This window comes from Heteronotia binoei, chromosome 9 (assembly GCF_032191835.1).
Source record: "Heteronotia binoei isolate CCM8104 ecotype False Entrance Well chromosome 9, APGP_CSIRO_Hbin_v1, whole genome shotgun sequence".
NCBI classification, from domain to species: domain Eukaryota; kingdom Metazoa; phylum Chordata; class Lepidosauria; order Squamata; family Gekkonidae; genus Heteronotia; species Heteronotia binoei.
This window is the reverse complement of record NC_083231.1, coordinates 72076916-72149004: the sequence shown is the minus strand read 5'-3', so window position 1 is coordinate 72149004 and position 72089 is coordinate 72076916.

The window sequence follows — 72089 nt, the reverse complement described above, 5'->3', positions numbered from 1 at the left end:
GTGCGAGCCCTGCGGGACCTGAACCAGTTCCGCAGGGCTTGCAAAACCTCTCTTTTTCAGCTCGCATTTGAATTAGGACCAGACCGAACTGATTAAATTATTGCAACTTTAGCCATCTTATGTATAATTGAAACTGATGTATGATACGATGTAACTGGGATTGATAGAATTTATAGCACCTATTTTTATTTATTTTAATTAATTTATGTACCATATTTAAAGTATTGTTTATCTGTTTTAACTAAATCATGGCGCGCCATGTCTGTGAGCCGCCCTGAGCCCGCCTTTTGGCGGGGGAGGGCGGGATATAAGAATAAAATTTGATTTGATTTGATTTGAAAGTACTAGGAAGGAGATGATTGGAGGTGCTGGTCCTAGGAAGGAAGAGTAAAAATGAGAGGGGGCAGGGAGGTGGAGAGTTCCCATCTCATGTACTTGATGAATTAATAAATAAAAAATGGGGTGACGGAGTTGGGAAGGCAGTGATTTTACAGTATGTCTTCTTTCCTGTAGACTGTACAGCATTTCTGAACTGTCCCAGGCTTGCTCTATCTTGCCCTCTCTACTGTTCCTCTCTCGCTGTTGCTCTCTCACTCTCCCCCTCGCTGCAGCTTTCTCGCTTTCCCCCTCACTGCTGCTCTATCTGTCTTCCCTTTGCTTGCTCTTTCACTCTCTCTTTCTCCCCCTCGCTGCAGCTCTCTCCCCCTCTCTCTGCCACTCTCTCACTTTCCCCCTTGCTGTAGAACACACTCTCTCTCTCTGGCACTCTCTCACTGTCACTCTCTTGCTGCCACTCTCTCGCTGTTTCTCTCACACTCATGTGCTTGATGAATTAATAAATAAAAAATGGGGTGACGGGGTTGGGCGGACAGTGATTTTACAGTATGTCTTCTTTCCTGTGGACTGTACAGCATTTCTGAATTGGTCCCAGGCTTGCTCTATCTTGCCCTCTCTACTGTTCCTCTTTCACTGTTGCTCTCTCACTCTCCCCCTCGCTGCAGCTTTCTTGCCCTCCCCCTCACTGCTGCTCTGTCTTCCCTTTGCTTGCTCTTTCACTCTCTCTCGTTCACCCCCTCACTGCTGCTCTCTCTCCCTCTCTCTGCCACTCCCTCACTTTCCCCCTTGTGTAGAACACACTCTCTCTCTCTCTGCCCTCTCTCACTGTCACTCTCTTGTTGCCACTCTCTCTCTGTTTCTCTCACACTCTCACTGTCACACTCTCTCTCTATTGTTGCTCTCTCTTGTGCTCTCTCTCGCTCTTGCACTCTCCCTCCCTCCCTCCCTCCCTCCCTTTTCCTTGGGTCCAATGGAGGGGGCTTACGGAGGGAAGGGGAATTAAATAGAGTGAAAGGCCCCTCCCTGCCCCCCATAGCTATGGGCATGGAGAAGAGTTCCTCTGTTCCTCTGCATGGAGAAGAGTTCCTCTGTTTGTTTGGAGCTGCTCTGCTTTTGTTTTTCTGTTAATCTGTAAATGTTTGTTGAAATTTAGCAGATGGTTACATTCAGCAGTTCTGGTGTGTAAATTGCCCCAGTAAATAAATTTGTGCTTGCAAATTGTGTTTATTTTGGCTGTGTTGTGCTGTGTATGTGTGTGTGTTCACTTTTGTTTAGTGGAAGTACAGTCAGCTCCTGGGGGATGAGGAAATAAAAACTGTATTCAGGGAAACTGAATTGCTGCATTTTTATATTTTGGAAAAATGAGGAAGTTTCCTGGCCCCAATCCCAAAATTCCCAGCTGTTTTCTGAGTTGGGTCTGGCAACCCTACAACCAAGCTTGGTTCTGGCAGTAAAAGGTGGAGGAAAGAGGCCCTTTCCAGGCCTATTTTGGCCTTTGAGGGAAAACTCGTTGAGGCCAATCCTGGCTAGAGTTGCCAGCTCCAGGCTGGGAAATTCCTGCAGATTTTGTGGTGGAATATGGAAGCCAGATTTTGGTGAGGGGATAGGTGAATATAATGTCATAGAGTCTACTCTCTAAAGCAGTTATTTTCTCCAGGGATAGACAGATTGGTTGTCTGGAATTCAGTTGTGATACCAGGAGATCTTCAGCCTCCACCTACCCTAGATTTCCTACCCTAGGTCTGGCAGCACCCTTTGGGTGACTTGATGCCACCTGACTGGTATGACTTAACTAGCCCTGGCTGCTTGCTCCTATTCAGCAGCAGCCCCTCTGTGACAACCACTGTGACATGACAGTCAGTGATTCAGAGAAGGTCTGACAGACCCAAGTTCCTACTGTGAAAGATGACTGGGTGATTTTGGACCACCCACAGACTTTCAGTCTAACCTACCTCACAGGGTTATTGTGCGGCTCAAAAGGAGGAGAGGAGAATGATGTAAGCTGCTTTGGTCCCCACTGCGGAAAAAGACTGTCCTTTTCCTAGGTAGAGGATGCAGAGAGGGGGGAGGAGATGGAAAGCACTCTATTCCCACCTCTTTCCCCCTCTTCTTTCACAATGTATCCATCTTCTTTGATAACCTACCCTCATTTCCCCACTTTCTCATTTTTTCCCCAACAGTTGCCTGCTTGACATACCTTGCCTCCTTCTATCTTTTCCTTTCCTCTCTAGCCCTCCCCCCCAATACCATGACACTCACCCACAGCAAATTTCTAGCTCTCGGGGCTTTTTTTGAGCAAGAACACATGAGAATATGGTTTCTATCCATCTTCTTTGATAACCTACCCACATTTCCCTACTTTCTCAATTTTTCCTCCCAACAGTTGCCTCCTTGACATACCTTACCTCCTATCTTTCCCTTCCCTCTCCAACCCTCCTGCCCCATGCCATGACTCACCCACAGCAAATTTCTAACTCTCAGGATTATTATTTTTTAGCAGGAATACACATGAACATAGTTTTGGTTGGCTTGGCCAGGGCTCCAGCTTAAAAAAAAGGTCTCTGGCAAAGGAAGGCCCTAGGCAGCCACACACTTCCAGACTGCGTGCTCCATCTTCTCTGACACCTTCAGCCTCCAATGGTCTTGAAAAGAGAGTAAGCCCCCTCCCAGGAGAAGCTGGGCCTGTCACTGCCTGCTCTGCTGCATGTGGCTCTCTCTCTGACTGTTTTTTGGGGGTGGGGTGCAAAACAAGGTCTCTAATTGGGCTGTATGAGAACACACAACCATGAAATGCAGCTGATGGCACTGTACTGTTCTGTGTCAATATGCAGAAAGTAACCGACTTCCAGATTTAAGAAAGGTGCAGTAGTCCACATCTGCTGCAGGCTTGCTGGTGGCTGACAAGACCAATGCGGGACAGGCAGGTCCGGCCACAGTGGCTGCAGGGAAAAGTCTGATTTGGAGTTGGTGCTGTAGCAGTACGATTCTTCCTCAATCTCCTTTTGTCCTCAAGACCAGCTATGTGTGCGTTCTCAAAGGAGGAGACAGCCTGGTGGATGATGTGCCTCCATTCTTTTCGATCTGTGGCTAGGTCAGACCACTGGTGATGGTTAATACAACAGGTACCATGGGATTTCTTCAAGGAGTCCTTGTACCTCTTCTTTGGTGCCCCTCTATTTCGATGGCCGGTGGAAAGTTTGCCATACAGGGCAATCTTGGGAAGGCGGTGGTTTTCCATCCTGGAGATATGCCCTGCCCAGCACAGCTGCATCTTCAACAGCAATGCCTCAATGCTTGTAACCTCCGCCCGCTTGAGGACTTCAGTGTTGGTCACAAAGTCACTCCAGTGGATGTTGAGGATGGTGCGAAGGCAGCACTGATGAAAGCGCTCAAGGAGTCGCAGGTGATGATGGTATAAAACCCACAATTCGGAGCCGTAGATGAGGGTTGTCATCACAACCACTTTGTAAACATTGATCTTTGTGCCTTTTTTCAGATGCTTGTTGCTCCACACTCTTTTATGCAGTCAGCCAAATGCACGGTTTGCCTTTGCCAGTCTATTGTCAATCTCCTTGTCGATCTTGGCGTCTGAGGAGATGATGCACCCCAGGTAGCTGAACTGCTGGACTGTCTTCAAAACTGATTCACCCACAGTGATGCAAGGAGGGTGATAATCTTCCTGGGGTGCAGGCTTCCAGTGATGTTGGGTAAACTAATGGAAAATCAGATACATTTGAGAGGGGTGCCTGAATCTATTAAGACTGATTTAAGGGGTATATAATAAGAATAATTACTGAGTTTTTGGGGGATGACCCTGATGAAACCAGTTATTTCTTTGACTATATCTACAGGGTTAACTCAGAATATGCCAGAAAAAAACAAATTACCAAGAGATGTGGTAGTAAGAGACATGGTGGGAAAGATTCTAAGTAAACAATTTGAAAATGCACTGGAGGTGTATGGCAGTAGTGTAAGAATCATGAAAGAATTGCCAAGGAAAGTCATAAATGACAGGAGATTATAAAAAAAATGGACTTAAAAGCTGAGAGAAAATGAAATGAAATATAGATGGATACTTCCAGAGGGTTTAAGTTTTGAATACAAAGGAAAGAGATTTACAAGCACTCAAAAAATAACGAAGTTTTTGGACGAACATGAGGAATTTGGGGGTACATATTAAAAATAGAAAATCATGATGGATTACAAATTAATATCTTGGAATGTAAATGGACTAAATTCATCACAAAAAAGAAAGGCAACGTTTCATTGAATTGGGAAATGGGAAAAATGCAATATAATTTTGGGAAATAAGGAAAAATGCAATATAATTTTCCTACAAGAAGTACACATTAAACAAATGGATTACAAATTTTTATGGAACAAACAACTTGGTGTGGAATTTTGCTCATTGGCTAAGGAGAAAAAAGGGGTGTTGTTTTTTATGTCAAACAAGAATTAGACCCAAAATTGATTTTTAAGGACAATGATGGTAGATATATTGTGGTGGAAGTGATGTTGAACTATAAAAGAACTTTGTTATTGGGATTGTATGCCCCAAATGGAGCAAATGACTCTTTCTTTAAAGACATTATGCAACAATTAGATCAAGTGAATTATGAGCAAATTATGATAATGGGGGATTTCAATGGAACAATTAAAATATTTTGGACAGATCTGGGGGAAAAAATAATGAAGGAAAACTACCAAAGTCATTTTTTGATTTAGTAAAACAAGAAAGTTTGGAAGATATATGGAGGGAATTTAACCCTAAAGAATGCAACTATACTTTCTTTTCAGCAAGGCATAATTCTTTTTCAAGAATTGATATGCTATGGATTACAAAAGATCTTGGACTTATAACGAAAAAAATAGAGATTCTTCATAAAGTAGGGGGAGAACACAATCCATTAATGTGGTCTGCAAAACCCATGAAAAAGACTCTAAGATGGCGGATAAATGAAGATTTGCTACAGAAAAAGGAAGTAGTGGTGTCTCTGGAAAAGGAGACTAAGTCTTTCTTTCAAATAAGTGAAAAAGAGGATATTCAATTTCAAACTGTGGGACACATATAAAGCAGTAATGAGGGTCATTTTAATTATACTGAACAATAAAGATAAAAGAGCCAAAAACAAGCTAATGTTGGATATTCAGAAAGAGATTGGAAAAAAGCAGGAGCTGAAAAAGAGACCTGGGAAAAATAAAATTATAAGGGAGATTACAATATTACAAAGTCAATTGATACATTTGTTAAACAAAGAAGTGGAATGGAATTTAAAAATACTTCAACAGAAATCTTTTGAAGGAGCGAATAAACCTGGAAAATATTTGGCCTGACAAATGAAGAAAAAAAGGGAGAATAAAACTATTTAAAAAATTGTATCAGGAGGTAAGGACTTTGTTGACCAGGAAGGAATTAAAAGAGAATTTTATAAATACTATGCCAAGTTGTTTAAAGGTCAAAAGGTGGATAAGGGAAAAATTGACACATATTTACAGAAAATTAAAGTAAACCCTTTAACAGAAAATGTGGAGAAGGTATTAAATGAACCAATTGAAAGGAGAAGTAGAGGTGGCAATTAATTCAATGAAATTAGGGAAAGCACCCCGTCCAGATGGCTTTACGGCAAAATTTTATAAAGTGGTTGTGGTAAAGCTATCACCAAAACTTCAGAAATTGATGAATATTATAAGAACAGATGGGAAAATACCCAACACATGGAAAGAAGCAGTAATCTCGTTGATACCGAAAGAAGACAGAGATGCAATGAACGTAAAAAACTATAGACCAATTTAATTACTTAACAATGACTATAAAATATATGCTAGAATCTTAGCAGAACGCCTTAAACAGCATTTGAACAATTTCATCAAAGAAGAGCAAGCAGGATTTCTTCCCAGGAGGCAAATTAGAGACAATATCAGAACAGTTATAGACATTATTGAATATTTTGAGAAACATCCAGAAAAAGAAGAAGCATTATTCTTTGCAGATGCAGAGAAAGCATTTGATAATGTGCAATGGGATTTTATGTTTGCAGTGATGGAGAAACTGATATTGGGAGAAGATTTTATAGGAATGGTGAAGGTGATATATACTGAACAACAAGCAAGATTCTGTATAAATGCAGATTTGATGGAAAAAATAACAATTAGTAAAGGAACAAGAAAAGGTTGCCCTCTATCTCCATTGATATTTATAATGACTTTAGAGGTTTTGCTTATGCAAATTCAAGAAGATAAGGAGATAGAGGGTCTGAAACTGAGGTTTTTCCTATAAATACAGAGCATTTGCAGATGATGTAATGTTTATAAATGAAAATCCACTCATGTAACACCATTGTTGCTTCGTAAGATACAAGAGTATGGAGAACTGGCAGGTTAAGAACATAAGAACATAAGAGAAGCCATGTTGGATCAGACCAATGGCCCATCCAGTCCAACACTCTGTGTCACACAGTGGCAAAAAAATTTATATATACACACACACTGTGGCTAATAGCCACTGATGGACCTCTGCTCCATATTTTTATCTAAACCCCTCTTGAAGGTGGCTATGCTTGTGGCCGCCACCACCTCCTGTGGCAGTGAATTCCACATGTTAATCACCCTTTGGGTGAAGAAGTTTTTACATAACAGAAGAGTGTTTTTACATAAACAAAGAAAAATCAAAAATTTTGTGCAAAAATATGTCAAAGAGTAAACAGAAATGGTCCACGGGAGATGAAGTAGTCAAATCTCAAATGATATAATGGGCAATAAATATAAAGAAGGAAATACAGATAGAGTCATGGGAGTAGTTATGGAAGAACTCTATGAAGATATCGACATGTTATAATATTAAAGAAAACTGTTTCAAAATGTTATATAGGTGGTATATGACACCTAAGAAATTGGCAAAAATGAATAATCAGGTGTTGGATAGATGTTGGAAATGTTAAAAACATGAAGGATCTTTCTACCATATGTGGTGGACTTGTGAGAAGGCAAAACAATTTTGGCAAATGATTCAGCAAGAGATCTCAAAAATTTTGGATTATAATATTAAGAAGGCACCAGACATCTTTTTTTTGGGATTACAAATGGAAAAATTTCCAAAACAGATAGAATGATAATTTGGTACATGCTTTCAGCTGCATGGACATTATATGCACAGATCTGGAAGCAGGACAAAATACCAGAAAAGTGGGACTGGACTTTAAAAGTTATGCATTGGAGTAAAATGGACAAGCTTACAAGAATCTTAAAAGAATATGATCGAGAGAAGTTTAAAAATGAGTGGGGAAAATTTCAAATATATGTTGAAAAACAATGGAAGGTTAAAGGATACTTGGCGATTTTTGACAATAGTTGAACTTTGGAGGTAATAAATGGACTACAGTCAAAAAGTGGGGCTATGTGCATATATTTTCTTTTTAATTTTTTTAATAAGGACTAAAGGATTATAATGAAGATGCATTATAACTATAACATATGGTTTCTTTTTTCTCTTCTTGTTTTAAGATTTTTTTTAATGAAGATTCTTTAATTGATAAAATTACCTTTTATTTTTAGCAATTTAATTAAAATACACCGTTGAGGGTCTTGAAAAGGGGGGGAAGGAGGAGAAAAATGTAATGTATTTGTACTAACTTTTAAATAATAGATTATGAGTATTATTACAATATATTGCAGAATAATAAAATTGGTTTAAACACTTGAGAGTACACTCATAAAGATCTCAAGATTTCTGGAGTATTCTGCTCAAAAAGTTTCAATTTCAATTGTATTGTTTGCCCTTCCTTCCTCACACTTAACTCTTAACATCTCCTTATCCAGGTCTATTCCACTCAAACGATCTAATATTCATTGAATTTCTTGAAATTTAAGAGCTAAGGGGTTGATTCTGTTTGCATAGATTTGCAGAGGACCAATAGGACTGAGGTTTCTTAACTCTGCATATTTATTTTGCTGTGAAGAAAAGGGTTGTTATCTCTGCAGACACAACTTCAGAGTTTTGAAAACTGCAAAACCAACCATCTGTGATAATACCTTCTAGGTAAAAAACTACTTCAAACTGCACCCAAGAACTTAGAGATTTTTCTGGTGAATATCTGGGCAATGAACCACAGTTTGCAAGTGGAAACTGGGCAAAGTTCAGATTTTGGTTCGCCATGTGGTTTGTGCTCATCCCTAGTTGTAATTACAAACATATGAGACTGGAATATACCACTTTGGGCCCTAGGTTCATTTTTTTTCTTGATCCTACTAATACAACTCAGTAGAATTATTTCAATTATTTATTTATTTATTTATTTTATTGGATTTATATCCCGCCCTCCCCACCGAAGCAGGCTCAGGGCGGTTTATAACAGTAAAAACATGTACAGATATTAAACATTAACTAATTAACACCTTAAACAATATAACAATTAAAATATTTTAAAAACAATTTGGTGCTAATAATACATTCCAATAATTTCAGTTTCAATTAAAAGAGATGCATCTGTATATAAATACCTTAGAAGTGGCATATAAACTATGTAAAATGGCATAATTTGAATGTGATTTGAAGTGCTTCGTTCCCAGAGAAAGTTTATCACTTAACATTGTCTTGGAACATTGTCTCCAGATCGTCTGCAGTTAATTCCACTCTCCAAGAAGGAGCATGGCAACAGAAGAACACGTTCAGGTACAACAGGGTTTGGGAGGGCAGGAAAAGAAGGTTCAATGAAAGCAATAACTTGTAAATGATAAAGGCAAAACAAAAGATACACAATAATGGCAAGCAAAATGCAAAGAGGCATATATGTATATTCCTATAGTAAGGGAAGGTAGCACTCTATACACAAATCAGACCGGATGTGATTTGAAGTGCTTCGTTCCCAGGGAAAGTTTATCACTTAACATTGTCTTGGAACATCGTCTCCAGACCATCTGCAATTAATTCCACTCTCCAAGAAGGAGCATGGCAACAGAATTTATTTATTTATTTATTTATTTATTTATTTATTTATTTATTTATTTATTTCATTTATATCCCGCCCTCCCCCACCACGGCAGGCTCAGGGCGGCTAACAACATTCTACAATCATACAATAACAAGTAAAACCTTAAAATTACAATATAGAGCAATAAAACATTAAAATATTAACTTAAAACCAATCCAGTAATACAGTTGTGATGCGGTATAGATCTTTAGACCGCATTGGACTAATAATACAGTTGTGATGCGGTATAGATCTTTAGACCGAAGAACAAGTTCAGGTACAACAGGGTTTGGGAGGGCAGGAAAAGAAGTTTCAAGGTCTATGGATTTTGCCTTGGGCTAAGAACAGAGGAGGTGGATAGACTATCAAAAAGACTCTGTTGGATCTTGGTCTGTATTGCAGCCATAGGACTGAGAATGGTCCCATTATCATAAACTCAGAGGCAGATTTAAGAATCATACCAAAGATCTGACTAATCCAGCATCTTGTTCCTACAAAAGGCCTACAAACAAGGCAGGAAGGCCAATGCTTCCCACAGTGGCAACTAGTATTCACAGGTATACTACCTTTGAATATGGGGTTTTCACTTAACTATTATGATTAATAGCTGTTGACTGACCCATCCTCCATGAACTTGTTCTTCTTTTCTTCTGGGCATGGAACAGAGGTTAGTGGGAATGGGAGGAGGTATTTGTGAATCTCCTGTATTACGCAGAGCATTGAACTAGATGATCCTGGAGGTCCATTCCAACTCTATGATTCTAACCTGAAAACTTAATCTCTTGCATGGAGTTCATTAATTCCTAAAAAGGAATTATGAAATTGCAATATGTATTTCAGGCAGACATTCAAATGGGAAAGGATACAATCATCCTCATCCATAGGCATATTAACTCTCTTTAAAAATGTTGCCTGTTGTAAGTATACAGGTTTTCTAAGATCACATTGTTTTGAGAACATTTGCCTTCAGAGATTAGGTGAACTCATTAAGTTATCTTACACTGTGGAGAAGAGTGACACTGGGTGTTATATGTTGTATGTCTTAATATAGTGTAAAATAAATAAATAAACATGAAAAAAAAAGTTATCTTACACTGAGTCAGACTATTGGTCTATTAAGGTCAATATTGTCTGCTTGACTGACAACACCTCTTCAGGATTTCAGGACTTTCACATCATCTGTGGATTTTATAGGGACTGAATCTGGGAGCTTTGGCATGTAAAGCAGATGCTGTACCACTGAGCCATGCCCTCTCATTGGGTTTATGGTAATCAGGGGTAGGGGCTTCTCTGTAACAATTCTCCATTTATGAAATAGCCTTCCCATCATCACTACACTGATTTTTTTTCCCTGACACCAAGTTGTTGTTTTTGTTAATTCACTAGAAGATGTGTTAGTTATTTGAAGTTCTAGTGATGTATGCAATAATTTAACACATTCATATTGCATTTCATTATTAGTTTTGTTACTTGCTTTAGGACAGAAAGGTAGCATACAGATGTATTAAATTCAACAAACCTACAACAAAATTGTTCTATTGTTAATGTCAATATGTAGAACAGTTGATGATATAAATGCATATATGACTATCATGTCCTATGAGAAAAGATCACATTGTTCTGGTTGGCATCCCTGTCAAGGAAATGGCTACTGCAGGTTGCTAAATGTTAACAGCTGCGAAATTGGCTAGCCAGATCTATGTTGAGACATATATATATATATATATATATATATATATATATATATATATATATATATATATATATATATATATATGTTAATCAACAACAATCAGTAACTATATATCATATATATACATATATATACACATATGTATGTATGTATATATATTATGTATGTATGTATGTATGTATGTTAATCAACAACAATCAGTAACTATATATCAAGTCAAGTTCAAGTTCAAGACTTTTAATGGCATAATAAAATAATAAATAAAAATACAAACAGGAACTAAAATGAAAGAAGTAATTAAGACAATGTCACTGAGAAAAAAATACTAAAAATAGAATTAATCAAATAGATAGATAGATAGATAGATAGATAGATAGATAGATAGATAGATAGATAGATAGATAGATAGATAGATAGATAGATCTTGTCAGGAGGTGTGGCCTAATATGCAAATGAGCTCCAACTGGGCTTTCTCTGCAAAAAAGCTCCATGTGAAACAATGGTGACAACAGGGGGGGTGCCTTAATATGCAAATCAGTTCCTACTGAGCTTTTTCTACCAAAATCCCCCTGTATATAGGGATGTTAAATGCAGATGTTCACTATGCATTTAAACCATATTTTAGCAGCTGAAAACCTTGAAATGTGATCAAAAGGAATGAGAACAGTTTATGCATATTTGCTGAAGTGTGTTTCATAAAACATTTCCCTGAAATGTGCATAAAAGAAACTGCAAGACATTGTTATTCGAAAGCTTCACTTAAAGGCATTCAAGAGCATTTAAATTACTGTTTTTCAATGTTTGGCTTGTTTATATAAATGTTGGTTGATTAAGAAAATCAGTTGGTATTCTCTCCTTGAAGCAGATTAGAATTAAATATTTGAATTCAGTGGATGATTGTGTAATTCTTTTGGAAAGGTATTGAAAAGGCAGAATATGCTTCTGTGCTTTGGAGATGATAGTTTGCTAAAGCTTGGTAGAAAAGGAAAGTAATTTTAGCTTGTGTGTAAAACTGTTAAACATATTTGGTTATATCAGTTTGATCCATATATTCCTTTTCTGTAATACCTGAGTACACTGCATGATAAATTGCCCATTACTACTTTGAAAGAGTGTGATGGAAACGTTGGATATATAGTGCTAGTCATTTTATTTGGATCCAATATAACACCTGCTCTTAGAAGTATGAATTAAATTATGATAGCATTCAGTGTTCAGTATTATCACTAGATCACATAAGATATTAATGTCAAAAGTAATTTGAAAAGCCCTGACTTGGATAGCCCAGGCAAGCCCAATCTTGTCAGATTTCAGAAGCTAAACAGGGTCAACTCTAACAAGTATTGGTTGGGAGATCTCCTTGGAATACCAGGAAGTAAGAGATGGGGGCAGGCTTTATTCAGCCATCCCTGAATATTATCCAGGCCCCCAGTAGAGGTCAGTCACCAGAGGTTGTCATGACTTCCAGGTGTGTACACATACACATTCACACATTCACATATAATTTAAAAAATGGAAAAGCAATCATTGCTGGTAAAAGCAAACCAGAAATTTTGCATGACATGCAACAACAATTTGGTACTAACTTCTGTATTCAGAATAAAGAGTAAAAGGTGAAGCAAGTCTTCTGGCATCTGCATCACAACCACATAAGGTGAGTTCATATCTTGCTTTTAAAAAATTGTCCTTCCCAAACACTGGAATCTGAGAGTAGAAAATCTGTTCTGTCCTTGCTCTTTATCAGACAGTATGTAAAATAAGAAAAATAATTTCCTTGACTATATGCTTGAGATGCTTAAGCTAAGAAGCAAAACAATAGGATGAAAACCATTCCATATTGAATGTTGCTGCAATACCATGTCTGGTCTTTGAGATTTAACAGAATAAGAACACCATCAATAGCTGTTTTGTTTTGAAAAGTTTGCACCATCTGGTGGTCCTCATGGACCTGGAGCACTATAAAAGATTTTTTTAAACATTTAAATCATTATTATTTCAATACAAGCATACACTCAGTACATATACTCAAAACTTATTTCCCCTGATGGCAAAGCAATTTTTTTTGCTTCCATGCTGAATCTTGCTATAGGAAGGCTTTCATAGAAGCTTCAGTCCTAGAAATTTCTTCTAAATAGTACAACAGAGACCCAATTTGAATGTGATGTTGGTGGTAAGAAAAACCATACTCAGGTGACATTATATCCACCCACTTAGTGTATATACTGCTGCATGTTCAACAGCAGCATGCCACTGCAATGCCTACCCAGGCTATGGAACCCTGGCACCCTCATAGCAGCAGTGTTGGTGTAGTTGGTGTATGGAGGGACATGGCTCAATAGCAGATCATATGTTTGGCATGCATAAAGTCCCAGGTTCAATCCCTCACATCTCTAGCTAAAACAGTCAAGCAGTAGGTGATGTGAAAGACTGGCTCTGATGACCCACAGGTAGCTTTGTCTGTTTGCATGTATTCTTGAATCATGTAAGTTTTCTTGTCCATCAGCATAATGTTTGAAACCAGAGTAGTGCAGTGCTTAGAGTGTGAGACTTGGACCTGAGAAATCTGGGTTTGGATTTCACTAACTATGAAGTTCAGTAAATGATCTTGGGTCAGACATCGTCTTTCAGACTAAACTACCTAATAGATTTGTGGAAAAAATTGAGAGGAAAGGCAGCATAAAAATGTACAGGGAGACAAATGTATAGGTAGAAACTTGAGCTCTCAGATGTCAAGTAAACCAATACTCTCAAAAATGTTAACAGTGGACTCTCTCTTTTTTTTCAGTTATGCACTCTTTACCTTACTTAGCCACTGGTCAATCCCATCTTCAATTCCATTATCACATGGCCAGATCTGTGGATACTTAAATCTGCATACTGGAGTCATGAACAGGAAGACAGATATTTCTACAAACATGAAAAAGAGTCCAAGGTTGTAGAAAAATCTGGAATTGAAAAAAAGGGGGAGGTAACTACCTCCTAATAAGAGAAGCAGCACCTGTATGGAGGTTATCTGAAAGATATGGGAAATAGTGGGGGATGGGGACCATATGCCATCCACAATTGTTGAATATTCCTCACCATGCACAGGCCATGCACAGGCCCATAGCTATGGGGGCATTTTGGGGGCAAAGCCCCCATGGATGGGCAGTGCCCCCACAAAAAAGTTAAAAAGAAAAAAAGAAAAAAGATATATAAGTTGTGTGTGGGGTTTCCAAAATGACCCCAGGCACAGTCAAGAAAGCTTCTGTCTCATTTTCTTTTTTTCCAGGTTGAAAAAATAAATAAGTTTTTAAACATTCAAAATAAAATGAAATAAACTTGCAAAATGCAAAAGAGAGAGAGAGTTGGAGATACCCACATCCTGACTCATTTAAACGAGGAAACCAGTAGACTCACAAGGGCAGTGGGGAAGAGGACTGAACAGCAGCCTTCCACCCCCTGAAACCCTCCTCTTCTGCTGCTGCAGGCTGTGGGTGCGTGGGGGGAGCCATTCTGTTAGCAGCTTCCAGCTATTTTATTTGTCTCTGTATGTGTCTTTCTCCAGGCTCCCCTGCCCCACAGGATTTCTCAAAGCCCTGCCACCTCAAAATGTTTAGTTATACCCATGTCTGGGCATGTCTCAGCTGGCATCACACAACTGGCACAGGGTTTTCTCAGGGAAAGGCTACCAGGTAAAAGGAAGGGAGGGAGAAGACATGTGAGTTGATTAAAATATGTTTTCTGGAGGGGTGGAAAGAAAAGAAGTAAGCAGGAAAATGGGAGAGGCTATGGGGACTGCCAAGGAAAATCAGATACCCATGTAAGACCCTTTGAGTCTTCCACTTGTTTTTTTAATTATTATTTTTGCCCCTTTAAAAACAAAAACAAAAAATAAAGCCCCACCCCCTTTAGATCAGTTTGAAATTAACTTATAAGTATTCTGTTGTATTATTACATTATGTTAAACTGTGAGCATCAGTGGGTGGTAATAATAAACATGATTAATATTGATAAGGCATGTTAGTTTATTATTATCAATAAAGACACTTCATTTTTTGTATCAGTGTCCAGACTAATGATATGGTTTATCTTTGTAAGCATAGCCATAAACTCTAATACAGTCCTGTGTATGGGAACAGAGATGACATCTACCTAAGACCTGTTTTGTTTTATAAATAATCATTTATCCTATTTTGTGATCTCATTAAAATTAAAATTAATATTCTTGAGGGATGTCCAAAATGTTCCACACTCCATTTATTTGTTTTACTATGATTAATGATCAGCTGAATTTTGGATTTCTCTATTTTAATAATTGTGATAAATTGCAGACCATCATACTAATTTAATGTGCTTATAATGTCAAATCCCAAATGAAAAAAGTCTGAATTATATCATAATTAAGAAGTACAGTTTAACAAGGAACTGTAAGCAACATAGTCTTGTGTTCATTTTGGGGGAAATAAAAATTGTGTAGAATCAAATTCCTGTATAGAGATCAGGCATAGCAGGCTACAGGAAGGGAGGTGAAGCTGAGAAAATGTGCATCCTGCAACCAGATGATAAGGATGCAAAAGAGAGACAGCGTGGTATAGTACTTTGGACATTTTATTTGGATTGAGTATCTTCAATAAAGCCATGAAGGTTGCTGAGTGACTTTTGGCCACTTTCCTCCCATCCAATTCTGTTGACCTAACTTAAGAGTTTTTGTGAGGCCAACATGGAAAGAAATCAGTGTATGTTTATTTTTTAATTTTATTACATTTATTTTACATTTATTACATTTATTTTATTACATTTGTATCTCTCTCCCCTGTTATCTATTGTACTGCTCTCCCCTGTTATCCTGAGCTCTTTGAAAAAAGGGGAAAAGAAGATGAATCAAGAGTTCAAAAGAGTCCCATACCATGAAGTCTTCACAATTGCAGTAGATAATGAGAGGGAAAGCTATTTTGGGTTAATTGATGCTTTGAGTAAAGTAAGTTTGGCATTCCCATCCTAAATATATTTTCCTGGAGACAGCATCACACATTTCAGTGTAATTTAATCCTAAACATGGGCTAAGCAAAAATGTATCATCATCTGGATGATTTAGTTCACAAGCTTTCTACAAGTTGCAACTGGTACAGTCAAGCATTTTTTTTAAAAAAAAATCCTGTTAATTTGTTTTCACTTTACCTATGTTTCCAACTTCACAAAAATGCTGATTATGAATGCCTGAAGTTTCACTCCATTCACACAAACCATTTACAGTTCTCAAAGTGACATACATATGTGAGGTGTCTCAGTCTGTTCCTCACAGCTACCTGACCCAGCATTTCTTAATAGGGAATTCTCTGGATTGGAGACATTTAGGCAACATTTATTGTACCATGGTTATTCACTATTCAAAACCACCATCTGTCCAAATCTATTTACAAAACTGGTTGCCTTTCATTTGAGAAGAGGCATCCACAACCAGAAACATTTTTTCCCCTCTTTAAAATTTATATTGCCCAAAGATGGACATCCATCCTTCATCACTTTCCTTTATATTGCCCAAAGATGGACATCCATCCTTCATCACTTTCCTTTCAGATTTCTGGGCTGGAAGGCTGGAGCTGAAATCCTCCACACTTTGTATAGGCAGTGTACTAAAGATGGAATTGACCAGTGGCTAATAAAGGGCGTTTTTGCATTAGCGTTTACTCCGGTGTGGCATTCCATTTACCTCCGGATCTTTTGCTCGATTTCGCACATGTTGCTCCGCGGTCACGGTTTGATCCGGGGCTTCAGCAGTTTCACCCTGCAGTATCTGGATGCGCATGTTAGTGGAGTTTCCTAAAACCTGTGGATCCACACCGGATCCACTCCGCGGAGTTTGTAGTGGGAAATTCATCCCATCCCGCATTGACTGCTTTGTGGGCGGCACCCTCTGCCTTTCAGTCCTCCCACTCCATCCATCCCCTTGGGGCGTGCAATTCAAATCATGTACGCAGCTGGCCTGGCCAATCATCAGCCGTTCGTGGTGCTTCCCAAAAGTGCCCGCCCGGCCATTTTTTTTTAAACTTCTCATTTCTTGTGTATTAGCGATATTTCGAAATAATAATAATAAAAAAATCTTTGGTTGAATAGCCTCAATTGCCAATTCATAGCTCCTGTAGTTTTCCTAGAGTTTACGCTGAGTAAAAGCCAAAACCATTTTTTTATACCAAAAAGCGGTTTTTGTTATTTTCCATGTAAGAGAGAAACCCTTTTTTTTACCTTCGGCTTAGTTGCGTTATTTCGCAACAACGAAATTTCGTCAGATAAATTCCTCAATATACATCAGGGTCGATCCCTGGGGGGGGGGCTCACGAGTAGCAGCGATCGTCACAATTTGCATGAGCCAAACAGAACACTGGGAGGAAGAAGGAACCGGTATTGCTGGGCGCTATTGAACAGCTTACTGCTTCCAGCACCGCACAGCAGCTACGTGCAATGGCATCCAGCAGCAAGCCGATGGGGGCTCGTGGTGTTTCGTGGCGTGAGAGCGAAACAGAAGCCTTGCTGTCCATTTGGACTGAGGATAGCGTAGGCTGTGTGGAGGATGCTGCTGCTGCAGCCAATGCTTAAGCAGAAGCGTCACGTGATGGTTTGCCCGCGAAAAAAAGGGGGATTCTCTATTACGAGGTTACGCAATTACGCAACTGGAATTGTGCTTAAAAAAATGATTGACATGGCATCGAAGTCAAGTCGATGCCAGTGTGAAAACGATTTGAGCCGGGGCTTCATGGAAAGCGACTCCGCAAAAGAGACAATAGTGCGAAAACGAGGGAAATGGTCCGGACATAATTGCTCCGCGGAATATCGGTAGCAAACGCTAAGTGCGAAAATGCCCAAAGTCGTGGTCAATTTCACTTTCAGCCCCAGTACTTTTACAGTGAACATAGCTGAAGCTGCTTTATTCAATTCTTATACCATCAATCCATTAAGGTCAGTACTATCAAGTCAAGACAGGCAGTAGCTCTCCTCTCTAGGGTCTCAGTCTTTCACATCACCCACTGCCTGGAGATGCTGGGGATTGAACCTGGAACTTTCTGCATGCAAAGCAGAGGCTCCTCCACTGAACCACAGCCCTGTTTATAAATCATTCCAGTCTAAATTTTTTTAAAAAATGGTCTTAGACTAGAATAACTCCCATTACTTAAATTTGGAACACAGTTCCAAGTATAGTAACCTGAAATTAAATGGTCCAGATTGTTGCAGTTTACAACCAGTTTTGTAAATAGATTTGGCCAGATGGTGGTTTTGAGGAGTGAATAACCATGGTACAATGCATGTTGCCTAAATGTTTCTAGTCCAAAGAATTCCTTATTAAGGAATGCTGGGTCGTGTAGCTGTGAGGAACAGACTGAGACACCTCACATATGTATATCACTTTGTGAACTGTGAACAGTTTGTATAAATGGAGGGAAACTCCAGGAAGTATGAGAAAATGCATTCTTAATCAGCATTTTTGTGAAGTTGAATGCTGAAGTTGTTGGTATGTTTGGTGTTAATTGCTAAGGCTGGGAGCTAATGCAACAAAGCTTTTGATTGATTGAAATGGTCCAGGACTTTCTCAGCCACTAAAAGCTCTGGTCAGTTCAATTTTTAATATGGGTATGAATGTTCTTACATAGTGATCCTATATGGAATTTCTCTAGCTAAGCCTATAGAAACTGGACTGAAGTAACTCTGTGTTGGGATTGCACTGCTAGTATATTAGTCTGAAGAAGTCTATTTCAAAACCTAGGAAGTTGAAACAAAATTGACCAAGACTTTCTTAGTCATGTACCTTTGGGATTTATTGGAGAAGGTGAAATGAAAAGACTCTTGGCTGTGAAGAGTGGTAAGGCAGAATGCTGTTAAACTGTGCAAGCACAAAAGCAGCCCATACATGCCATGAGAACCCAGGATATAATAATCAAGTATGTGTGATCAGCAGTTACCTGACCAGCATGTTGAATACTTCAGTTCCGAGACAAAATGTATAGATCTTTATATTAATTTCTTATTGGTTATTATAAATGTAACCAGCCAATCACTTACATCTCAATTTATTTTTAAGCATATTTATATTGCATCTTCCAGAGCTTGAGCTGAGTATCTACATTAACGAAGATACCCATTAAAAACAACTTTATTATATAAATTGGTAGGTTACAGTCCCTAGAAGTATTTGCAAAGTCTTGTGCCAGATTGGCTCTCTATGTTTCTGCTGTAATCAGAATTACATTCTTCTAAACCTCCCCTACCTGGAGGGAATGGTTCTGGGGCCAGCACCCAGGCATTGCAACATGCACAATTAAGACTGTGACTTCTCTCATACTCAAGGAAGAGATTTGACCAACTATATAGTTAAATTACTTTTTGAAATCTGACTTGTATGTTCTATATAAAGTCTAAATTCACTTTGAATGATTGTCTATAAGCCATAAGCACAAATGCTGCTGCCAGTGGCAGAAGCTTCATAGTGCAGCTTCAAAACAGCACTGTTCTATGGATTATGTCTTAGAGGCAACAATTATAACAGGGTGCATATAAAACCATTTTAAAAGCTTTTACATTTTGGTATCAGAATACCAATGCCATTTCCCCCATTCAGATGTGCAGTGTGTAATACACTACTTAGGTATCTATTCTTCATTTTTCAAAGGAAGCATTAGCTTATAAGGTCATTCTAACAATATGCAATTTTAATGCCATCAGAGTTATTTTAATGTTTTGTAATCATAATGTTTAATTTGTGCTGCTCTTAGAACTTTAATTACAAAGCTAAATTGTACTAATATCCATTAGGTACATTTTAATTGAAGGCACATCATATGTCTGATGTGGCAGTACTAATTGGTGTAATTAAATTCTAATATGCATCAGTGGCCTATTTTTAAAAGAGTTTTTAAAAACAAAAGAAACATAAGAAAAATTCACAGCCATGCAGTAATTGCTTAATGCATGCACAAACAAATCTTCATGCTGGTTCAATTTTAGCATAAATGTAAATAAAATTTACATTGCAATCCTTGACAGAATTACACCAGATTAAAATTACTGATTTTGCTCTCCCAGATCAGGGACAAAAACAATTCAGGCTTCAGAGCCTTCTTGATGGCACATTGCAAGAGTCAAAAGAGAACTACAGCACTATGAATGCTATGAATTTATATCCACCATTTCTACTTGAAAAAATCTTGATTTAATTTGTCCTTTGCAATAAACTCAAGGGAAACATTTCTTTACTGAATTAGCAATTAGTGGAATTCACTACCAATGGACTTAGTGATGATTGTAAGCAGGGGTGGAATTCTAGCAGGAGCTCCTTTGCACATTATGCCACATTCTCGATGTAGCCAATCCTCCAAGAGCTTACAAGGCTCTTTTTTGTAAGCTCTTGGAGGATTGGCTACATCAGGGTGTGTAACCTAATATGCAAAGGAGCTCCTGCTAGAATCCCCCCCCCCCCCCATTGTAAGCATGGATGGTTTGGATTTATGGAGGATAGGTCCATCAATGTCTATTAGCCATGGTGACTAGAGAGAACATTCATCTTCAGAGGCAGCAAATTTATGGACACCAGTGCTAGGAGCCACCATCAAGCAAAGTGCTTGACCTCTATGCCAAGTTTCTCTCCAGAGAGCCAGTTTGGGGTAGTGGTTAAGTGTGCGGACTTTTATCTGGAAGAACTGGGTTTGATTCCCCACTCCTCCACTTGCACCTGCTGGAATGGCCTTGGGTCAGCCATAGCTCTGGCAGAGGTTGTCCTTGAAAGGGCAGCTGCTGTGAGAGCCCTCTCCACCCCACCCACCTCACAGGGTGTCTGTTGTGGGGGAGGGAGATAAAGAAGATTGTGAGCCACTCTGAGATTCGGAGTGGAGGGCGGGATATAAATCCAATATCTTCTTCATCTTCTTCTTCTTCTCCAGGGCAATTAATTTACTTCCAAGTGAAACTGGATGCTGGACTAGATGGACCACAGGTCTGATCTAGCAGGACTCTTCTTATTTTCTTATGGAACTTTATTTCCATATCATTTTCTTCTACATAGAATTCTGCTTACATTTACATAATTTTGAATAATATTTTGAGTTGTATTAGCATGCAGATGGTGAATGACATATAAACAATATATGTCTCACACAGTATACAAATGACATAGAGATGACATAAAAGGAGTCTATTTATTTATTTAAGTATATTTCTATTCCGTCCATTCCCCGTAGGGCTCAGGGCAGAGTACAACATACGATAAAACAATAAAATACAATAAAAACATTTTAAAAACAGTGACTGCCTTGAGCCATGAGAATGGCTAAATTTAAAATGCTTACAACAACAAAAGAGAGCAGCAAAAAGTAATAAAAGGGTATTAATGCTTCAGAGTTACAGAACCTTCCAGAGCATTCATTTTAATCACTTCCGTGATGTAGAAGTACTGTAAAACTAAAAGTTTTTTCTGAGTTTAGATACTCCAATAACCTTCACAATCTACATACCATCATGTGTTTAATAGGTCATTTGTCCCTGAATCTACTAGAAGAGAAATTAGCAATTTCAATACATATCAATAAATGAAAAAAAAAAGCCAAACATATAGGATACATTTTTATGGAAAGAGGAAGAATAGTTTCATATTAAAGCCATGTCAGCTCTCAGAGATCAGCACCTAGCCCACTTTTTGTGAAAGTAGCCAACATATGAAGCATGTACAATTAATGTTATATTGCATTCTTTAAACCTTGGGTTTGCATACAAAGTCTGGTTTTTTGAAATGTTGCATATGGTTATTATCCATAAGCCGTATTATCAATATTACCACTTGAACTCAATTTCCCACTTACCCTCCATGAGAATAATCCATACAAAAGGGACAAGGATGCACATTTTCTGATCACACCTTCTGATTATGTTACCCAAAGATGTGACTAGGGAGTTTGAGTAAGGATGTAAATACCAGATTTCCCAAGTCTTCTTTTTACATTAAGAAAATAATGAAGTGTGTGCCAAAATGTACTCTGGACCCATTGCTCACTCTCTCAGTCCCCTAGCAACACAGTTAAAGCCAATAGCAATTTATTTTCATGCACAAGCTTGACCCCAAACTCTACTGTCCAATTAATCCTACACATTTGAAGCATGAGATTGTTTGTTTCTTAATATATCAGGAGGTCTTGTTGGCAGAGTAACAGACTATCAAGTTGAAGTTCAGTTTAGCAAGGATAAACAACTTATGGTAAGGTTATACTGGGAAACCAACATTCAAATGCTATGGAAAATGTGTTATATAAATATGTAAATATTACCCCATTGTTGACATGAATATTTTATCTATCTATAAGAAGTTAGTTCACACTTGGAAAATATTTTGCACTCAATATCAAAAACTACATTCTGAAAGCTGGTTGTGGGGGTTGGGGAGAAGAGACACCTTCCAAGTGTTAACTAAATTATTTAATCCTGTCAGTCCTCATTTTTAACAAAGTATCTTAAAAGAGGTAGGATTTAAACCATTGCTCACACTGCACAAATCACCAGATAAAAGAAACCCTTCTATAATAGTATTTCATTTTTAGTTTCACCAGGCTATTTAGTTTTGATATTACAAGACTATTAGTTTTATATTCTTGAACTCAAACTCTTGATGGGTTTTGACAGCTGTCACTGAGAAACTGAGAGAGACAGCATTTTCAAGTTGAATAAAATATGATTATATTGAGTAGGGGTAAAATTTATTTTGCTGCACAAAATCCATGAATCTTATGTCATGCAAGTGAAGTGAGATGAAGAGCTAAAACCTGAGCATCTAGAGACACAGTCCTGGACATATTTATGAGTGGAAATTTTAGTGATCTTAAGTGGAACTAACTGTTCCTTAATCTCAGAGAGCAACTAAAGTCCCATACAGAAAGCAGCTCAATTTATAAGCATCTGTCTTATTACTAAAATGATGATCAGCAATGATCTATTGAAACATTTGCTTTTTTACCCCTTTATGAAGGCTATGTTTTCACTAAGGTACTAAACATGAATCTCTTCAGACACTTCACACTTGACTACGTTAGTCATTGCTAGTGGAAAGTCAAGGTACCAGTAAGAACTAGGCCTTATTTAAATTCCTTTAAAGAGTATTCAGGGGTCTAACATCTTTTTTTCAGCTTCTCAGATGTTCACCATGCAAATTCCCTCTTTTACACTAAGCATGACCTGACAAGACAAGAACTATCTTGCAAATCAAAACAGAAATATGCAAGCTTGGTCCCTGGTTGCCATAGTGACAGTAAACTGTGGCAGCCTATTATGCCGGTGCTTATAAAAGAAGTAGGTATGCTAAATTAATCCATTCAGAGCATTGAACAGATGCAATTCTAAAACCTCATGCATTCCTCAAAGTGCATGTTGGAAACCTTCCATCCATATCAATAGAAAAGATGACACATTAATTGAGTTATATTAAATATTTTCTTTTGTATATCTTTTGATATTTTTAAATAGGATGCCCACCCTTTAGAATGATATGGACACCCCACCCCCATCCACACAAGTTGTAGTCATCCATAAATTAATATTTTCAGTAGTTACCTCAATTTAAAGACCAGGACTTTATTTCAAGGCATGTCATCTCAATTTTTATGTCCTCCTCCTTGAACAGGAATAACACAAGTGTACATAGAACTGAAGAAAGTAGAAAGTCCTGCCAAGCCACTCCTGTGGTTTCCACAACTTCCAATAAAAATTGAGGACTGTGCCAACACATTGAGCTTTTATTATATCTATGATTAGAAAAACCACTCAGCTTAATCCATCGTGTAGGCAAAGGGAAAAAATATGTTTTTAAATGATTATAACAATTACAGCAGCACAATATCCAATGACATGTTGAGTACATCATTAGAATTGCCAAAGATTGATCTGAGGAAAATCTTATCCCTGTGGAGAGTTCAGCAAATGACCCTGGAATTCCAGATGTGTACATTTTAATGCATTGTATGTGTGGATCAAAAATACATGACCACATTCCTTTTTATATGTTTCAAAAGAACTGGCAGAATGCATTCCCTCATCAGTTTTTTAAAAAGACTATAGCCTTGGTTGAATCAGCAAAAAAAACCCTTCTTTTGACTAATAAGAACGAAGATAGTTTCAAGTTGGACTGATTTCCTCCAGGAGCTGCAATACAGTGGCAGATTTATTTTGTCTTGCTGTAGACAACAATATGTATGCTAACTTTGTTGCTGTTCAGTCGCACAGTCGAGTCCAACCCTTTGCAACCCCATGGACAAAGTCATGTCCAGGGCTGGATCTAGGGGGGGAAGTGGGGGTAGCTTGCCCCTGGGGCCACCTGGAAGGGGTGCTGAATTGGGTGCTTTCAGGAGGGAAGGTGGGGGGAGCAAGCCAGCAGCCCTACAGATCAGCTGCAAGGCAGAGAGGTGGTGAAAGGAGCCGATCTGCCTCCTTCTTCATTTAAAGACCCTACCAGCCAGAGGGAGGCAGATGAGCTCCTTTTACCTCCTCTCTGCAAGATGGAGAGGCGGGGAAACCAGTCCCACATCCCCGATTTGCCTCCCTCCCAATTTGAAAGGGCAGCGGAGATGGTCTTGCCCAGGAAGATTGCTTGGTTCAGTCCCCCTGACCTTTCTGGGGACCCGGTGGGATGGTGGACGATGAAGGGTCAGAACAGGAGGTCTCTCAGGCTTCCGGGGGAGGAAAATGTCGAGCTGAGCTGCTTCTCATAACGGGAGCAGGCTGGAACTTCTGTTTGGAGTAGTGGAAGGCAATTTAATGCCTACTGCCTACTTTTCTCAGTCAGAGATTAGTCCAAGATATGCACAGGAAACTTTGAGGAGATTTACCTTGGCTAAAAGGGAGTCCCGGGGGGGGCCTCCTTTGAGGCTTTGAGGGGTCTCCGGGAAGAGTTGCATTTTCATCATCTGCAGAAGTTTTCAGAGTCATTTATTTGACATAAGCTCAACAGGATCCTAACCTTCTTGGACATTGCTAAAACTTTGCAAGACCGGTAGGAACTTGGATAATTGGAAGAGAAGGTACAAATTACTATCTTTCATTCCGGAACTATTTACAGCTTATTGGAATAAATTTAAAAGGTGGGAAAGGAAAATCTAGAAAGTCTGGAAGAAGAGGAGAGGAAGAGGTGAAATTTGGATTTTATAAATATAAAAAGACAGTTAAAGAGTGCTAAGAAGTGGAAAGGAATTTATTATTTAGTCTACTTGCGGTTTTGAAAAAAGAGCACCATTGTCACAGACCTGCAACACATTCAAGCAAGACAGGAAGTACGTCAAATATTGTGAGATCTCCTTACCAGTGTGAATGAGACTTTGTGGCAACAAAAGCAGGAAGTAGGGGAAGGAAAACCTACTCTAGGAATTTACTACCATTGAGAAACATCGGCGGCCATTGCTGGGAGGTCAAAATAAAAACAATGTTTTTAAAGAATTCGGGACATTAAAAATTATTGGAGTTAACTGAGAAGAGGGTAAGAAGTTAAATACTATTGGTAATATTATTTGCATGGACCTCGGATGTTTTTATAAGGGGAAAAAATTGTAAGGAGCAGTAAAAAGTCACGACCGCCATTTTGGAAGATTTAAAAACTTTAAAAATAAATATCTTGACTTTGGGAGCTCCGAGGACGGCGAAATTGGGCTTGTTATAATGGGCAAGTCCTACTCTTTTGAATCTGATAGTCAAATTGGAAATTGGTGAGGTCCAAATTTTTGTTGTTTTTTAAATGTCTGAACACAAGCAGCCCTGTACAAGGGCTATTTCATTGGAAAAAATGCAGGACCAGTTGGAAGCAATGGAGGCCAGAATGATAAAAGGGGTGAGAGAGATGATAAATGAATGGGGAAAAAAAAATTATTGCAGAGATTAAAAAAGATATGGAAGATCTCAGAAAGGAAACTGAGAAAACATCTAAGAAAGTGCAGGAGGTAGAAGGCAGAATGAAAGTATATGATTCCACCTTGTTGAAAATGCAAGAAAAAGTGACAATCCATGACTTAAAATTGATGGAGACTCAGATACATCTGAGAGGAGTACCTGAGAAGGTGGATGGTGATTTAAGAGAATATATAATAAAAATAATTGCAGAATTTTTAGAGGAAGACCCTAAAGAGTCTAAAAACATGTATGACTATATGTGTAGAGTGAACTCACTTTATGCCAAGAAAAATAACTTACTAAGAGATGTTGTCATAAGATATATGACAAAGGAAATGGTGGGAAGGATCATGAGTAAAAACTTTGAAAAGACATTGATAGTGGGAAGCAGTAGAGTGAGAATCATGAAGGAGCTGTCAAGGCAAGTGATAAATGATAGAACATATAAAAAGTTGACAGAAAAATTGAGAGACAATGGAATGAGGTTTAGATGGAGAATACCTGAAGGCTTGAGCTTTGAACTCCAAGGGAAAAGAATCACAATTACAAATGCATAGGATATGCGTAGATTTTTTGAAGAAAGTAAAGAATTTGCACCATGATGGATTATAAATTAGTCTTGGAATGTAAATGGACTAAATTCACCACAAAAAAGAAGGGCAACATTTCATTGGATTAAGAAACAAAACTGTAATATAGTTTGTTTGCAAGAAGTGCATATCAAACAAAAGGATTATAAATTTTTATGGAACAATTGGGAGTGGAATTTTTTTCATTGGCTGAACAGAAGAAAAGGGGAGTGGTTTTTTTATATTAAACAAGAATTGGAGCCAAAATTAGTATTTAAAGATAAAGGTGGAAGATTTGTAGCTGTAGAGACAATATTAGATGGGGGAAAAAACATTGTTATTGGGACTCTATGCGCCTAATGGTGCAAAGGATGTTGTTTTTAAAGACATTATACAATAGCTTGATGAATTGACCTTTGACCAAGTTTTGATAATGGGAGATTTTAATGAAACAGTTAAGAACTCATTGGACAGGTCGGGAAAGAAAAAAAACAATAGTAAAGAAGGAAAATAGCCAAAGTCTTTTTTTGAACTGGTTAAACAAGAAAATCTGGAAGATATATGGAGGACATTTAACCCTGAATTTCGGGACTATACTTTCTTTTCTGCAAGACACAAAACTTTTTCTAGAATTGACATGCTGTGGGGAACTAAAGATTTAGGTCTTATAACAAGGAAAATAGAGATTTTACCTAAAATTGGTGCTGATCATAACCCAATAATGTGGATTACAAAATTGTCCAAGAAGGTGAGAAAATGGAGATTGAATGAAGATTTGCTACAGAATAAAGAAACAGTGACATACCTAGAAAATGAAAGTAAAGGCCAGGGAAAAAGAAAATTTTAAGGAAAATTACAATATTACAAACTCAACTGAGACATTGGTTAAATAAAGAAGTGGAATGGAGTTTGAAAAGACTTCAGCAGAAATCCTGTGAGGGAGCAAATAAACCGGGAAAGTATTTGGCTTGGCAATTGAAGAAAAAGAGAGAAAATAGAATTATTAACAGAATTGTGGTAGATGGAAGAGAAGTGGTTACTCAAGACGGAATAAAAAGAGAATTTTTAAGTACTATGCCAAATTGTTTAAAGGTGTTAAAATAAAGAAAGAGAAAATGGATGAGTATTTACAAAAGATAAAAATAGAGCCCTTTACTGAAAATATGTGAAAAGTTTTGAATGATCCAATTGAAGAAATAGAAATTGAAGCAGCAATTAACACAATGAAGAATGGAAAAGCACCTGGGCCTGATGGATATACAGCTAAATATTTTAAAGATAAAATATTTACAAGAATCTTGGCAGAATGGCTTAAACAACATTTGATAAACTTCATAAAGGAAGATCAAGCAGGGTTTCTTCCCAAAAGACAAATAAGAGACAATATTAGAACTGTTGTAAATATTGTAGAATATTATGAAAGACATCCAGAAAAAGAAGTAGCTTTATTCTTTGCTGATGCAGAGAAAGCATTTGATAATTTAAATTGGGACTTTATGTTTGCAGTAATGGAAGAAATGGAGCTGGGTGAAAACTTTATAAGAATGATAAAATCAATATATTCTGAACAAAGTGCAAGGTTGTGTATAAACACAGATCTTACAGAAAATATGAAAATTAGCAAAGGTACTAGACAAGGCTGTCCGCTATCAGCATTGTTGTTTATAATGACTCTTTAAATATTATTGATACAGATCCAAGAAGAAAAAGAAATAGAAGGATTAAGAATAAAAGGATTTACTTACAAATATAGAGCTTTTGCTGATGATATAATGTTTATAAATGAAAACCCCATACAAGTTACACCTTTGCTGCTAGCTAAAATACAAGAGTACGGGGAGTTGGAGGGACTTTGTATTAATAGAGAAAAATTAAAAATTCTGTGTAAAAATATGCCAATGAACAAGCAACAAGAATTATAGAGACTAACAGGTTGTGAAGTCACCTCTAAGGTAAAATACCTAGGGGTGGAGATAACAATGAAGAATATTGATCTGTTTAAAAATAATTATGAGAAGTTATGGCATAAAATGGATGAAGACATGTTAGAATGGAATAAGCTTAATTTGTCATTGTTGGGTAGAATAGCTGCAATCAAAATGAATAGCTTACCAAGAATAATGTATTTGTTTCAAACAGAGAGCCAGTTTGGTGTAGTGGTTAAGCGCGTGGACTCTTATCTGGGAGAACCGGGTTTGATTCCCCACTCCTCCCCTTGCACCTGCTGGAATGGCCTTGGGTCAGCCATAGCCCTGGCAGAGGTTGTCCTTGAAAGGGCAGCTGCTGTGAGAGCCCTCTCCAGCCCCACCCACCTCACAGGGTGTCTGTTGTGGGGGGAGAAGATATGGGAGATTGTAAACCGCTCTGAGTCTCTGATTCAGAGAGAAGGGCGGGGTATAAATCTGCAATTCTTCTTCTTCTTCTTCTTCTTCTATTCCTATTGTGAAGAATGGCAAACAATTTGATAAATGGCAAAGGAAAATCTCAGAATTTGTGTGGGCTGGGAAGAAACCAAGGATTAAAATGAAAATTTTGACAGACAAAGAAAGTGGTGGGTTTTAACTGCCGAATTTAAAATTATATCAGGAAGCAGTTTGTTTAGTGTGGATGAAAGAATGGATAACATTGTTAAACAAAAAACTTTTACTGTTGGAAAGTCACGGAAATAAATTTGGCTGGCACGCGTATTTGTATTATGGAAAAAAGAAGATGGACGTTTTTTTCTCTCACCATTATATAAGAAATAATTTGCTAAATACATGGATTAAATACAAGAAATATGGAGTTGAGAGAAGACCGTTATAGATAGTGCCAGCTGAAGTAATAAAAATAACGGCTGAGATAGGTGAAGAAAAGTGGTTGTCATAAAATCAATTATTAAAAATACAAAGTGGCAAAATAGAACTGAAAACTGCTGAAGAGATGAATCATTAATATGATTGGTTTCAAATGCAACAAATAAAGAGCTTGGTGGAGAATGATATTAAAACTGAAGGAATAAGGAAAGAGCAAACAGAATTGGAAAAAGTTCTGCTTGGAGACAATGATAAATTAATTTCAAAAGTATATAAATTACTTCTACAATGGTCTACAGAAGATGAAGTAGTGAAATCGCAAATGATTAAATGGGCAATTAATGTAAATAAAGAAATACAGATGGGAACTTGGGAATATTTGTGGAAGAACTCTATGAAACTCTCAACATGTCAAAGTATTAAAGAAAACTGTTTTAAGATGATGTATAGATGGTATATAACTCCTAAAAAATTGGCAAAGATCAATAATAAGATGCCAGACAGATGTTGGAAATGCAAAAAGCATGAAGGTTCTTTCTACCATATGTGGTGGACTTGTGAAATAGCTAAAATGTTTTGGCAGATGATTCAGCAAGAGATTTCTAAGATCTTGGGATATGCATTTAAGAAAGTTGCAGAGACTTTTCTGTTGGGACTACAAATGGAAAAATTTCCAAAAGAAGATAGAACTTTAATCTGGTACTTGCTTTCAGCTGCTAGGACATTATATGTGCAGTTGTGGAAGCAAGACAAAATATTAGAGAAATGGGATTGGATTATAAAAGTTATGACATGGAGTGAAATGGACAAATTAACAAGAATATTAAGAGACTATGATTTAGAAGTTTTTAAGATGGAATGGAAAAAGTTTAGAAGATATGTAGAAAAAGAATGGAAAATAAAAGGACATTGGACAATCTTTGATAATGATTAAGTTTTAAAAAGAAGAATATAATTTTTTGTTTTAATAGTTAAGGGTACCTTTAAATATTTGCATTTTAAGTAAATAACACTGGTGGGGGTCAAGTAATGGGGAAGGGGTGGGTAGAAAGTAATATATGGGGTAGATAAAAGAAGCTTTTTTAAAAAAAAGATGTAAGATATAGATTTATTACCATATGTTACCAATAAAATTGTTTTAAACATGAGAACAGGAAGTCTTTCTTGAGGCGCAAAAAGTGATAGGGACAGATGAAGCTGGGCTGGCCCCAAGAGCCGAGGAGCAAGAGAGGGCCCAGCTCAACTTTGGGAGGGGGGAACATGGCAAGGTCCCGGGCGTTAATTTCTTCTGGGACGGGGATCGGATTCTGCAGAGTGCCTCCTCCCGCTAGTCCACAACCTCCACCCCCTTGCTGTGGGTGGGCTGGGCTCTTGCTCGGCCTGTGCTCTTTTAGGCCTCTCTGGTGATGAAGACCACTGGCAGGGGGGGGGGCGGGATCTGGTCTCAGTCATGGAGTTCTTAGCATTCAGTGGGCTGGGCAGGCCACTCTTTGGCATCACATCAGGCTCTGGTCTGGCTGGAACCTCCAGCACGGAGGCCTTTGCTGGACTTGGAAGTGGCCGGCCTTGATGAAGAAACAACCCCCCTCCCTGAGGCAAACAAACTCTGCTGGGGCACCCAGCACTTCTTTCCAAGCGCCTCCACCATTGCACCACTTGGAGGGATCTAGCCCTCTCCGCACCACTTCTCTAGGATCTCCCCAATGGCAAGATGGAGGAAAAGCACTTCCCTCCCTCTAGGGGTTGGTCTACCCCCCTAGTTTCCTGGCTGCAGGTGTTCAGGGCTCCTGTGCCCAGAAGAAGGAGAATGGTTCCACCCCTCCCCCTCCCTGCAAATCTCCCAGTGGCCTCCCCTTCCTGGGCCAGCAAAGGCTACTGCCACTCTGGATTGGATGGCGGGTAGGAGCGCTGATATCTCTTCTGGGGACAGGAGACGATCTTCTTCCCCAGCGGAAACCGGTGGCGACTGCTGGCCAGTCAGACACACATGGGGAAGTCTCTTCCAGATACCTGAAAGCACCCAATGCCCTCCTCCCTGCCAGAATTCCAGCTCTAACTTCGACCTTCTGAGCTTCTTCTCCATCAAAAGAAGAGTGATGTTTAAATGGGGAGAGGCAGTTCCCTGCCTCCCATTTTTGTGTGTGGGGGCAGAATTTTTTTGTTTTGCCCCCACTCAAAAAATATGTAGATTCGGCCCTGGTCACGCCAGGCCCTCCTGTCTTCCACCATCCTCCAAAGTCTGCTCAAATTTGAGTTAGTTATATTAGTAACGCTGTCCAGCCATCTCATTTTTTGCCGTCCCCTTCTTCTTTTGCCTTCTGTCTTTCCTAACATCAGGGTCTTCTCCAGTGAGTGCTCCCTTCTCCTTTGGTGGCCAAAGTATTTGCGCTTCAGCTTCAGCATCTGACCTTCCAGGGAACAGTCAGGGTTCATTTCTCTTAGGACTGACTGATTAGATCTTCTTGGTTCTAATTAATGGTCACTCTCAGCTGCACTAGGAAAGTCAGCTTGGGTTGGTTGGTTCTTCTGGGATGCCCATTTTCATTTGTCATTAGCCAGCTGAGGGGGATTTATACTGTTTCCCAAAACCTGCTTACCAGCTGGTAATTATGGTGTGATGTAAGTCGTATTAGTTAGTTGTATTTTATAACGTTGTTGTTTGTTTGCACCAGTCTGTTCTAAAACTACCTGCCAGCTCAAAAAAGTAATATTTTTGCTTATCTTTGAGTTGTGTTGCCTTGTCTGTTACTGTAAAGAAAACGCCTTGCTCTACCTTGAGCTGAGGGGAGTGTAGGTTGTTACATGGTGAGCAGTACTGGGAAATGTAATTTGGTGTGGAATTCAAGGCAAGGGTGTTTGAGGCTGTGCAGGTGTTTTATGAGGACTGTGAGCTGTTTGTTATTTTGATAGATAGTCAGGATGGCTGAGAGCTTGAACCCTTTTGTGAATGGAACAGAAGAATTTACATTCCATACGTTGCAGACAGTGAACATAACAGGAAGACTTGACTTGTTTGTCTCTCCCCGGGATGTACAAGGAAGATCAGAATTTTGCCCTGACCCTTCATTAGAGTCAAGCCATGTTAAGCCCAGGTGGAGAGATTTTCAGGACAGAGATTTATGGCAAGAAGAAACTCCCAGGCATACAGCTGAGTTTTTGGCATGGCGGGAGGAGCAGAGATTGATTGAGCTCCCCCCTCAGAGACATTCTGATTTGGAATTTCAGGAGATTAAACCAGATAGATGCTGTGGGGTTGGGAATCGATGGCTGCCACAACCATTTGGAGTACTGTGTGCAGTTCTGGTCGCCGCACCTCAAAAAGGATATTATAGCATTGGAGAAAGTTCAGAAAAGGGCAACTAAAATGATTAAAGGGCTGGAACACCTTCCCTATGAAGAAAGGTTGAAACGCTTAGGGCTCTTTAGCTTGGAGAAACGTCGACTGAGGGGTGACATGATAGAAGTTTACAAGATAATGCATGGGATGGAGAAAGTAGAGAAAGAAGTACTTTTCTCCCTTTCTCACAATACAAGAACTCGTGGGCATTCGATGAAATTGCTGAGCAGACAGGTTAAAACGGATAAAAGGAAGTACTTCTTCACCCAAAGGGTGATTAACATGTGGAATTCACTGCCACAGGAGGTGGTGGCGTCCACAAGCATAGCCACCTTCAAGAAGGGGTTAGATAAAAATATGGAGCAGAGGTCCATCAGTGGCTATTAGCCACAGTGTGTGTGTGTGTATATATATATATATATATATATATATATATATATATATATATATATATATATATATATATATATATATATATTTGGCCGCTGTGTGACACAGAATGTTGGACTGGATGGGCCATTGGCCTGATCTAACATGGCTTCTCTTATGTTCTTATGGGAACCTGCTTTTTGGGCACCAACAGGAGATCAAGATGGGGAGTTCCTAAGACTCTTGCATCAGATATGGAGTCAAATATGATGTGTAATCTGACCCAGCAGGTGCTTGCTTTAGCAAAAGTGGATCATCATACCAGTATAGCCTTTCAACATTAAGGGAATGGCTTAGTGGAAGTTACTAAAAAAAAAATGTTAGTGAACATGCTGCACAAATATGCTCTGGCTCATGGTAGTACTTGGGATAGTGAGTTACCTTTTGTGATAGCTGCTTACAATGACACTGTGCAAGAGAGTTTGGGTTTTGCCCCAAATGAGTTGGTGTATGGTAGGACCCTAAATAATCCCTTATCCCCGTTAAAGAGTCAATGGGAAGGTTTTGTGGATGCTAAACCTCAGTGTGTTGCTGTCTATTTCCAAAACTTACTGCGCACTTTGTTGGATGTCTGGGAAGCAGCTCAAAGTAATTTAAAGGCTGCTCAGGAGAGTCAAAAGTGGTTTTACGATCATAAGGCTGTAGATAAAGAATTTTTTCCTAATGAAAAGGTGCTGATTTTGAAGCCAGTTGAACCACATAAATTGAGTCCAAAGTGACTGGGACCTGGCACTATTATTCAGAGACTAAGTTCAGTGCATTATTTAGTGGCCTGTCCAGAATTGCATTCCAAGATCCGAGAGTATAATGGGAACTCAATTAAAAATATTATGAGAGAACTGTTAATGTTGTGAGTTTGCAATCAGAGGAAGAAGAGCTGTTTCAGGGTCCCCGTGATTTACTGGTAGAGTATCAAGCTTTGTTTTGTCTAATTCCAGGTTTTATTTATTTATTTATTTATTTATTATTTGTATCCCACCCTTCCCACAAGTGACTCAGGTTGTCTGAAGTGCAGACTGCTCAACTATATAGTTTGTTAAAAAACTTTGAGAGCATTTTTTGTGAGCGGCCTGGAAGAACTTCTTTAATAACTCATCATGTTGATACTGGGGCTGCTGCTCCAGTTTCAAGTAGACCTTATTGGGTAAATGATGCTCATGCACAGGATGTGGCTAAGGAAATAGCTGAAATGCTTGAACTGGGTGTGATCGAACCTAGTCAGTCACCATGGTCATTACCTGTGGTATTAGTCCCAAAGAAAGATCAAAGCATAAGATTTTGTGTGGATTATCGTAAACTAAATGCTTTAACAGTGGCTGATTCTTTTCCCCTCCCTCGTATTGATTCATTAGTAGAACGTCTAGGGAAAGCAAGGTTTATTTCTGTTTTTGATTTGACCAAAGGTTATTGGTAGGTACCTTTGACTCTGGAAGCTGCCTTAAGATCTGCTTTTGTAACCCAACAGGGATTATATCAATTTAAAGTAATCATATCAGTTTAAAGTAATGCCTTTTGGGATGCAACCTTTTGTAACCCAACAGGGATTATATCAGTTTAAAGTAATGCCTTTTGCCCTGCAACCTTTCAACGTTTGGTTAACATTATGATTAGTGGTCTGTCTGAGCATGTGCAAAATGTGCTTCAGCATATTAAGAAGGCCAATTTAACCATCAAGCTAAGTGTCAGTTTGGGTTGGCTACAGTGGATTACCTGGGACACAGAGTGGGATCTGGAACCATCAAGCCTCTGCAGGCCAAAGTGCAGTGCATTGTTGACTGGCCAGTACCTACTACAAAGAAACAAGTTCAAGCCTATTTAGGATTGATAGGTTATTGTAGAAGATTTGTGTCCCATTTCAGTACCCTGGCAGTTCCCCTTACTGAGTTGTGTAAGAAAAGTTTGCCTACTAAAGTGAAGTGGACACCTGAATGTCAGAAAACCTTTGAGGGCCTGAAATGTGCTTTGTTACAATCACCTGCTCTGCAGGCTCCTGACCCTACCCAACCATATGTGGTTCAAATGGATGCTTCCCATACTGGCATTGGATGTGTGCTCTTGCAAAGGGGTGCTGATGGGGAGCTGCATCCTATAGTGTTTTTGAATAAGAAGCTTCTGCTTCCCATACTGGCATTGGATGTGTGCTCTTGCAAAGGGGTGCTGATGGGGAGCTGCATCCTATAGTGTTTTTGAATAAGAAGCTTCTGCCAAGAGAGAGACATTTGTCTACCATTGAGAAGGAATGTTTAGATCTTGTGTGGTCTCTCACAAAGCTTTGTAGTTATTTGTGGGGGCAGAAGTTTGACCTTCAAACTGATCAGTCACCTTTATGTTGGTTGGATAGGATAAAAAATTCTAATCAAAAATTACTTAGACTGAGTTTAACCGTACAAGATTTTAATTTTGTTGTGACCCATTTATCTGGAAAGGCTAATAAGGTTGCTGATGCCCTTTCTTGAGTGTATTCGGGTGATGATCAAAAATGTAACTGATCTTTTTGTATGGGAGCCTGAAAACACTGGAGATATTTGTATGTTCTGGTTGGAGAATATGGAAATTGTTGACTGTTTTATTTGTATAGTTAGATAAAAAATTTGAGTTAAACAACCCTAAATTTCATCTTGAAGGGAAAGGTGTAATGAAGATCTCTCTTAAAGGGTATTGTGGATTTTAAAAATCTAAATATATATATATATTAAACTAAGATGCTTTATTGATTTAAAAAACACAGTACAAGTACAGTACTAAATCAATGGGTGAGCACCAAGTACCAATACAGAACGAGGAAGTAGGTGCATACAACATTAGCCATCGTAGAATTACAACAACATTAGCCATCGCAAAATTACAACAGCAATTGACATGACATCAATATAGCATGGTATGAGTTACTGGGATTTCTGTTATCAGCTGACACTTTGTCAATAAAGGGACGCCATTTTTCTATAAAACTCGAAGAAGCAGTTTGTTGGGGACGATGGAGATCTAAATCATAAGTGAGTTTATCCAGAACAAAATAATCCCATAGTTTCAGCCACCAGGTCTGTTGCGAGGGAGGGGATTGTTGTTTCCAGATTAAAGCTATTGCAAATTTAGCAGCCACAAACATATGCGAGATCAATTCCTCTGCAGGTTCGGGAATGTTCGAGGTGCCTACAAGATTTAAAAGAGCATATTCCAGCGTAAATGGTGGAGAGTGTGATGTGAGAGCTTGTACTTTGTGATAGATTTGCTTCCAAAAGTTATGATTGGGCAAAGCCACCAAGAATGAAGAAATGTGCCCCTCTGACCACAATTCTTGAAACAGAGGGGTGAGATAGAGGATGAGTGCACTAACTGAACTGGGGTCCTATACCATCGTGTGAGAACTTTGAGGGCTTGAAGTTGAATGTTCATTGCTTTTGTTTTATATATGGAAGAACACCAAATAGCCTGCCACTGTTCCTCAGTTAGCTCCATATGCAAGTCTTGAGTCCAGGCACCCTGATAAGTGTGTGGCATTGCACTAAGGGTGCAAAGTAGTATTTTATAGAGTTTCGATATCAGTCCTTTGATTGGGATTGAGTCACTAAATAAAATCTTTTCAAAGTCAGTAAGGTGAATACGTAGAGGAGGGCTAAAGGGATGAGAGTCTAATAAATGCCAGAGCTGAAGATATTAGAACCAGGAAAGCCAGAGGTCAGAATCTGCCTCCAGAGTCACTTTGTATTTTAATACCCCCTTAAGAAGGACATCAACAAAGTGAGTCAGCCCTAATTGTCTCCATTTCATAAATGAGTTTTCACTGTGCTGTCATGGGGCTTTATACTGCATTTTCTTGCCATAGACTTCGTGTTCTAATTCCTCGTCACCTTCTTCTTGTTCTCTATCCCCAATGGGAGATCTCTATCACCATCTACTCACTTCGACCTAAATGGCTCCAGATCTAAAAATCTTCTCACTGAACTGTCGAGGGCTTAATAGCAAAATTAAATCCAGACGCATCCTCTCAAGTCTGAGGAAACGGGCTTTAGATATCTTTTTGCAAGAGACACATCTACGAAATGACACCAATCTCTTATTTCACTCCACTTGCTTTTCTGTGACCTACACAGCTCCCAGCTCCTCCCATGCTATTCTACTTTCACGCTCTGTTCAATTTTCTTGTCAGGCCTCGGAAAAAGATGATTGTGGTAGATTTCTATTTGTTAAGGGTAGGCTTAATGAAGAAGTTATAACCCTGGCCGCCATTTACGCGCCTAATTCAGGACAACTAGACTTTATCCGTGAGCTTATGTCCAAACTAAAAGCTTTCCAGGAAGGCCCTCTAATTATCGGAGCTGACTTTAATTTCCTTATGGACACTTGGCTAGATAGAAAATCTAATCACCCGCCTCTCCATTCTCCCTCCAGCCAGAACTCTTCGCCTTCGGGCCTGCAAAAAATAATGTCAGACATGGGGCTTACGGACTCTTGGAGGTTTCTTCATCAAAATGAACGGGACTTTACTTATTTCTCATCACAGCATCAAACCCACAATACGATAGCTCCTCCAACCTCCCCCCGAACCACTTTTGTCGGCCAGCCCTGGTTCGCCCCGGGGTTGTGTAAAAGCTCCCAATAATGATGGGGATGTGTAGTGGAAGGGTACGAGGTCCCCTGTCTTGGGTGGTTTCCTGGGACCCACGGGTTTTCCCCATATGTTTGTTACTGGTTGTATTGCTCAATTTATCTGGTAAGGGATTTGTCTCCCTGCACGTGTTTTTTCAACTCACGTATGACCATAAATCGCTTGCAGGGGGAACAGAGAAAAGGGAAGGGGGGAGGGAGCGCGGCGCATTCACTGCTGTTATTCTTACTATAGTGTTAGATATGCTAGCTACCGCTTAACTGGCTACTTCGGTATGCCATCTGCTGTTCAAGTAATGACATTACATGACTGTTTGTTTGCTCTTCTTATGCTCCTTTATCTTTCTTTTAGTATTTGTTTGTTTGACATGACATTAACGCAATCTGATCGCTCTAAAGATGGTATGTACATGCCCTCATGCCTCATGGCTTTGTCTTTAGGACCATGGGTCTTTCCATTCTTGGGTTCGCCACCTTCCTTTTCTGATGGCCCGTTAAGTTGGCATAAGCCACCACACCAATTTGGCCCAGCCCTCGTAATTTATATATTTATAGTGCCCTACTATACAACCATCGCAAACTCATTTCTGTGCATTGTCCTGCCTTTACCCATGCACTTATCACCTCACTCCTAATTAATGGTCACTCTCAGCTGCACTAGGAAAGTCAGCTTGGGTTGATTGGTTCTTCCAGGATGCCCATTTTTGGTTTGTCATTAGCCAGCTGAGGGGGATTTATACTGTTTCCTAAAACCACTTTTTTACTACTGTTGTCTTGGCAAAAAGCCATCCTGCTTACCGGCTGGTGATTATGGTGTGATGTAAGTCGTATTAGTTAATTATATTTTATAACATTGTTGTTTGTTTGCACCCGTCTGTTCTAAAACTGCCTGCCAGCTCAATAAAGTAATATTTTTGGTTATCTTTGAGTTGTGTTGCCTTGTCTGTCACCATAAAGAAACCACTTTGCTCTGCCTCAAGCTGAGGGGACTGTAGGTTGTTACACCCATTCCAGCTTGTCTATATCCTTCTTAAAATGTGGTGCCCAAAACTGAACACAATACTCCAGGTGAGGTTTTACCAGAGCAGAGTAAAGCAATACCATCATATCACATGATCTGGACTCTATACTTCTGTTGATACAGCCCAGAATTGTATTTGCCTTTTTAGCCACCGCATCACACTGTTGACTCATATTCAGCGTATGATCCACTAAGACCCCTAGATCCTTTTTGTACATACTACTGTTAAGACAAGTCTCCCCCATTCCATAACCATTTTTCCTATCTAAATACAGAATTTTACATTTATCCCTGTTAAAATTCATTTTATTGGTTTTAGCCCAGTTTTCCAGCCTGTCAAGATCTTCCTTTATCCTGTTTCTGTCTTCTACTGTGTTTGCAACCCCTCCTAATTTAGTATCATTGGCAAATTTAATAAGCACTCTCTCTATTCCTTCATCCAAATCATTTATAAAGATGTTGAACAAAACAGGTCCCAGGACAGATCCTGGAGGCACTCTACATGTCACTCCTCTCCAAGAGGATGAGGAACCATTCACAAGCAGTTTTGGGGTGTGATCTGTCAACCAGTTACAGATCCAGGTCGTACTAAACCTTTCATTTATTTGTTGGTGGTCCTTCTGGTGGAATTGCCCAGCAGCAAAAAAGTGGCAGCCTTCTTCCCTAGTTGTTATAGGCCTATTTTAAAATATCGGTTTTACAGGCCCTATGAAATTGGGAGAGTTCCCATAGGGCTCTTATGGCCTCAGGGAGAGCATTCCAAAGCATTGGTGCTGCCACTGAGAAGGCCCTGGCCTGTGTAGAGCCCAGTCTGACCTCCCTTGCTCCAGGGATGGATAGTAGATTTTGAGTTCCTGAACGTAGTGCTTTCCGGGGAACATATGGGGAAAGGTGGTCCCTTAGATAGGCAGGTCCTTGGCCATATAGGGCTTTAAAGGTCAATACCTGCACTTTGAAATGGACTTGGTACATAATAGGTAGCCAGTGCAATTCTTACAACACTGGTTGAATGTGCTCTCATCAAGGGAATCCCATTAACAATCATGCTGCAGCATTCTGCACTAGCTGCAGTCTCTGAGTCAGAGTCAAGGGTAGTCCCATATAGAGGGCATTATAGTAGTCTATTCTTAAGGTGACCGTAGCATGGATCACCATTGCTAAGTCACAGTGCCCCAAGAAAAGGGCCAATTGCCTTACCTGCTGCAGATGGAAAAAGGTGGACTTGGCAGTGGTTGAGCCTCCATAGACAAGGAGGGCTCCAGGAGTACTCCTAGGCTCTTGACCTTCAAGGCCAGAATTAGTGGCACCCCGTCAAAAGCCGGCAAGGGGATCTCCCTTCCCAGGCCACTGCGGCTCAGATAGAGAACCCCCATATTTGCTGTATTCAACTTCAGTCAACTTAGCCTGAGCCAAAATGTCATGACTTGTAATGCCAGGTCCAAGTTGTCTGGGGTGCAGCCAGATCAGCAACCCATCAATACATAGAGCTGGGTGTCATCCGCATGACATCCTAGCTCATACCTCCTGACAATCTGGGCAAGGGGGCACATGTAGATGTTAAATAACATCAGGGACAGAACTGCCTCTTGTGGCACACCACATGTAAGTGGGTGTCTCCGGGATGATTCTTCCCCTATCACCACCCTTTGTCCCTGACCTTGAAAGAAAGAGGCCAGCCATTGCAAGGCAGACCCCCAAATCCCCATGTCGGCGAGGTGGCTAGACAGTAGCTGGTGATCAACTGTATCAAATGCGGCTAACAGATCTAGCAACAACAGCACCACTGAGCCAACTCGATCCAGATGCCACAGGAGGTCATCCATGAGGGCAACCAAAACCATCTCCACCCTATGACCTGGATGAAAGCCAGACTGGAATGGGTCCAGTGCAGAAGTGTCATCCAGGAACCCCTGTAAACTGAGACACCATAGCCTGCTCTATAACCTTACCCTGGCCTTTGCATAGAGTGTTTTCCACTTGGCCTATTTTCTGACAAGCAGCTTTCAGGTCAGGTCAGGAAAATGGGGACCCACTGCTCATGTGGTACTCCCATAAAGGTAGGCAGTGCTTCCTGGTCACACTAAGCTGTTTGTATACTTCAGAATGATGTCAAATTTATCCTAAAGGATGCCTGCCAGATGAACTGTAGTTATAGGTATATATGCTCCTGCTTCTGTAAGCATCCAGAATACAGAATTCTGTATTCAGGATTTTAATTTCTGGGTCCACCCCAAATAATTTCAAAATATGGAAGTAAACTGAAGTTGAACTTCCACTCATAAAATGCTGTATATTTAAGAGTGTCCAGATTATTTCAGGAACAGCTACTGTACAATCAGTTAAGAAAAAAGAGAAAGAAACAGATCAATTTCTTAACAACAACAATGAGATACCAAACCCATCAGAATCGATTGAAGTAATGATGATAGACACCTCATCTCTGTTTTTCAACCTGATCTCTCAAAGGACAAAACACTAACATGTATCTGAGGCCTTGTCTTGAACACTTAACATTAGGGAAGTAAAAATATATCTATCCCTTTCCACTTTTTTTTTTAAATGTACATTGTCATGATAACCTTTTTCATATAGTCCGTTTCTGCTTATGTTTATGTTGTATTTGTTTCTTTTATATAATTTAATGCTATTTTATGCTATACTTTGTAAAAATTATTATTAATGTTAAAATTGTATATATTTAATGGGGAAAACATGGATGAGGAAACAGCAAGTGAAATAAAAATGAAGATTCATAGGTTCAGTTCAAGTGAACTGAAATGGTGAAGCTTCTAAATTCATTAACATCCTGTTTAGGATCCTGGTTAATCCTTATTGTAAGTGCATTCTTATAGTGACTATATTTCCAGGAACTTCTTTAAGGTTTTCAGCAGTTGGAGGCTAGTGGATTCATAAATGACTTCCAATGTTAATAACTCTCTAGAGTTTCTTATATAACCATTGGTTTTAAAGTATGACAGATTATGAGCATTATCCCAGCATACCTGTAAAACAGCAGAAGGAAGAGAGATGAAAAAATGTCACATTGTAAAGGTGGTGTGAATTGCTTGGTTCTTTTAACTGTCTCAAGCTCCATACATCACTGACAGTTACATCGAACCCCCCCACAATGATGACATCACAACTAGCAATGGCGCATTTTGGAGGATATAAAGACTGAGAACTGAGGGGAAATAAAGTCCACCAGAAATATTTTGCCCATTGTTCTACAATTTTGTTTCTATATTTGCAATATCAGTTACATAATGATAATATATCTTGTTTCATTAGTACTAAAAAGGTAAAGGTAGTCCCCTGTGCAAGCACCAGTCGTTTCTGACTCTGGGATGATGTTGCATCATGATATTTTCATGGAAGCCTTTTTTTTATGGGGTAGTTTGCCATTTCCTTCCCTGGTCATCTACACCTTACCCCAGCAAGCTGGGTCCTCATTTTACTGACCTCAGAAAGATGGAAGGCTGAGTCAGTCTTGAGCCAGCTACCTGAATCCAGCTTCGACTGGGATTGAACTCAGGTCATGAGCAGAGAGCTTGGACTGCAGTACTGCAGCTTATCACTCTGCACCATGAGGCTCCTTTCATTAGTATTAGAAAGTTCAAAGATGAAAATACAACTGATTCATGTGACTTTTGCTTTAATTGGTGAGATTACAGGGAAAATCTGATGCTTTTTATAACAATTTCCTTTCAGTTTAAGGAATAAAGCACATGATAACTATCATTTGCAATAGAACATGATGGTCTGGTGATTAAGTCAAGAAGTGTCATGCCATTTAAACATGCCATTATAAATATAACCAACATACCTCCCCTTCACTGACACTGCAGCTGTTGATATAACCACTGCTTTCAATATCCCACCAAGGAAATCACACTTTAGATATCATCCAAGTGATTCACTGGCCAAAGCAATACGTTTAGATTTTTATATATGTACTAGTAATAGGGCCTGTTGTGGGAAGAAATACAGCAGGTGCTAGATATTTGCTATAGATGAGTTTCATGGCCGTGAGAGGGAGGGGATGGGGAAAGAAATGAAAGATAGAGGAAAGCAAGGTATGTTGAGAAGGAAGCTGTTGGGAAGGGAAATGGAGAAAGTGGGGAAATATGGGGTGGGTTATCAGAGAAGGGTATCTTGAGCTAGAAGAGATGTGGGGCAACAGAAATAGGGTAGATTGCTTTCCATCTCCTCCCCCTGCAGCCTCTTCCGAGGAAAAGGACAGTCTTTCTCTGCAGTGGAGACCAAAGCAGCTTACATCATTCTCCTCTTCCCCCTTTTGAACTGCACAATAACCCTGTAAGGCAGGTTAGGTTGAAAGTCTGTGACTGGTCCAAAATCACCCAGTCAGCTTCCACAGTAGGAACCTGAGTCTGGCAGACCCTGCCGTGAAGCGCTGACTGACATGTCACAGTGGCTGTCAAAGTTCTTGTGTGCTGAAATCATATGTAATCCTTCCACTTAAATTTACTTTAAATATGATAAGAGATTAACTGTTTCTTAGATTTACTAAATAACTGCAGCACCAGTATGGTGTAGTAGTTAACTGTGAAGACTCTTATCTGGGAGAACTGGGTTTGATTCCCCACTCCTCCACTTGCAGCTGCTGGAGTGGCCTTGGGGCAGCCATAGCTCTTGCAGACCTGTCCTTGAAAGGGTAGCTTCTGTGAGAGCTCTCTCAGCCCCACCTACCTCACAGGGTGTCTGTCGTGAGGGAGGAAGGTAAAGGATATTGTAGGCCGCTCTGAGATTCAGAGTGAAGGGTGAGATATAAATCCAATTTCTTCTTCTTCTTCTTTGTCTTCTTCTTCTTCTTCCATGATACATGAATGAAACAACTAAAACAATTTTAAAAGTATTTAAAACAATTTAAAATCATACCAGAAACATTATATCTCAGAGGACCCAATGGAACACCATTTATGAATCTTTATTATCTTTGAATCTTTACTATATTACTGTGTCTTATACATTTATGAAAGAGCTATCTAAGACACAGATGTTGCCTAGAATAGTTTTAAGTAGAGTTAGTAAGTGGTTTTGAGAGCATTTTGCCCTAAAAATTCAGAATACAAAATCTGGGAGCACACTGTACAGCAATGAAATCACAAACAATGTGCAAAAAGAGTCATACAGCAACAAACATTTACAACAGAAAACAAGGTATCTATTAAAGTGTTTATACAAATTCAACCAATATAATAAAATTATAAAAACTATACACCTGTTGAACATCTGCCTGCAGGTATACAAAACAGTTCCAAACAGTCCACTGATAATCTTCAAAATATATCAGTCTGTATATCTTGCAGTCCTGAACTGATATACAAATCAGTGAAGTTGGTACCTTGTCTTCACTAGGACACAGTGCATAGGTCCACAAACAACAGAAGGTCTCAATGGATATGATAAAAACAGTCTAACACTGATCCTGGAATTCTAGATAAGAAGTGGGGAACCTCCATCCCAAGGGCCGTATACGGCCCTCGAGGTCACTTGGTGTGGCCCTCGGGGATAGCTGGGCCGAACCAAGCCATGTGGCAGCCTCCCTAGGCCTGGATGGCCAGTGAAGATCATGGGGCCCAGCCACGCTGTGCAGCAGCCTCTCCAGGACCAGGCAGGGATCATAGGGCCCAGGTATACTGTGCAGCAGCCTCCCTGGGGCCTGGCTGGCCAGCCAGAATTGCTTCAGGGACTGGAAAGGTTACTGTCACAGTTCAGTTTGCACTTGATTATCCCAGATGGTGTGACCTAATATGCTACTGAGTTCCTGTTGGGCTTGTTCTACAAAAAAAGCCCTGGACCTATGCATTTGCCAAGGGTGGCGGACCGTGTGTGTGTGTGCCAGATTAGGCTCTCCCCACATGACTTCAAATAGAAAAAAAAAACAATTATTTGCATTAATTTTGCTGGCCTGAATCATTCTCTCTCGGCGGAGAACTGTTTTTTAAGTTGATAATTTTTTATGGCCCACAAATGTTATAAATATCCATATGGCCCTTGGCAGAAAAAAGGTTCCCCACCCCTGTTCTAGATGTTTCACTTTAATTTCTTCAGAGCTTTTCACAAGAAACAATTTTCTATATCTGGAACTAAAAAACCCCCATATAAATATAAAATGGTTCTAGCCACATTAGCCCACCAGAAGTGCTAAATAACAACTTAACCACTAATTAAACAGTTCTTGTCCAACAAGGAGCATGTGCTTCAGATTTGTCAAACAAACATTTTACTTGCAATAGTAAAATACTCCAGGTTAATTCATTTCAGGTGAACCACCTACTATGCAGACATCTGAAGGTTTTATTAACGGTACCTGTGCATATAGGGATGTTCTCAAACAAAGCTGGAGAGATCTAACTGCTGATTTAAATGAGGAGACACATGTTTTAAATGAAAAATCCATTGTGCTTCTTGTTGAAGTAGGACTTTATGCATAGCTATTCTATTATAAGGATGTGACTACATAAGGATAGTTTCTCAATGACAAAAAAGTAAGTAATTAGGATCATGTCCCTTATTTTAAAAAGTGGGAAGTTAAAGGTGCATCCCATATTCTATTTTATATTCTTGATCTATGTTCCAGGATTCTAGTTTTTACTGCTCTCATACTAGATCCCACATTTTATAATATATATCACATATCTGGAATAACAATTAGAATGATGATTGATCTGGAAAGTTCCTAAGCCTTGAGATGCCTCAGATTCCTTAATATCTAGAGGTTTGAGACTGGCTTGCTCCTTGTATAAATATAAACACTTAAGTGGAATTGAGAGGTAAATTCTTAATAACAGTCAATAATATATATATATTTTTTTAATTATCCATTTTTTTTAAATTATCCACTTCCATCCAACTTTGTGTTGTATCTAGCTCTAATAACCATATTTTATTCCAGGATGAAAAATTCTGAAGAAAATAATGAAGTTTCAGAAAGCATTTTGTCAGCCAAATTCAGAAGGCTTTTCATCTGTTTAGAGAAAATGTTATGGCCTGGCTTGCTCCCAATATCAACACCAAATTGTAATAAAAAGCTGATAACTTTGAAGAAAAGAGAAATATTCCTGAGAAAGACTTTTGACAAAATGAGTCTACACCTGGGTGCTCATTGGATAGACTTTTCTTTGTAATCTTGTAAAGCTGTACTTTATAATGCGTTTAAAAGGAGTTATATGACTTTAAAAAATGTTTTACTGTAATATAGCCAGTATATTACAGTGTTTATTAGTATTTTCTGAACAGGAGCAAGCAGCCAGGCCTAGTTAAGTCATGCCAGTCAGGTGGCATCAAGTCATCCAGAGGATGCTGCCAGGCCTAGAGTAGGAAACCTCCAGGAGGAGGCTGAAGATACCCTGGTATCACAGTTAAACTCCAGACAACAGACCTCTTTCCCCTTGGCGAAAATAACTACTTTGCGGGGTGGATTCTATGGCATTAAATTTAGCTGAGGCCTTTCCCTCCCCAAAGTCTGGCTTCCATAGATTTTTCCTTTTGTCTGTCCTGAATCTACTGCTTATCACAATAGAGTTGCAGCTATGTCGCACTGGAATCTTGACAAGAAATATGGCTTATCATCAGCCAGAAATTTATGGAAGCATCAGAGAAGGTCATAGAAAATAAAAGATTATTTGGGACTTCTGATTACAAACAGATAAACACCTGGAGCATAATAACCCCGATATTACTATTGTAGAAGAAAAATAGAAATAGGATTTGAATCATTGTTGCTGCAATCCCAAGAGACAACAGAATAGAAAAGAAAGAACAGAAGATCACAAATTTACCAAAACCTATTAATAGAGTTAGATAACCTTTGGAAGAAAAAAGTTACCATTGTACCAGTCGTCACCGGGGCCTTTGGTGCAGTGCCTCCTAGAAGTCTAAAGGCACACCTCAACATTCTGAGCAGTGAGCAAATAACACCTGTTCAGGTCCAGAAAATAGTGTTTCTTGGAACAAGAACATTGTTGGATTTCAAATTGCAGAGCACCATCTACCAGTCAAATATCTGATTGTAACAATTAACATAAACAACAACAACAATAGTGAGAAATCTTTGTAAACACTTTGTTGTTGGGTTTTCAGAGTGACACATTCCAACTTTAATAGTTAGCAGATCTTTCCATCACAATTGATCCCATATTCATTTTTAAATAACATTTCTTTTATCAGTCAATCATTGTCCTGCAAGCTTTCTTGAATATGTAAGGAAAACAGAGTTCTCTTTGCGTTGAAGCAGGGCTGAAATAAAAATATATTAAATAAGGTAAATTGAAGGCCATTAATTAGGCACAAGGGCAAGGAAGCAAAAGGGCAAAGAGATTTTAAAAGTGCTTGCTAGGTGTCTCTGTGAAATAATCCTTCTAGATTGCGAAAGTAGGGAAAGAGAAGTTTGTAGAAGCATAAGGCAGCAAAAGAGGAAGTTAATCTTTGACCCACTGGCCCACCGCAACTGCTGAAAAGAGGAGCTAGAAACTGGCTGGAATAAGCATTGAGTAATATACCTTGGAAAATCTTGGGATCAGGTCAAAGGGGCAAATGTTTTTTTTTTTTATGAAGGATATTGCTGTAAGAGTGTTAGCAACATCAATGCCATGTATGGGAAGACCCTCTCTGTCTCCTCCTTGTTCCTTTAGTAATATGGCACTTGTAATGATGTATAGGATGTGGGGTTGTCCTTTCCTGTAATTGGGCAAGTGCTTAATGGAAGTGATTGTCTGTGACTATAAAACTGTAGACCTTCCTGCAATCGGGGCTCCCAGATGTGTTCAGACATAAGTCTGGTCTGGGGTCCGTGTACACGTTAAATAAACCGCTGTTTCTTCCTGATTTTGCCTGTGGCCTTGTTTCTGTCTGACCACCAGCAGCTAAGGTTGCTGCTACAGCGTGATTGTGCATTCTTCACTCTGTTGTTCTGTTGTTACACCTGTCCACCTGTGAGGGGCAAACAGTTTTATTTCTTGTGCTGGCACTGCAAGGTATAATGCAGGCAAAGTCAATTACACCCCTACAATAGTCAGCATGTTTTCAGTAGAGAGAGGAAAACTTATACACCCTGGATGACAAGATGAATTTAAAACAAAGCAAATAGGCCTTTTTACTTTTATTTCTTGTTCAGTCCTATGTTGTCTACCAGAAGATAATCTAATTATATTGGATGGTACTTATTCTCTGTGAATATGGACTGTAGTATGATTGAGTGATTTGCTTTCCATTTATTCTATTAGTCTATTGCCTTGGAAAGAACGTATGATTCCTGTAGGGTTACTTTGAAAATTCAGTCACTATTTAGCAAGGTACATTTAATTAAGCTATCATATTTTCTCCAAGTAAAATTAATCAACAGAAATATATTGCTTTCATGAGGCAAAAATCAGTAGGTAAATAGGTTACTGCCCAGCAGAATTGTTAAAACCCAAACGTTCATGGCCTCATTGAATTTAGGGACAAAGTTTTGTTTACTCTTAATTATGCCCCATGCTATTTACATCCAGCAGGCTATAGCTGTAATTACACCTAATTAATTACTGCAGTTACAGGAATATTTCATTTTAATAGCAGCATGTTTCATTATTTGAGATTGAATTGGCTGCTCCATGACCAGGGGGAATATATTATGGTAGAGAAAACACTAATAAATTTATTATTTATTATTAAATATTTTTATACTACTAACATGGTGACTCTTGAAGATTTGGCCTGCCTTCTTGGTTTGGAACTCTAACAATCTATGCTCAAGAAGTTAACTGTGAGGACTTTTAGAAATGTTAAACATTTTGGACACTGATTTTGTGATTTGATACCTAGATATAACTTTAACTTGAATCATATAATGTCACTGTACTGTCAATTAGCAGTCCATATAATATATAGGGTTGGGTACAGACTAAAGTTTACATTAATGGAAAGGATGAAATTTCTTTTTGTTTTCCCTTCCCACTTTAGATGCCTAATTTGTCTCCTATACTAGCCCAGTACAAACAACAACTTGACACATTCATTGAAAGCACTAGGAGGAAATCATACCCCTCTCCCTACCTATGCATGATCACCTAGTCTTCTGAAGGTAAGATATCTGGGCCCTGAGGGGGCGGGGTTGGGGTGTGTTTTTTTTCTAGGTAAATTTCCAGCATATCATCTGGTGCCTGTCCTCAAAACAAACAAACCACCAAGTTTCAAAAAGATTGGATCAGGACATCTAATTCTATGAGCCTCAAAATAAGGTGCCCCTATCCTTCATTATTTCCAAGTGGAGGGAAGGCATTAAAAACACATGCAGTTCCTTTAAATGTGATGGCCAGATGTGAGGAAAAAACCCCTTACAGAACATTGTGATTACCAGCTTGGTTGCCAGAGCACCTGGAGAAGTGACTCACACATGTCTGGCCAGAGAGTGTGGGTAAACCTATCCAGGGGCAAAAGGGACTTATGCAGTACTAGCAGCCATAACGTTACAAAGGCACTCTAGACTGGTACAAGAGTGCCCACCAGGAGAACGGAAGGCTTCCCGTCATTCCGTATGACATCCTTCCTAGCATTGGAGCAAAGGACACTGCACCGCCAGGAGCTATCCAGGTGAATGGTTTTGAAGTTCTGACCATGGAATCCACCGTGGAGGGCTAACACCACACGCAGCCATCTTCCTACCAGGCTTGACTCCATTCCAGCGAAGCGGACAGCTCACATACACACCAGATGTCACCTATGCCTGCAAGCAACCTACCCACCCAGGAATGGTTAAATTGTCCAACTGCCACTTTCTTTGTTTGATGGAACTCAAAACAAAGAGTGGTGCCCAGAAGAAGAGGAAAACCATCTTCAGCCAGAGCCAAGTTCCTTTGTACAAACTGGGTGTTACCTAGGCCATGATTTGACTATCTATTAGTCCAATAGTCCTAAGCATCTCCCCACCCAAGTAATCTCTCTATTCTTCTCCCCAACTGTCATTTTGGAGCCTCCCCCTGGTCCATTTCAACCTGAAAGTTCTCTCAGGTATCCAGGATCCAGGCAAGTCCATTGGTCAAGAGCAAGCACCCAATTAGGTGCCACGAATGAACTTTGTATTGGTTGTCGCAGTAGTCCAACCCTTATGGTCACTGTGAAACCTCCCCTTTTCATGAGGTCACGCACCAGCTGACCACCTTCCTCCTCCCTCGTACCACCCATCCCCTAAGGGCTCAAGAGAGTCCTTATAATCTGTGGACTAGCTACCCACAGGTGTGCATCTAGCAGTAACCTAGTTCTGCTGTCTAGATCCATCCCCGATTCCTGATCAGTTTTGGGTCCATTTCCCCATCCTCTTTTGTCACCATTGGAGCTTTCTTGAAGACTACGATTGGTAATTATCACCGTTTGTCTACCCATATGTTGTCTCTATATCTCTCTATATATTTCCTAGGACTGTATGAATGATTTTATGAGTATTTTATCTTGTATGCAAGCCTATATTTTCTAGAATAAATTTTAATTGTTTTACTTAATTAGAGTCCCTAATATTTTTCAGCATTACTTTCTGGATGTGGAATCCTGTATACACAGGTAAAAAGATCCTGACTAAGCCAGGTGCCCACCTGACAATTCCCCAACCTCGTTTTGAGGGCATTTTGGCTTACACAGAACTCCCTTCAGAGTTCAATTGTACTTGTCACAACCTTGCTCCTGACTCCAACCCCAAATTCTCCTGGCTCCATCCCCAAAGTTCCCAGGTATTTCTTGAGTCAGACCTGCAGGGTGCATCCACATGGAGGAACAGGCCACACATATGACCCCACCTATTATTGGCAACACTGCTTTTTGAATATCACTGATCATGAGGATGGAGAATTTTTGTGGCCACTTCCTTCATGTGATGACCCTGGGGCTGGGCCAGCATGCTTATACCTAGTCTCCTTCCCTGCATGTTCAATGAATGCGTGGAACTGCTGTCTTCATTGGGCTACTCTTCCCTCTATCTCAGGCATTGCATTCTTTGGAGATCAGTGAGTTTCTTTGGGAGGGGAATACAAGGAACTTCTATTCTACTGACTGAAGTTGTTCGGGATTCAACCCATAACTTTAAAAAAATGCAATATCTATGGAATTTTTTCAGTATATTATTTCTCAGATATTGGCCACTTCCCAGCATTGAACTAGCTGCATATAATTGTCTCATGGACTGCTATCAGTCCTTCGATTCGGAATCTCCTCTCTTATATTCATTCCTATGGGCACTGCATTTTCTATAAATGTATTAATTTGATTTGAGGCAGCAGACACTGCCTTCTAGTAGCCCTGCCCCGGCGATCTTGGGATCTGATGGACCTTTGAACCTGATTGGTCATGACTGTTAAGGCAGTATTTTTTTTTAAGTCTATATTTTAGCTCAGGGGTGGCCAGTGGTAGCTCTTCAGATGTTTTTTGCCTACAACTCCCATCAGCCCCAGCCAGCATGGCCAATGGCTAAGGCTGATGGGAGTTGTAGGCAAAAAGATCTGGAGAGCTACCATTGATCACCCTCGTTTTAGCTGGTTTATATTGTAAATTTTAATCTTATTTTAATTATTTAATCTTCCAATTGAACCTGCCTAAACCTGCTCTGCAGGGAGGGTGGGATAAAAATAAAATAAAATAAATAAAAATATCTTAATGAGCTTAGTTCATACCCTATTGATTACTATGATTAAGTTTGTATTGGATCATATTAGGGTTTCTAATTCCTGCAATATCCATCACTCGCTTTCACTCACAATCCATTAAATTCTTCCAAATTTACCTAATGGCTGGATGGGGCGGTGGTAAAAAGAAAGGTTCTCTCCCTCTCTCCCATTTTCAGTTAGAGCACCTAGAATACTGTGACAACTGTGCCTCAGATCTGAGGAGCTGTTAGAAATGTCAATCTCTGAAACTTTTTTGAGAGTAGGAAAGGGCAGCACAGTGATCTCAAGGTTGAGAGTTGGGGGCTCCAGGAGGAATTTAATTTTCTAAGACTTCAAAAACTTTTAAAAAATTACTTTCAATTTAGGCAAGCCCCAACAAATTTATCCACCACTACACATAATAAAGTCATATCATGTAGTCAGGACTAGGGGAATCAGTGTTTAAATCCCATCCTGCCATGATGCTCACTGGGGGATTCTCCTGAGCTAGTCACATTCAAACTAATGTATCTTGTATGGTTATTATGAGATGGTTGGGGAACAATATATGCTTCTCTGAGCTCCTTGAAGGTAGGCTGTGATAAAAATACGATCAATAGATTTAACAATTCATTACATGTTTGCACTGACGGAATGCACTGAAGAGCAACAATTTCAATCATACAGCATGAGTGAGAAGACTTACTTCTCTTTTAGAATTATATATAGGTTATTGATCCATCATGAATAAATGGCACAGAATTGCATAGTCTCATGGGCTTGATTCAAATATTGGTGATTCTTTTTAGTTCTCTTAACCTGTATGTCAAAATTGTAGCTACCAAACATGTTTAGCTTACAGACAAATTCTGACAGAAAAAAAATTAAAATCAATATTGATGCTTGTAGTTCAGCATTTAGAAATTAAAAGTAGTTTCCTCCTCTGACTTGCAACTAATAAACATTATTTGTGATGCTAGTGACTCAAAATGTAGCCAATATTTCCTTGTTATTGTAAATTATTGGTAGCAATCTCTTGGTAATACACCTTCCATACTAAAATCACAGAAAATTGACACAAGTTACATAGGGGATATCACAATCAATTACAAAAGTACTGAAGGCAAAAAATAAAAAGTGTCTTTTATACCTATATCAGAGATCGTGAGAAACTGTGAATGGCTTAGTAAACCTATTGAGTATGGCACTGCCATTGTTCAATGTTGTGGGCATGCACATGTCTTTTGACTGAATGGACCTTGCACATTAGTAACTGCACAGAGGAATTCAAACCAGTATTTCAGATATTCTAGTGGGAATGATTTCAAGCTACCAGTTTCAAGAGATTTTGTTTAACTAGATTGGATAAGATGCTACTCTTCTCCAGTTCTTTGATCTTTGCCTTTTTTACAGAAAAAAAATAAAACTGTTGACTTCCTCCTCTGCTAGAAGGGCACGTACTGTTGATGAGAATATTTATTAAAGGGCACACCTTACAGAAGCATTTCATCAAAGAAGCTGAGATTCATTTGTGACTTTTTGTTTGTTTATAGGGATAGTTTAAACAAGAAACATCCAGAGATGTATGCTATTCCTTGCATTTTCTACCTCCTGAGCATAGTGTTCTTTCTAAAAGATCACAGGGAGAAATAATAAGTATGCATCAAACATGATGCAAAAACGAAATGAATGTCACCAGCTGTGCAGATACAAAAGGATTATATATAGTCCAAATGTAGCTTATTTTTAAATGCATGACCTGTCTATGAAGACCATGGGGCATACGATTGAGCATTTAGCAGCTATCCAGCCCACCACTATGCGGAATGTCACCAATTACAATACAAAAACGCATCCATCATCCTCATTTTAAATTACAAATAAATTGAAGAACAATTTTATAGGATCCTCAGTTTCTACTAGAACTTTGGTTAGTTTTGTTAGTCAAACACAGCCATCAACAGAGCCAGTTTGGTGTAGTGGTTAACTGTGCGGACTCTTATCTGGGAGAACTGGGTTTGATTCCCCACTCCTCCACTTGCACCTGCTGGAATGGCCTGGGGTTAGCCATAGCTCTGGCAGAGGTTGTCCTTGAAAGGGCAGCTGCTGTGAGAGCCCTCTCACCCCAACCAACTCACAGGGTATTTGTTGTGGGGGGAGAAGACATAGGAGATTGGAAACCGCTCTGAGTCTCTGAATCTGCAATTCTTATTCTTCTTCAAACATATTCAACTCATAGATAAACTTCAAAACAGATTTTTATTTATTCCTTTAATTCTTTTATACCTGCCTTTCTCCAGTAAGGACCAAGGTGGTTTACATAATTCTACTGTCTTCCATTTTATCCTCACAACAGTCATGTGAGGTAGGTTAGGCTGAGAGAGCTTGACTGACTCAAGGTCATCCAATAAGCTTCCATGGCAAAGCTGGGATTCAAACCAAGGTCTTTCACTTACTACCCTGACACTTTTAATCACTATACACAATGGCTCTCTGTTTTTTTGTAATTTAAATTTACTCCCACTCTCTAACCTGCAAGTTGCAGAACTGTACCTAGAATCATAGAATCATAAAGTTGGAAGGGATCTCTAGGGTCATCAACCCCCTGCACAATGCAGGAAACTCACAAACACCTACTCCTAAATTCACAGAATCTTCATTGTTGTCGGATGGCCATCTAGCCTCTGTTTAAAAACCTCCAAGGAAGGAGAGCCTACCACCTCCCAAGAAAGCCTGTTCCACTACCTCTATTGACATTGTGAACAGGTCAGAGTAACAGTCAAACCACAACTAGCTTGGTTAGATCCAGCCAGCAGTTTTGCTCAGTCTCACCCAACTGCACTCCTTATTACAGTCCCCATAACACATGGCTTTTGTTTTTCCATGATACTCAGCATAGTCTCTTAGTGGCCAAAGAGGAGCCTTTTTTTTCTATCTATGAGTGGAAAACTTGGCTGGATCACACCTCCTATGTGGATGGAGAAATCCAGAAGGTTGATTTTTTCAGTCGTATAATATTCCCTGATTTACAGATCTTCTGTTATAATCCAGGAGAAATAGAAAAGCCCAGGTCATGTCACCAGCATTGCACAGAAAGTGACGCCATCATTCCAGCAACTTCCAGGTGACATTCTAATATCGAGACAAAACTATGGTAAAACTGACTTTTAGCATAGCATTTTTGCCAAATACCAGTGCTACTTCCTGTGCAATGCAACAATGTGGCCTGGGTCTTCCTCTTTAAAGTCCCCCCTACCAGCCAGCTGATCAGCAGCTGGGGGAGGCAGGCCTGCAAAGGGGAACACCTGCCTTCACTGAGGGATCTAGCTGCCTTATAATGCCTTTTCATGCATGTTTATTTACAAATACATTTTACTGTGTTTATTGTGGTCCATGACTGCATGGGATTTCTGAATGGGAGGGAGGGAGGGAAGAAAATTGTCTGAAGGAGAGGGAAAGAACCAGAGAAAGTCATCTTTCAATTGGCTGAGGAAGGGAGGAGGAGGAAAAGAGCCAGAGGAATATTTCCTTCGATTGTCTGAGGGCTTCTTCCCCTCTTCCTCTGGAAAGGAAACATCCAGAGAGATAGGGGAAAAAATGGCAACCCGTGGCAGCAAACCAACACTATTTTATTTGAGGTTTTTTTTTTTAAAAACTTAAGAATGCTTTATTGAGTTAAGAAGTGCGATACAGATATAACAAACGAAAACCATGAGTATGCATCAAATATCAAAACATGACACCATGAAACATTACAGAGTGCAGTTACGAAAGTAATTGACAGGACATCAATATAGTGTGGTATGAGGCATTGGGGATTCTATTATCAGCATAAACTTTATCAATGAAAGGTCGCCATTTTTCTATAAAATTTGAGGAAGCAATTTGTTGGGAACGATGAGGGCCTAAGTCATAAGTGAGCTTATCCAGTGCAAAATAATCCCACAATTTTAACCACCAAGTTTGTCGTGAGGGGGGAGAGTGTTGTTTCCAAACTAGAGCTATTGCAAATTTAGCAGCCACAAACATGAGTGAGATCAATTCCTCTGCAGATTCGGGGATATTTGAGTTATCTAGAAGATTTAAAAGGGCAAATTCGGGCATAAATGGAGGAGAGTATGATGTGAGTTCTTGTACTTCTTGATAGATTTGTCTCCAAAAGCTATTTATGATTGGGCAGTGCCACCAGGAGTGGAGAAAAGTGCCCCTCTGTCCACAGTTCTTGAAACAGAGGGGTGAGATGGAAGACGAGTGCGCTAGCTGCACTGGGGTACGGTACCATCGTGTGAGGACTTTAAGGGCTTGAAGTTGGACATTCATTGCTTTCGTTTTATATATGGAAGAACCCCAGTTATTCGAGGTATAAGCTTTTGTGTGCCTCCACACTTCCTCTTCAAGGAGAGAGAGAATGAAGCCCTGTGTTTAAGACAAACAAAGTTAGGTTTTGTGTGCCTGCACACTTTTTCAGAGAAGCAGAGAGAGAGAGAGAGAGAGAGCTTTCCATTTCTTATGGATGCGAGGAAGAAGCCTAACATCACAGCTTGCATTCTTTATTAATGGAGGGGAACAAGAGTCCAACAGCACCTTAACTACTAACAAAAATTTGTGGCAGGACATGAGCTTTTATGAATCACTGCTTACTTCTTCAGATACGGTTAGAATGTGAGTCCATCTGCCATTATATCTTTGAGACTGAACTGATTTCAGGTGCCAAATAACAATAGTAGGCATTGGTAATGAAAGAAGAAACCTAGGTCTCAATTGAATCCTGAAGGGTGCATTACCTTGTGTTTTATTATCAGCTTCAATTCAGCTGTCTTTCTAATCTCCCTTTGAAATTCCTTTGTGAAGGAACTGCTACTCTTAGGTCAGCAATTGAATGTCCTGGAAGGTTAAAATATTTCCCTATATTTTTTTTTCCTTCAGTGTTTCTAATAACAGTAGAAAAGAGCTGTCAGTGTGTTCTTGCTGCATGGAAAGTCACAATGGAAGTTTCAGAGTCAAGTGGGAAGGAGTGTGTGTGTGTTTGGCTGGAAGAGATCCTGTCTTAAAATGTGATTCAGAAAATAGCCTTCCATCTGCAAGCAGAATGCCTTCCCGAACCATTTTTTTTTTTTGCACATTTTGTTAAATGACAGATGTGTGTGGGCCTTCCCAGAAGCCTCAGGCCAGCCATTACATCATGTGGGAGCCACCACAGAGAATGTATTTTGGGTGGCTGCCAGACTGGCCCCTTCAGGAGGATTAGTGTACATGAGTGCAGCTGTCATGGCAGAGCATAGCAGGAGAGGCAGTCTAGCAGATATGCAACTCCAATCCTATTATGGGCTTTGTAGGTGATAGTACCTTAAATGGGGCGTGGTAACTGGTGGGTAACCAATGGAGGGTCTGCAGAGGGAGAGTGATATGCAAATTCTGCTAAGTTCTTTGTCAGACCTGTGCCCGTGGTGTACAATGGGGTGGCTGTTGCTGTCTTCCACAAACACATGGAGAGGTTTCTTCAGCTTGCTCCAGATACCAATCATCTGCCAGTTGGGCAGTAAATTAGCCACTGTTGAGTGAAGGGCACAGGGACTTACAGTGGTCAGACTTCATACACATACTGTTCGAGGGGAGCTCAGGTCCTCTGCCTCAGGTTCTTCTCATTCACTTGAACAGCAACAATTTGGGATTGGTGAAGGGGAAATTGCAGGCCAGGGAGGATTTTAGGGTTATTAAGAGCCAGTGGCCAGAGACTTGGGTGGTGTGGTATGTTGTGATTTCATGCCTGGCTTGGCATTGTGCTATGGATCCCAAAGGGATTGAGTTAGCTCAGAACAAAGCAAATAAGGAGTTTAGGAAGGCTTGGAGGATGGGATGGGTCACTATTTGCCTCATCCTCATATTCATGATGAATGCACGGAGCTGTAGAGGGGTGATGGTGTTCATCTCTCTGAAAGGGCGGCGGGTGTATTTTCTTTAACTTGCAGCAAGAGCTAAAGCTGGTTTTAGGTTTCCAGGTGGGTGCAGGGCCTAAGCCAGGGCTTTACCCTTGAGATTGCAGTATTCTGTGGCTGTGCAATCCAGTCTTTGGGGTTGCCAGGATAGATCTTCCACTTAAGCTGTGTGATTTAGGTGGGGAGGAGTCTTCAGGGCAGATCCAGATTGAAGTGCCAGCCAGGGCCAGCCCTAGACTGTCTGGCACCCTAGGCAAGGCTAACTTCTGTTGCCCTCCTCCTGTACTGATAACACCACCAAGTCACATGGGGGTACCCAATTTGGTGCCCCCAGAAGGCTGGTGCCATAGACAATTTCCTAGTCTGTCTAGTGATAGGGCCAGCTAGACATGAGCCCTTTGAGTTGGTTCCACTCAGGAGTAGGGTGGCTCACCCATTGTTCATCAAGAGAGGGGGCTGAACATGACCCCTGGCGTCGACCGTGCTGCTAGTTAACCATTTGACTTTGCCATTCTGATATGTTAAGTTTAAATAAAGTGGCCCTTAGTTTCCCAACTTGCTGTTGTCTGACTCTTTCTTCTGATTGGTGTAGGAGAATGAGTCTCATATTCACATTTTATTCTTGTGGGAATCCTAGTTTGCAAAACATATCTTGAAACAGGAAGACAAAAATATATGTTGTGCAGGAATAGCTACTGATTATTTTTAGCATGCCTATTTATATGATTTCTCAATCAAAATATGTCACATCTTATATGCACAATATGTTACCCATGCAATTTCAAAAATGTTATGAAAACAGATGAGAGAATGTATGGGAGGTAAAAAAAAAGGACACGAGACTGATTATTTGGAAAAGATGAGTGTGTATGCACACAAATGCACCCACAAAATAATACCTGTGGGAGATCTCCCCCCCAAAACTTTCTACCCCCTTTTGCTGCTGCCACCAACCATCAGCCATGCTGACAGGCCTGCTGTGACTCTCGGCCTGCCCATCTACCGGGCCCACTGCTGCTTCTTGTCACCTCTTCTACCAACAGTGACATTCTCACATTTCCCTCAACCCAAATCACTTTTCCAGTCCTATGTTGGACCTGTGTGGACTAATGCATATCTTTTCCAGTCCTATGTGAGGTACCTATGTGGATTAATGCATTAATTACTGGATCCAACTCATGGTATGTTGATTAACCGTTGATTGCAAAGGCTTTTACTTTTCTAGGTTTCTTTCCTAGTATATAACATTTATTTCAATAGTCCTCACTGTTTTTTCAAAATGTGACCAATTCCCTACAGTTTCCTCTTGATTTCCCAAGATCTTCCAAATAAGAATACACTAGGATATGATGGCACTACCACATAGCAAGCCACCCCTAATAATTTTCCTTCATACAGCCTAATATCTGAAAATACAAAGTCTAAGGGAATTTACTCTGACCAAAGAAAAAAAAGCAACTCTGCAGTGGGCAGGTGTTAGAGGTAGGCAGGCAGAACACATCTCTGGTAGCAATCCCATACTCCAAGTTAATTTCAAGTGCAGTCCATGGGGCTAAGATGCCAAGCAGGCCTGAGTCCTTCTGTCACTTGCCTGACTTTCACAACAGACCATGGGAAGGGCTCATTACTCTTGCTTTTGACCCAGAAAAATACAGTGAACCTACCATTTTACAAAGACGGACAGCTGCTAACAAGCCATGGGACAACATTGTTAGCTTCTCTGTATCTATAGTTGGCCCACTAAAATGTGCCACTTACCATTCCTCAGTTATATCTCTCTCATGAAACCCCCCCCCCCAAAAAAAAACCCCAAGCCTTCTCAGCACATAACAAATTATTTTTGCCAAGCATTTTCCATTACTGCTACATAATGGGCAAAATAGGCTATTATGCAGCACTCCATAGTTAATGTATTTTATCAGACCAAATATTCATATTGAACAGACACATAATTCACAGTCTAACAATGGGGAACTTCAGGAATGAGTCCATACCTGTGGTCCAGGGAAATAAAAGATAACTTATTAGCCATAATTTATTTTCAGAAGTGATGGACCATTTCTTTTATAGCAATGCTATTTATCTTGAAATAAATTCATGCAAAATAATAAAGCAAGCACAAACTTTTGCTCCTTTAATGCTAAGCACTTTTAGAATTTTGATTAATTACATGAATAATGTGATATTGTTTTTTTCCCTTATTGTCCTAAAGTATTTAGCACATGTGATTTTGATGGCCTCTACATTTTAGATAATTCCTGCTCTTAAAATCTTATATTAATAACTCCAAGTTCCATTTTCCCATTTTTGTTTACTAACTCTCTAATCCTATGTTTATAATGTGTTTCCTGAAACACATTAAAAGAGGAAAGAAATTATTGGAAATTATTTGAGTTGATTTAAAACTTTTAAGTCATATTCACACTTTACTTGAATATTGTCCGGCCCCTCCAGCCAAGCCGGCTCGCCGGCGCTCAGGCTGGGGGCCGCCTTTGCCGCCCCGGAAGGAGGGAGGGGCAACGTCGCACCACATACGGGTGCTTTGTTGTGGGCGCGGAGCCGGGGCTATATAAGCCCCGGCCCCCGCTCCCTCTCCACGCAGTTCCTTTGGCTCTCTGGAGGAGAGCCGCGTGCTGGAGGGGGCCTGTGTTGAGGCCTGCCAGTGGAAGGACTGCGTGTGCGCCAGCTTCCCTGCGCCAGCGGCGGCGAGATCGCGAGCGGCGGCTTGTTTTTCCCCGCGCCAGCGAGGCTGATCGGATCCATTCAAGCAGTTTGCTGCGTTGGGACTGTCGGGCGGCCGGGAGGCTCTGGTGAAGCGCGCGCGCGGCGGCTTATATTTGGGCCCCTGGTCCTGTGGGGAGGCTGGCCTTGGGTGGCTATTGAGTTTACCCTCGAGTCGAGGGAAGAGTGCAGGGATTCCGCGTGGCTGGCTGGTCGCCTGGGAGGGCGATTTGAGGCTGCAACCTCATTGCCACCTGTGGGGGCTTTTTTAATAGGGGCCTGCAGTGGGGAAACTGGTGCTTTGGGGAGTGGGAAGTGCACATTGTTGGGAGTGAGTGGGGGGGACCCCAGTTGGGGCAATAAGTCTCTTCCTTCCACCCCCCCCCCCCCAGGCAGGCAATCCCAGATAACTATAGGGCCCTACCTTATTTTGGTACCTGGTTGTGGATTGGTGAAGAGGCTGGTTTCTAGGCATTCAGCCTCTCTTTTCCCCTGCACAGAGCCAGTTTGGTGTAGTGGTTCACTGCACGGACTCTTGTCTGGGAGAACCGGGTTTGATTCCCCACTCCTCCGCTTGCACCTGCTGGAGTGGCCTTGGGGCAGCCATAGCTCTGGCAGAGGTTGTCCTTAAAGGGCAGCTGCTGTGAGAGCCCTCTCCAGCCCCACCCACTTCACGGGGTGTCCGTTGTGGGGGAGGAAGGTAGAGGGGATTGTTACCCGCTCTGAGACTCTTCAGAGAGGAGGTGGGATATAAATCCATTATCACTTGGGCTAGGTCAGGCCCTTAGCCTTGGGACTGAAGTTTTAGTGGGAACGCTCACTATTACACCCCCCCCTTTTTTTTTTGCCAAAATATACCTTTGGTTGGCTGGGTAGTTTGGAGGGAATTCTTGAGCGATTGGGGCATTAGACGTTGCTGTTTTGTGGACTGTGCCGCTTGAAGCTCACAGGATGGCTCCAAAAAAAAAAAAAAAAAAAGGCAGGGCAAGTCCAAGGGGAAGCAGCTTGCCCGCCCACCCCGTGGGCGTGGACAGCAAGGTACACCTGCCGATGAATCAGGGCAAGGTGAGAGGGTGCGACTTGCCATTATAAGTCAGCTAGATGCTCTGGAGCAGGACAGAGTTGCCAGGGGCGCTCCCATTTGGGAGGGTCGTCGCCGCGCCTCTGGTCGGTCGGCGAGGCTAACATTTGAGGCGGAGGTGCTCGCACGTTTATCTGCCTTGCAGGGTGGGCCACCTGTGCCCGAATCGCCGATGGAACCGGAACGGGAGGAGGATCCGGATGAGGGCCCATCTGGTGCGTCAATGGGAGTCGGTGCAGCTGGTAGTGGCGTGCAGCAGACCCCTGGAGGTGCTGGTGTCTTGTCGGGTGTTGGTGGGTGGGCCACCTGAGCCTGAATCACCGACGGTACCGGACCAGGAGGACGATCCACAGGAGGGTCCATCAGGTACGGCGTTGGGTAGTGGTGCAGCCGGGGGTAGCAGGCAGCGGCCCTCTGGAGATGCTGGCTTTTTTCCCGGTGATGGTGGTAAGTCTCCTCTCCTGCCAATTCAGGGTTGGCCATGGGGTCCCATTCAACTTCCTCCCCCCCCCCGGCGGCCCCGAGTGGGGCGACCTGGGGTATGGGGCATCTGGGAGTAGTTGAACAGCCGGGCCCTGTCCAGCCTTGGGCTTGGGGTTTTCAGTAAAGACGAGCTTGATGACAGGGAGAAGGAAAAGCTGCAACGGCGAAAGGTTGATAGGTCCTGGGCGAACTGGTTGCCTGGATTTTTGATTTACGCCGGAGTAATCGCGAGAGCGCAGCCGGCTCGGGCGGCGGCCCCTTTTTCAGTATATAGACATCGTCTATAGGGCGTATACGGACTTCGTGGGTGCAGCCGGGCTGCAGTACGACGAGGCTTTCCGTATGAGGGCCGCCGTTAACCCAGGGATGCCGTGGGACCAAATAAATCAGCAGCTGTGGTTACAGCTGATGTCCCCGGCAAAACCAAACGCAGGAGATAGGTCTGACAGTGGCCATCTAATACAGACGTTGCAGCAACAACAGTGCCCTACAGGGGCCAGTGATACCTCGGGCCAGACAGTCCAGTCCCGGCTGTTATGTTGGGAATTCGCATCTAAGGGTGCGTGCCCCAGGAAACCTTGTAAGTTTCGGCATGAGTGCCCGCTCTGCAGCGGGGCCCACGCACTTTCGGCCTGCAGCAGATCTACATCCAGATCGGGCAGTAAGAATCACGGGAGCGGCGGTGGCGGGCAGCAGCCACCTGGGAAAGGGGCCCAGCCCCATCCGCCAGATGGCACTCCGCCATCCGGCACATGAGCACCGGGTGGTTACGGCCGGCCGAACTTATGTGGCCCTCTGTCACCTACTGGGGGGTGATGGGCTTTTTGGGTTGTATTATTGTATTGTGTTTATACTGACTGCTGTTTGTCTTTTCAGATGCTGGGCTCGTGGTGAGGGACATAGGTTCTCATCGGCGGGCACAGCACGGTTTTTCAGTTTTCCCATTTTGCCAGACGGTCTCCGGTGGGCACCCAGCGCGGCCTCAGTGCAGGTCTGCCGTATTGGTTGGGTTGTCTGGAGCTGTGCTAGCCTGGGATCATGCCCCTCCTGTTCTGGAGGTCTGCCCTGTATTGGCCAGACGGTGTTATTCTGAGTTGGGCAACCGGGCCTTTTAGTGGGCTACGGCAGGGGGTTCGGTTGGCTCTGGGCCACCCGGTGGGGCGCTAATGCCTAAGCAGAGGCTTGGCATTGGCGGTGGCTGGAGGAGGCTTGGCCACAGGGTTTTCCAGGGGAGCACCTATGGCCTAGCACCGTTGGTGCGGTGGTCTGCAGGAACCGTAGATGGGCTACACGGCTCAGTGCGGTGATGCAGATCACTCGGAGCCTCACCTGGTTGGATCCTTCCATGGGGATCGATGCCAGCCCAGATGGTGATGGCTGGAGGCCTGGCCGCTCAGCTACAACCCGATTACGGCGGGCTTGTGCTGGGGGCAGGGTGGCTCGCCCTTTGGACAAGGCGGGGTCCAGGTGTTGACCCCAGGGCTTGTCTGGTTCAGGTTCACCCCCTGCCAGTTACAGTGTTATGTGTTTAATAAAGCGGCCCGGTTTTAAACCCAATTACTGTGTCTGCCTCTTCATTCCGACTGGGGGGGCAATGTCCGGCCCCTCCAGCCAAGCCGGCTCGCCGGCGCTCAGGCTGGGGGCTGCCTTTGCCGCCCCGGAAGGAGGGAGGGGCAACGTCGCACCACATACGGGTGCTTTGTTGTGGGCGCGGAGCCGGGGCTATATAAGCCCCGGCCCCCGCTCCCTCTCCACGCAGTTCCTTTGGCTCTCTGCCCGCCCACCCGTCCCTTTCGGTAGTACAGGCGTATGCCGGTCGCCTTGTTGGGGGCCAGGTAGGAATTTTTTCATCTCCACACAATTGGCTATTGTGGGGGTGTTTTTTGCCTACCTTGTACTGCCGGTTAGGTTAGTTTTGTTAGTGGTAATGGTTAAGGTCGCAGGCTGGAGGAGGCTTGGCCACAGGGTTTTCCAGGGGAGCACCTATGGCCTAGCACCGTTGGTGCGGTGGTCTGCAGGAACCGTAGATGGGCTACACGGCTCAGTGCGGTGATGCAGATCACTCGGAGCCTCACCTGGTTGGATCCTTCCATGGGGATCGATGCCAGCCCAGATGGTGATATCTGGAGGCCTGGCCGCTCAGCTACAACCCGATTACGGCGGGCTTGTGCTGGGGGCAGGGTGGCTCGCCCTTTGGACAAGGCGGGGTCCAGGTGTTGACCCCAGGGCTTGTCTGGTTCAGGTTCACCCCCTGCCAGTTACAGTGTTATGTGTTTAATAAAGCGGCCCGGTTTTAAACCCAATTACTGTGTCTGCCTCTTCATTCCGACTGGGGGGGCAACTGTGAGCAACATACAATACTGGTACATCACTTTACTTTACTTTACTTTGATTTATATCCCGCCCTCCTCGCTGAAGCAGGCTCAGCACCCCCACATGTTTAGGAAAACGTTTATATTGAACCTTTTCACATAACTTATATGCTTCATAGAGCTCACTTCATGTGATAAGAAACCCCAAAGAAACATAGATTTTCAATGCACAAAGATAACATAGGTTTTATGTGGATCTTGTCCAAATATTTTAGGCTGTGTCTTATGAGCCATTAGTGCAAGGGATTCTGGGAAGCAGAGACACTACTAGAGACTGGAGGAGAGAAGCCACATAGCAAAGTGGGTAGGGAATTGGGATGAAATTCCCCTTCTTCCTTCCAATATTATCAAAAGGTTTCAAAATCTCCGATGAAGAGATTGTTCATAAATTTCTTTCTGATGAGAACCCAGAGATTAGTAAAAAAAAAAAAAAGTGAAATTCTGTACTCAGGCAATATATGCTCCATTTATGTTTCTCAAGGAACTGTGGGAAGCTGAATTGCATAACTGTCTTATTAGAACTGTAAATCTATGTGTTTAATTTTAGTAAGTTTTAATCATTTTATTGTGTAATCATTCTCCTTGTGTGATTGTTGTGATATTTATATATTTCTATACTGGCCGTGGGCTGTTAATAAATCTAAATCCAAACCCTTCTTCCCTCTTCTGCCAGCAAAGCTTTTGCTACCACAAAAAACTTGTGCTTTATACCAATCTTTGTTCTTCTTTTGATTCAGGAACAAAGAAATTAACGCTACACTTGTGAGTTATATGCATATTAGATGAAATAACTTATTTCAGATTAGTACACTTTCCCTTCTCATAATAACATTATAGTGTTTTACTTGTGTTAATCTTTCTGGCCCTGAATTGGCCTAGTTACAGCCTTCATTTTTGAACAAAATGGATTTCAGACCTTTATAAATTTTTGCCATTAGAAATTGTAGTTTGCCTTTAGAAATTGTGACTTTTGCCAAGACTGCAATGATACAACTCCAAGTAATTATTATGCATTCCATAAGGAACATCTAGCTGCAAGTAGCTGTAAATACTCTTAATGTTGAGAGAGAACTTTTTTCATGTGGACAATATGTCTAGACTTGCTTGTCTAAATGGATGCCTCTACCCAGATTACCTCTATTGTGCTTGGTCCTAACTAGTATTATGGAGTGAGGAGAAGAATGGATTGCTGTATTTTTGATCTTATTTTGTGTAATTGTTTCAGCGATTTCGAGATTTGTGGATTCAGCTGAAGGGGCACAGAAAATGGTATGTCAGCTAGAATATTAACTTTGCCAACTGAGTTAAAAATAAGCAACAGCTGAGATGCCATAAGAACCAGATTGCACATGACTAGGTTCCACACATAAGGGGGAACAGAACTTCACTCATCCAAATTGTTAGCATGTGCAGCCATGCTGTACAAAAATACTTTTCCTTGAACCATAGCCTGGAAGTCCCTAGAATGCATGGCTGATTATTGAGAAAGCAGAAAGCTATCAGAAAACAGGTGCACATCTGCAACCCTGACCATTAAGGAGATCATCAGCCTCAGGACCAATAAGAGCTTTGATCAACATATTGTATTGGGGTACTGAGAAGATGTTATGATTATGGGGTTTTGCAGTCCATGGATGCCAAAATAAACAAAATTAAGTCATACCTCTGTCTCCAAGCCTGAAGAGTGAGGTGCTGCCATGGTCACGCAGCTGTCCAAAGGGATGTAGAAAAGGGCAGAAAGAAGGCAAGTTTGGCAACAGATTAACTTTTTAGCAGATTTTCTTCTTAAGACAATAGTAGCATTTTCTGTTTGGGGCTTGCCTGCTTTGAGGATATCTTGTGGCCTTCAAAGGCCAATACTCATCTTGCCCTCCTCCTCCTTCTGAGAAGTTTGAGGGTTGACAGTCTATGAAACTTCATCAGCTTGCTAGGAAGCAGAGTTAAAACTAGAAGGGTTGTAGGGTGGCGTTAATGGTTTAGCATTTAGATTTAGATTGACTAATATAGATTAAGTCAAAGGGAGCTGCATCCTCATTGTTTTACAAATGGAAAAGCTTTTTGGATTCAAGCCAGTGTTAAAAATTGAATCTTTCCTGTTGGCATTGTCTTGTGGTGAGCTCAAAGCAATGTCCACTCAAAGAAATGTCCAGAAGGCCAAGTGTCTCCAATCACAGAGGAATCTGTGAACACAGTAGGGAAAACAAAACTATCTACTACCCATGCCTGACAAAAGAAGAGAAAAAGATAAAGTGCATAAGCCACACATCAAAGTTGCCCTAAAGTCAGCCACTGTCACAACATGTTTCCTGCACCAGTAACATTCTCAGCACTTGTCAGTGTCCTCAAAGTGTTGGCCAAGCACATCTAGAAGAAAGAAATAGCCTTGTTTAAACAACCCAAAAAACCCAAAAAAACTACTTCAGACAGAAAAAAAGATTAAGGCTCTCTTTCTAGAGCAGAATTATTTGACACAGATGGGGGTCTTAAGCATATTCTGTCTTCTGCTAAAAGGTTATCCTTTCTGATTTGTTAGTATGATTTACATTGCATACCATTTGCACACCTCTCAAGGGCCAAGAAAAAATCACTTTGACAATAATTTATACAAGAATTTGGAAAACAACTGAGATGACAGCTGCTATCACACCAGCTCAGGTATGCATAAAGGAACTTTTATTTATTTAAAACATTTATTAGTCACTATGGATGAGCACAAACCAAGAAATGAACTGTGATTCAAGCATGAACTGGGCTAGTTCATGGTTCGTTTCAAACCAGTTCATTGGGTCACATCATTCCCAAACCAAAAAATGAAATGCATTTTTTCCATGTTGGTTCATTTGGTTCATTTTTGCAATTTATTCACCAGACAGCCTGGCACCAATTCAATCAATTCCTAGGCAATGCTGGGGGTGGACTTGAGGAGAAGCTTAGAAACACCCAAAGCAATTAAGCATATGATTCAATTTAGATATGTATAAACGTGAACTTACAGTACTTATACAATGATTGTTATTTTAAATGTATTGTGAATGTAGTGATTTATCTTATTTCCTTTCTGCTCCTATTGGTATATTAATATGCAGAACGTAACATTGCTGGATGTATTTTCTTACTTCTTATTTCTATTTATCTCATAAGAACATAAGAGAAGCCATGTTGGATCAGGCCAACGGCCCATCAAGTCCAACACTCTGTGTCACACAGTGGCAAAAAATTTTATATACACACATACACTGTGGCTAATAGCCACTGATGGACCTGTGCTCCATATTTTTATCTAAACCCTTCTTGAAGGTGGCTATACTTGTGGCCGCCACCACCTCCTGTGGCAGTGAATTCCACATGTTAATCACCCTTTGGGTGAAGAAGTACTTCCTTTTATCCGTTTTAACCTGTCTGCTCAGCAATTTCATCGAATGCCCACGAGTTCTTGTATTGTGAGAAAGGGAGAAAAGTACTTCTTTCTCTATTTTCTCCATCCCATGCATTATCTTGTAAACCTCTATCATGTCACCCCGCAGTCGACGTTTCTCCAAGCTAAAGAGTCCCAAGCATTTCAACCTTTCTTCATAGGGAAAGTGCTCCAGCCCTTTAATCATTCTAGTTGCCCTTCTCTGGACTTTCTCCAATGCTATAATATCCTTTTTGAGGTGCGGCGACCAGAACTGCACACAGTACTCCAAATGAGACCGCACCCTTTCCCTTTCCCTTTTCCTATGGAAATTTAATAAAAACTTTAAACACAGAAACACCCAAAGCAGTAGTCCATAGCTTGATTGGCAGCTCTGGGAGCCAACCATGGGGCTCCCATTCTACTCTATGGGAGCGGATATAATACCAGTATAATACCGCATCCTGACTCATATGCTTTCACTTTGGAGCACAAAGACAGAAGAGTTAACTCAGTTATTGTTTGCTGCATGACTGATTTAGGGGAGGCTTTGAGGGACTCATTTTTCCCCACACAGTGGGATAATTATTTAAACACCTTTCCTGGCTAGGAAGGTGTTCCTTGCTGTGGCTTCAGGGACTGAACCTGAAGCTTGAGCTGAGCTTTCCTGGGGGCACCTGCTTTGGGAGGCTATAACTCAGACATCTCAAATCCAATATTTGCCAAACTTGGAAAGCTGGTGGAGGAGAGCCTGCTGAAAACTTCAAGTGAGTTTGGCATCTCTAACTCATGAAGGGGTTGTTCTACCACCATGAATCATGAACCAGTTTCAGAAATCAAACAAACCATGAACCAACATGAACTACTGGATCAGGCTAGCAAACAGATGACAAACCAACATGAACCACAATTTTCCCAGTTTGTGCCCATCCCCAGGGATGGAATTCTAGCAGGAGCTCCTTTGCATATGAGGCCACACACCCCTGAAATAGCCCATCCTCCAAGAGGTTACAAGGCTCTTTTTTGTAAGCTCTTGGAGGATTGGCAGTATGAGAGGTGCGTGGCCTAATATGCGAAGGAGCTCCTGTTAGAATTCCATCCCTGCTCATCCCATTTAGTCACCTTTCTACCTTGTAGGTACTGAAGGTTCTAGTACACTGCTTTCCCATTTCACAAAAGCAAGCTGTTAATAAAAGGTAAAATTAAAAAAGGTAAAGATAGTCCCCTGTGCAAGTACCAATCGTTTTTGACTCTGGGCTGATGTTGCTTTCACAACATTTTCATGGCAGACTTTTTACGGGGTGGTTTGCCATTGCCTTCCCCAGTCATCTACACTTTCCCTCCAGCAAGCTGGGTACTCATTTTACTGACTTCAAAAGGATGGAAGGCTGAGACAGCCTGGAGCCAGCTACCTGAACCAGCTTCCACTAGAATTGAACTCAGGTCATGAGCAGAGGGCTCCGACTGCAGTACTGCAGCTTTACCACTCTGTGCCACAGGGCTCTTAAAAGACCAATAAAAAATACTGTACCAGCAAGTCAGGTGCACAGTAGAAACCCTAATCACCAACTCAATAGGAAGCTCAGGCAATAAAGCAGTCAGGTTTACAATACTAGTTTTCTCTCATTCCATTAAACTAGTGCTTTTAAAATCCTCAAAGGATAATAATCAGTTGACATCACTCCAAATGGACACTTAGTAATTAATAGTTAATGACTGGTGTTGTTCCTGGTGCTTTCTAAACTTTCAAAGGTGTCTCCATTCTCATGTGAAGCTCAGTTCTAAAAATCCATTTAGAACAATTCAGAACATTGCTGATTACAGGAGAACAATGGCCAACAATGCAAGGATCCTCTAACAATGAACTGAATGACTAAAAGGGATTTGTACCAAGTGTTTGTACACAAGGACTCTTACTGATGGCATCATTTAGACCCTGAATTGTAGCAGAGGAACTTGGTCTTCCTGGGATACACCCTAAATGGCCATCCCTTCCTACCAGACCTAGACATTCCACTGGGTCACTCCAAGAACCCTGGCTTCCTAATCTCCATCTGCTCTGAGGCAGCAAAGAAGACCTTGGCTGCATCTTCATTTACTGTCTCCCACTCTAATCCTTCACAAGTCATTTTACCCTCCTTAGCTTTTCAGGATTTTATTGCTGACTCTGTTTCCATGTCTTTCCCATATGATACCAGAGTCCACACTAACCCTTCACTTAGCCAGCCAAATTGACATGAATTCCCAAAGGCTACCATATGCCCAGAGAGCGTAGATCAACAGGATTTCAATTTTAAAAAAAAACAAAACAAAAAAAAACAGTACTAGGCAAGCTGAAACTGAATTCTGACAAGACAGAGTTTCTGGTTGGGAAGGACATAGTGCTTCCTTCCCATATTTGATAAGCTGCAATTGACTTCACTCTCACTTAAGAATCTAGGAGTAATATTGGACCAAGCATTGTTGCTGGAGAAGCAAGCTAATTCAGTGACACGCACACACAAATGTTTTCTGCCATCTTCATTTAGTCCAAAAATGCTTCCTTCTTTGATTGAGTTGATCTGGCCATGTGGATCCATGTCACAATAATAGACAATCTAGAAACTCTAGCTAGTACAGAATGCCCCAGCAGTTGTTCCATTGCTTAGCAATTCATTTTGGGGTTCAATTCAAGGTACTATTACCTACAAAACCCTTTATGGCTTAAAATCCACATATCTAAAGGATCATCTCACAATACACCCAACTGCTTGTGCTCATCTGAGCAAAGTCATCTGAGGTGAAGATGCCACCCTACAAATGGGTAACATCAGCAGCTGCCATACCCAAGCATTCTCTGCTGTGGCACCCACTTTGTGGAATGGCCTGCTTGGGAAGTCAGGAAGACTCCACACTTGCATCATTCTGTAGAATATGTACATTTGTTCAGGAGAACACTGCTATAATGGGAATAAGGCTGTGTTGAAATGGCATTGTTACAGGAATTGTTATAATTAGTTATAAAGGTACAAGGGGTGTAGTCTATGGAAATGTGTATTATATACATTCTCTCTTTTTTCTGATTTCTGTAATCCAGTTTTTTAATTTCTTACATATCTTGACTCAGAACTTTTAACTTTGAAATCCAGTCTTATTATACTGTTTATTATATCATATATTGTTCTTATTGCATAGTTTAAAATATTGTTATATGCTTGAATCTCAGCAAGAAAGGCTGACTAACTTGTTTGTTAATGATTTGGTGCTGGGAGTAAGCAATGAAGTGGCTAAGTTTGTGGATGATATCAAGTTGTTCAGGGCAATGACAACAGGGAGGACTGTGAGGAGGGATCTGTCAAGGCTGGGTGAGTGGGTGTCAATGTGGGAAATGAGGTTCAATGTGGTCCAATGCAAAGTAATGCACATTGGAGCAAAAAATCCTAATTATAAATGCACATTGATGGAGTCCAAACTGGTGATGACTGACCAGGAGAGAGCTCTTGAAGTTGTGGTATATAACTCAGTGAAGATGTTGAGTCAGTGTGCAACTGCAATTAAAAAAGGCAAATGCTATGCTGAGGATTATTAGGAAGGATTGAAAACAAATCAACCAATATCATAAAGCCCCTGTATAAATTTGTGGTATGGGCTCATTTGGAATTCTATGTACATTTCTGTTCAACGTACCTAAAAAAGATATAGCACTGGAAAAAGTGCAAAAAAGGGCAACTAAAATGATTAAGGGGATGAAACACCTTTGTTATGAGGAAAGGTTAGGGCTGATGAGTGACATGGTAGAGATTTACAAAATTATGCATGGGATAGAGAAAGTAGAGAAAAATACTTTTCTCCCTTTCTCACAATACAAGTACTCATGAAATTGATGAATAATAGGTTTATAATGGATACATGGAAGTACTTTTTCTCCCAAAGAGTCATTAATATGTGGAATACACTGCCAGAAGGAGCACAGACAGCTTCAAGCACAGATAACTTAAACATAGACAGTTTCAAGAGGGGATCTGATAAACATAAGGAACAGAGGTCCATCAGTGGCTATTAGCCACAAAGTATAGATGGAACACTATGTTTGGGGCAGTGATGCTTTCTATTCATGGTGCTTTGAGAGCAAGAATGAGAGATTTTAAGCTGCGCCTTGCCAAAGGCTGAACACATCTCACAGAGGTCTGAGAGGAGCAGAGCAGCCCTGATAGCTGAGACAGCTGGAGAAATTGCTGAGAATTTCTGAGTTTTGAAAGACTTCATTTTGAGGTTTGTGGGGCTGCCTAAAATTCTGAGGTGTGATAGCTGGGGAACTGCTCTTTGTTTGGTTGACTGCTCTTTGTTTGGTTGACTGGGCTAAGGGTGAAAGAGATTGAGAGTGATTGCTGCTGATTGCTGAGGAGTGCCTCTGCTCCACCCTCTTTGCATTTTAAGCTGTGCCTTGCCAAAGGGCGAGAGCTAAAGGGCTCTTAGCCTGTTGCTCTTCGCCTGGGGGCTCTCTAAGGACCAGGAACCCAGATCCCTGATTTCCTTGTTCTCCCAATAAGGTAAGTTCCCAAAAAGGTAAGTTAAGGTAAGGTAAGTTGACCCTCCAGAAGGGGAGCCACTTAAACAGCATTTAAAGAGGACTGTATATTTTTATATATATATATATATATATATATATATATATATATATATATATATATATATATATATATATATATATATGAAGATAGAATGCCAGCAGGGGGTTGGGGGCTTTCCAGTGTTTTGCACTGAGTGTCACATGTATGACTATCTGCCCAAAGGACAGAAGTCTTGGGTGTGTGCTCGATGCAAGGAGCTCCTGGTCCTCAGGGAATGAGTTCGTAC